The sequence below is a fragment of the Myotis daubentonii genome, chromosome 21 (assembly GCF_963259705.1).
Source record: "Myotis daubentonii chromosome 21, mMyoDau2.1, whole genome shotgun sequence".
Taxonomy (NCBI): Eukaryota; Metazoa; Chordata; class Mammalia; order Chiroptera; family Vespertilionidae; genus Myotis; species Myotis daubentonii.
Window position 1 is genome coordinate 2,701,221 of NC_081860.1, and position 67,831 is coordinate 2,769,051.

The 67,831-nt window shown below is 44.9% G+C and overlaps 1 protein-coding gene and 1 pseudogene across 2 annotated transcripts; both read left to right on the forward strand.

Moving 5' to 3' along the window:
• The first annotated feature begins 7,814 nt into the window (after positions 1-7,814).
• Positions 7,815-52,444, forward strand: LOC132222898 (zinc finger protein 501-like; annotated as a pseudogene).
• On the forward strand, positions 22,689-27,804 carry LOC132222882 (gastrula zinc finger protein XlCGF26.1-like). 2 transcript variants are annotated; one of them, XM_059678227.1, is made up of 3 exons: positions 22,689-23,256; positions 24,047-24,170; positions 25,099-27,804. In XM_059678227.1, the coding sequence occupies exons 2-3, from the start codon at positions 24,050-24,052 to the stop codon at positions 26,898-26,900; spliced, it is 1,923 nt and encodes a 640-aa protein (XP_059534210.1). In that variant the 5' UTR covers positions 22,689-23,256; positions 24,047-24,049; the 3' UTR covers positions 26,901-27,804. The 2 variants fall into 2 exon arrangements, with proteins under 2 accessions (XP_059534210.1, XP_059534209.1); XM_059678226.1 differs by lacking the exon at positions 22,689-23,256 and adding an exon at positions 23,309-23,455.
• Positions 52,445-67,831: the final 15,387 nt, after the last annotated feature.

A 67,831-nucleotide genomic window follows, 5' to 3' on the forward strand; every position in this document is an offset into this window, starting at 1 on the left:
TGAGGCGATGGGTTTGAGGGTTATTCATGGAGTCCTTTGCTCAGGGATCTCCACACACCACAAGTCAGCACTGGAAGCCGCAGCACATTTACAGGACAGCTGGAGAAACTAGCCCATGGTTCGGCTATGGGAGCGGGAAAGCTACATTTGGAAAAGAAAGGAAGAGAGGACATCACCTCAGGACACTAGGAGAGATGTGAAGGTCTTACCTACAGCTGATACCAGTGCAAACACTTCCATCATCACATTGCAGTACAGAAGTCTCTGAGCCTCATCAAGGAGCCCCCACGCCTCCTGAGAGAAGACAATGGCCACATCTTCAAAGTTCATATCCTGTCGTAATAGATACAGTTCAGTCCATGATCCGCTTCTCTCCTAGGCTTTAATTTCATCATACTTCCCACTCTCCATATCCATCTGCTCCCTCAACTCCTGACATCAGAAAAGATACCAGGCATGGGTCCCATCAAAGTCACTCTTTCCTTATATTCCTACTGACACTGTGTTTTCCCACAACAATAAGGGCAGATGTCCATATAGATGAAGTCTGTGCTCTGAGACGCACATGGAGGCCACACTGTCCCTTGTCAACACAGTGGGTGTCATGAACATAGGGTGGGGAGAGATGTTGTCCATAAGGAGACTGTGAGTGATTTGACACTGCTTCTGTTAGGCAATAGCCTTGTCGTCACCCTCCCCATTCTAATTTCAAACCCAGAAAATTATGGCATCAGACTTCAACCTTTTGAATCCAATCCCAGGGTGCTGAGGCCATCACTTTGCACTACCTGCTGCACTTAAGTCTTTGAACCACACCTCTCACACAGCTTCATTCCCAGAGACACAACAGGAAAAGTAACACAAATTGCCCATGAGGAGCACAGTTTATTTTCTATTTATCTTATTTTCCAAGTGTTGAATTCACCACCTCTCTAATGTATTTCTCTCTCACCCTTCTCCAAGCTAGTGGGTATTTGCAAGCACAGATGCCACTGATGTATGCTACTTCATTCCTATTGATCACTATAACAACCATCAACAACAAAAGGCAGGTGTGCACATAAATTTCTCCTAAAATCTGGACCAGGAATATACCACCAAAACACACCCTCTTTTCAGAAATTGATCCAAAATTCATCATATCATATTATCCAGACATCACCAGAAATGGTATCAAACTTCATGCCCTCTTATGTCAACGTTAGGTACCTGCGTGCATGAATGCACAGGCCCTCTCCAAGGGCACACTATTTCTCCACACCTCTCACACCTGCACTCCCACACCCACAGCCCCCACAGTTATATGCTTGACTTCCTACTCATTACTCGGCAGGTGTGGTGTAGTGACTGCTTGGCAAATCCCAACAGGATTAAGTTCTATAACAACTCTGAGAATCCACACTCATTGACACAGCCTTGAGTCCTGCTATGAAGGCCTCCTTCCCTGATTGTGTTTTCCTTCAACCCATCTATTGAGAACCACATCAGGTCTCATATATCCAGACTCCACCTCCACTGGTGCTGCACCTGATCTCCCTTCTCCAATCACAGCCTTCAGCACTCAAGTCCCATCACCTAAGGCCTTCTAGCCCATGCCCAGTGAGTCTCAGAGATGACCACTCATGCCCCTACGCAAATCAACCAGACTGCGGACAACAGCCCAGGCTAATGCTCAATCAAAGTCTTGGTGTGCCCTAGCCAGTTTGGCTCAGTGAATAGAGTGTTGGCCTGCAGACTAAAGGGTCCCAGGTTCGATTCTGGCCAAGGGCACATGCCTGGGTTGCAGGCTCGTTCCCCCCCCCACCCCCACCCAGTAGGGGATGTGGAGGAGGCAGTCAATCAATGATTCCCTCTCATCATTGATGTTTCTATCTTTCTAGCTTTCTCCCTTCCTCTCTGAAATCAATAAAAATATATTTTTAAAAATCCTGGTGTGTGTTTAACCAGTAAATATGCAACAGTGGAAGTCTCACCGTGTTTAAATTGCTCTTTCGTCTTCAATTTTAAAAAAAGATGACCTACAACTCCACCCTGGTACCTCCATTCCCCATACCATTTTTTAAAAATATATATTCTATTGACTTTTTACAGAGAGGAAGGGAGAGGGATAGAGAGTAGGGAACATTGATGAGAGAGAAACATCGATCAGCTGCCTCCTGCACACCCCCTATTGGGGATGTGACCACAACCAAGGTACATGCCCTTGACCAGAATCTAACCTGGGGCCCTTCAGTCTGCAGACTGGACTGAGGCTCTATCCACTGATTCAAACCGGTTAGGGCTCGATACCTTTTAAAGAAATTTTCATCCTGAACTGTTTCTCAGAGTTGCAGACACTCATGAACTGCTCTCTGAAATATCCTAAACCCTAAAAGGTAAAAAATAAAAGTTTTGGTATTAACAATGAACATCACACTTCCTACTATGAATACCTACCCACATCTCAGTTGATGCTTCCATTCCTCCAGTTGCCAAATGCAAATGTTCATTCCATCCCTGACTCTTACCTCTCTCTCATCCTCAAAATTAAAAAAGCCAGGTGGCCACACCCAAAACACTGATCCAGAAGCCAACTGCTTATTTCACCTCCACAGACACCACCAAGGGTCAGTTACCCTCACACTCACCCAGACTATCACAGCTGCTTCCTTCCTCGTCTTTCCACCACACCCCTCATACCCTATAGTTCATTATGCTTCAATCAAGGGGGTATAATGAGACCTGGGCCAGATCACCTGCCTCCACTGCTCCAAATCTGCCATTGTTCCCATCACCTGCAGAACAGACTCCCAAGTTGTCAGAAAGCTCCTCTAAACCTGACTCCTATCCATTTTACCACTTCCCTTTTTTTTTTTAAATAAAAAAGGATACTTTAAAGTCCCTCCACAAACCCAGTCTTTACTCCAAGCCTTTTCCATATTCTAGAACATGTGCCTGGGAGGACCTCTCATATCCCATTCCACCGGTTGCCAAAAACAGGAACTACTCATATAATCAAACACAGGACTTAGAATTCCGGGCTTGGTGTCTCTTCAAGGTCCCCACCTCCAATGGCTGGGAGAGTGGCTGGACAGTCCCAGAAGCCGTAGGAGTGGGAGGCCCTGAAGTAAGCTCCACAAACGAGTCCCCCTAAGTGGTTCTGCATCGGCGGGAATCTGTGGAAACTGAAGGTCTATGGGGAGCCTGGCACCCACCGCCAGGATCCATGAGTCGGGCTGCCCAGCCCCAGGGTCAGGTGACTTTGAGATGCCGGCATTACCTCAGGGCTCAGTCCTCAGTGCACACTCTTACTGGGTGGCTGTCTTTTACAGGACTTTTCCTTCCTGTCCCTCACTGCTGTCCTCTCTCCTCTAGTCGGTTCTTCCTCTGAGCAGTTTTCAGAAAAGGTTAGAACCCTCCCTCACACAATGGCCCTCATTTATTCACAGCCATCAATGGCAGCAGCTTCCTCTAAATGAAGGAAAACTCCTCACCCAAAACTCTGCTTCACCATCTTTGTTGCCTTTTGACATAAAATAGAACTGGGGTCTGGAATCCTCCCAGGTGAGTCACCCCACCACGTCCTTACTGGCTGGCATCTATCTGTCTTAGAGGCTGCACAGGCCTCCTTCAGTTAAAGTAATAAATTTATTTAAACAATTTGAAAAAGATCCTGAGCTGATATTTTAATAAAGCAGACAAAGATAGTGCAAATAAATGTATAAAAAAAATGCTAAACATAAAAAATTCTTGGGTAAATTAAATTAAAATGAAAGTGAGTTAACACAATATTCACTTCTGGAGTTACTATTTGAAAAAGTTAACCATTGTATGACCTTGCATGGTAGCAGAAAAACTGGAATTCTTATATACTGTGGTTTAATGGGAATACAAAGGGAATGACTATTTTGGATCACAGTTCCCCATATCTTTTTTAAATATATATATCTTATTGATTTTTTACAGAGGGGAAGGGAGAGGGACAGAGAGTCAGAAACATCGATGAGAGAGAAACACCGATTAGCTGCCTCCTGCAGACCGCCTACTGGGGATGTGCCCACAACCAAGGTACATGCCCTTGACCAGAATCTAACGCGGCCAATGCTCTATCCCAGGGGTGGGCAAACTTTTTGACTTGAGGGCCACAATGGGTTCTTAAACTGGACCGGAGGGCCGGAACAAAAGCATGGATGGAGTGTTTGTGTGAACTAATATAAATTCAAAGTAAACATCATTACATAAAAGGGTATGGTCTTTTTTTTTTTTTTTTTTTAGTTTTATTCATTTTGATCCGGCCCACGGGCCATAGTTTGCCCACGGCTGCTCTATCCACTCAGACAAACCAATCAGGGCCCCATATCTTAAATTTAAAACATTCATCTACACTACAGTTTGATAAGTAAAACCTATGTCTATATACACAACTGATTGCAAATATTCCCAGAAGATTTAATTATAATACCCCAAACCTGGAAATAACAAAAAACATAGAGATCAATAGATAATGTGGTTATTCACAGAACCCAGTACTATTCAGCAATAAAAAAATAATTCACTCTTCACATAAGCATGTGTGTTGAATCTGAAAATGACTGTGTAGCATGGAGAAAACCAGTATTTGTTAGAGTACACACCAAATAGTGCCTATAAAATTATGAGCAGTATGAACTATTCTATTGTAAAGAAAAGAAAATCCATGAGTGCATGGAGGGCCGAGAAAGGTAGAGAGAGAGAGAGCAATTGTAACAAGGCAGTAGGAAAATACAGGATGTGGCAAAAGAAGGTTTAAAGTTGCTAGTATGGAAAATGATATAATAATTATTAATAATAATAATACAGGAATAAACTCTGCCCCATCCAGTGTCCTCAGCTGGTTGGGTGTCATCCCATTCACTGAAAGGCCTCTGGTTTGATTCCAGGTCAGTGCACATCCCCAAATGGATCCCCAGTTGGAGGCCTACAGGAGGCAGCAGATCTATGTTTATCTCTCTTCCCCTGTCTACTTCTCCCCCCCCCCCCAAAAAAAGAATAAAAGTATTTTCTAAAATATTTTTTTAAAAGTATAATCTCTTGGAAGAAAACCTGATGACCCACACTCACTTTGCTTTTGTTGAGTCAACTCAATCTTAACACTATTCATTTTTTAAATGTCTTTATTGATTTTTTAGAGAGAAAGACAGAGGAAAAAACATCAATGATGAGAATCATTGAGCAGATGCCTCCAGCAGTCCCTCTACTGGGATGGAACCCCCAACCTGGGCATGTGTGTTGACCTGGAATCAAATCAGCGATATCTTGGTTCATGGGTCTACACCCAAACACTGAGCCACACCTACTGTGCACACTAATCTTTTTTATTGTTCACTCTATTACAGATGATCCCAATTTCTGCCATAGTCCTCCCCCTTTTTCTCCCTCTACCCTGCCCCCACTGTTTCTAGGCCCACACCACATTATTGTATATGTCCATGGGCTGTGCATATATGTATATACTTTTAAAATATTTTTTTATTGATTTTAGAGAGTGGAAGGGAAAGAGAGAGATGAAAACATCAATGATGAGAGAAAATCACTGATTAGTTGCCTCCTGCACGACTCTACCCCCACACTGGGAATTAATCCTGCAACACATGTATGTGCCCTGACCAGGAAAAAACCAGTATCACATGACCTCATCATTCGTGGAATATAATGAACAGCATAAATTGATGAACAAAAATAGATTCAGAGACATGGAAACCTCGAACAGACCAACAAACTTCAGAGGAAGGCAGGGATTTGGAGGGGTGGGTTAGCGATCAACTGAGAAACTTGTGTGCATGCATATAAGCAGCACCAATGTACACAGACTCTAGGGAGGTGAGGGCATGTGCTGGGGAGTGGGGGTGGCCAGGGAGAAGCCAATGGAGGACAAAGGAGATAAATGTAGTAACATATGTAATATTTTAAACAATAAAGAATTTTTTAAAAAATCTTATCTAATAAAAGAGAAACATAGAAATTGACCATTCCTCCACTACACTCAGGAAGTACACCAATCAGGAGCGAGTATGCAAATAAACCCAACCAAGATGGTGGTGTCCATAGAGCTGGAGCGAACAGGAGGCTTGGGTTGCCGCTGGCAATGGAGGAAGCCAACCTTCTCGCCTGCCCTGGATGGCTGTGGGCTCCCCTCAAGGCTACAAAGTTTCAATTATAGAAGATAAATAAATCCCAGATACCTGCTTCCAGCTGCTGTGGCCTCCACTCAAAGAAGGTCTGGGAGCCTGGGCTGTCTGGGGCCGTGGTCAGCCTGCAAACAGCCATCAGCCCCTCACTCAGGCTGTCCATGCATCCCAGTGGGGACCCCCACCCTGAAGGGGGTGTGGCCATCATGCAAACAGCCATCAGCCCCTCACCAATGCTGGCCAGGCACCCCAGTGGGACGCCCCCATCCTGAAGGGGGTGTGGCCAGTCTGAAAGGAGCCCTCATCCCCTCACCCAGGCTGGTTACACCCTCGTGGGGTAAGGGTCCCCACTGGGGTGCTTGGCCAGCCTGCAAACAGCCATCAACCCCTCACCCAGGCTAACTATCTCCCCCCCAGCAGGGACCCTCACCCTCTGGGGGCATGGCCGGCCTGCAAACCACCACAGGCACCTCGTCCAGGCAGCCCCACGCCCTAAGGGAAGCCCCACCCTGATCCAGGACACCCTTCAGGTCAAACCATTAGGACCCCACCCATGCACCAGGCCTCTATCTATACTAATAAAAGGGTAATATGCTAATTTGACTGGGAGACCTTCCAGGAGACCTTCCAGATGTTCTTCTGGACAAAGCCATGGTGGCAGGGCCCAGGTAGAGGCGGTTAGAGGCCAAAGGGGAGGGCACTTGTGGGTGACCAGGCTGGTGGGGGGGCTGGGCTGTTGGGGGTAAGCAGACCAGCAGGGGGGCCAGTTGGTGGCAAGCAGGCCATCAGTGAGGGTCAGTTGGAGATGATCAGGACAGCAGGGGGGGCAGTTTGGAGTAAGCAGGCCAGCAGGGGGGCAGCTGGGGGTGAGCAGGCCAGTGGGGAGAGGAGGTGGGGCAAGCAGGCCAGCAGGGGGTGCAGTTGGGGGTGATCAGGCTGGCGGGGGAACATTTGGAGGCAAGCAGTCTAGCAGCGGGGGCAGTTGAGAGTGAGCAGACCAGCAGGCAGAGTGGTTAGGGGCAATCAGGCAGGCAGGCAGGCAGGTGAGTGGTTAGGAGCCAACAGTCCCTCATTGCAAGAGGGACGTCCAACTGCCGGTTTAGGCCTGAGCCCTGTAAACTGGCAGTAGGACATCCTTTTAGGGGTTCCAGATTGAAGAGGCTGCAGGCTGGGCTGAGAAACACCATCTCCCCTGTGCACAAATTCTGTGCACCAGGCCACTAGTAATATATAAAACAAAACAAAACAAAAAGAACAATGGCCTCTTGATTCATAGCTTGAGCCTCAACCATTGAGGCACACCAGCTGGGATAAATTATTTCAATCTTTTTTTAAGTACAGGTATATTTTATTGTTTTTAGTATGACAGATGTCTCCCATCCCCCCCCCCCCCCCATATATTCTTTGGTGGATCCCTTGCATTGCTCCCCTCCCTCTTCACCTTGGAGATGCCTCAGTCTATTCCAGTTAGCCAAGCCTTTGGTCTCATCTTGTCCCTCCCCAGATGTCACTTGGTTTGCCACAACATCTTTATTCCCCAAATTATTGCCTGGGATGCTAGTAATCGCTGGGCGGAGGACAAAACTACATTACCCAGAACGCTGTGCGCCAATATAGGCGGAGCTAAAGGACATTTTGGTGTCTACGCATTCGGTTACGGCCGGACTTCCGCCTTCTTCCTCGCTGTGGCCATTTTAAACTTTTAGGTCTTTGTTCACAGACTCCCAGGCTTCAGGGCGCTGGTCGTCAGGAGGAGGAGGCCTGGGAGGCAGCGCGCCTGCCGTGCGGGGTGTGTCTGAGGCTCCTTGAGCCCAACAGCCCGAGATTGGGGTCCCCGTGCCTCCCGGACTCCTCCCTGCTCACAGCGTCCCCGCAGCCTGACCCCATTTCACCCTCCAGCCTGGGGGACCGGCCTCTCAGGTCCCGCCGCCCAGGTCCCAGCGCTCAGAATGGTGAGTCCCTCGGGGGTGACACGGGGCTGATGGGGGAAGAGGGTGAACGGCTGCAGGGCCGCCTTGTCAGGACGTGATGGGGCGACTGCGCAGGGAGGACTCGGGACCCGGGCTGTTGTGGGTGTAAAGGCAGCAGAGAGACGAGGTGAGGGTTTGCACGAGGAGTTTTACTTTCACTTTCAGAACGCTGGGGCCATAGATGGTTGTGAAAGAAAGAGGGACATTTTCTGAGGCCGGATTCTAACTTTTCCTAACATTGCTCAGAGGAAGAACAGACTGGAACACAGAGGGAGCAGCTGTGGACAGGAAGGATTTTTACCTTCATTCTCAGGACGCTGGGACCATAGATGTTAGGGTCGCGGAAGGAGGAATGTTATGGGTTGGCTCAACGAGATAGACCACAGACTCAGAATTAAAATTTAAGAGCCTTTTATTAAGCTGGCCAGCTGACCACAGCACCTATCTCCCCCTCTGGGAGATTCGGAGCATGTGGCCGAGATCAAGGGTGCAGTATGATCCTTTATAGCACAACAGTGTTACCTTAGAAGTTCATAGAAAGTTCATAAGCACAAAGGGGGGGTAGACAGAGTCACACCTGGCTGGAGCGTATCATAACACATTGTTTTTCTAAGACAATTTAGCAATTTTTCTTCTATGGTTCCTAACCCTGACACAATCCTCCATACGTCAGTCCCCCCTCCCAGCACATTCTATAACATTCTGTAACCCTTGCATGCCGCAGTCCCTCACCCTAGCACATTCCCTACTGGTCTTATGCCCGAATCAAAGCTTTGATTCAGTGCCCTCCTCTACGATATGAAATTCAGGAGGCATTTGGCAATGTAGGGGTCGAGCCACCGGGGAAGAGTTCGGCATTTGATGGTGAAGAATTGGCTCGGCCGCTGACATAGATTCTTAGTTCCCATGTCTTTCTCCTTCCCATTGGTCAGTTCACCAGGTGAGAGGCATGAGGAGGACGGGGTTACAATTTCCAGTGCCTCTTTCCTGCGACTTTGATGTCGGTTGGAGTGCTCAGCACCACCTGGTAGGGTCCATCCCATCTAGGTTCCAGGCTGCTAGGGTCGTGGCACTGCACCCAGACGAGATCACCCAGGGAGAAAGCAGGCTGTGTTGGATTGGATCTCAGCTCGTCCTCCTCCCCCCGTATGGCTTTCATCACCCGTTGTGCTGACATGGCGCTGCTCTGCAAAGCCTGTAAGGACTTAAGCAAATTTCGGGTAGACAGCCGGGCAATTTCTTCCTCCCTTAGGCAGGGAAGAAGAGGTGGCGGTCTGCCAAACATAATTTCAAAAGGGGTGAGTCCTTTTATATATGGAATACACCTAGCTCTGAGGAGGGCAAAAGGAAGGAGACTTACCCAGTTTTTGCCAGTCTCTAATTTTTTTTTTCTTTTTTTTTTTTTTTATATATATTTTTATTGATTTTTTACAGAGAGGAAGGGAGAGAGGTAGAGAGTCAGAAACATCGATGAGAGAGAAACATAGATCAGCTGCCTCCTGCACATCCCCCACAGGGGATGTGCCTACAACCCAGGTACATGCCCTTGACCGGAATCGAACCTGGGACCCTTCAGTCCGCAGGCCGACGCTCTATCCACTGAGCCAAACCAGTTTCGGCAGCCAGTCTCTAATTTTAACTTAGTTAATGTTTTCTTTAAGGTTTGATTTATCCTCTCTACCTGTCCAGAACTCTGTGGTCTATAAACATAATGCAATTTCCAAGTAACTCTCGGGGCCTTAACTATGGATTGTAACTTTGGCGATAAACACCGGGCCATCGTCGGACCCCATATATAGTGACAGGCTAAACTGGGGGACAGTTTCAGTGAGGAGTTTTCTAACTACTACCTGTGCTGTCTCTGCCTTGGTTGGGTATGCCTCAGGCCAGCCAGAGAAGGTATCAATGAAAACCAGCAAGTATTTATACCCTCCTCGTCCTCCTGGTATCTCGGTGAAGTCCACTTCCCAGTGTTCTCCAGGGTTCTGACCTCGGAATCGCTGTCCTGGCGTGGCCACAACAGGGGGCCCTTGATTCACCCGGGCACATACTTGGCACCTTCAAGCCAACTCTTGAGATATTTTCTGGAGCCCTGGGATGTAAAATTCTCTTCCCAGTAGTTCTGATAGCTTCATTCCCCCCGGGTGGGTGCTCTAGTGGGCCTGGGAAGCAATGGTCCACCCCAGGGCTTCTGGCACTATAGGCCTCCTGTCTGGCAGAATTAGCCATCCAGCCTCTCCTTCCCGGGCCCTAAGTTTCTCAGCTAGCCTCTGCTCCTCCGGCAGATGAGTAGGCTTCTCTGGGAGCCTTCGTGCTGGCAGGGCTACGAGAACTTCTAGGGGCCCTACTGGTCTTTTAGCCACTTCCTTGGCCTCCTGTAAGGGCAGTGTGAGGAGATATATCCTTGCAGTCCCTGTGTAGGTCTGGCAGGACGAGTGCCGGGGCGCTCACCAGGGCTTCTTAGATCTCCCCTGGCTCCTCCTCATGTCACTACTGCCGCCCCCGCAAACCAGGTACCTTCCTCTATGAAGCTGCTCCCGTCCGTGTAGAGGGTCTCATCCGGATTCTGCAGGGGCTGGTCCACAAGGTCCTCACGGAGGGAAGTGAGGGCAGTCAGTGTCTCCTCACAGTCATGCAAAGGGGCCTCTGCCTTCTCATCAGGGAGGAGTGTGGCCGGGTTCAAGGCAGCTGTTTTTAGGAACCTAAATTGTTTACCTTTTTTCCCTTTCCCCATCAGAGGGCCTGAGTGAGTGCTATGAGTTCCACAAGGAAGTCCACCTTTTGACCCCCCATTGTCAGGGTCATTCTGGGCTCCTGGGGGCCAGCTGAGCCCCGACAACTCCAATCCACCTCCTCCACCAGCATGGGAGGGAGTCGGTTCCCCTGCACGTTCAGGGCACTCCCTTTTTCAATGTCCTTCCTTTTCTGCAAAATGCACATTGATTTTTTCTTAAGCCTGGGTTGGACTCCTTTTCTTCCGCGAGGCTTTTTTTTGCCCTTGTTGTCTCTCCAGCCCCTTGGGCCTCCTTCCTCGCTCAGGGCCAGGAGGACCTTGGCCATCCGGGTGTTTAAATCTGCCATCGGGTCCTCCCGATTGTCAAAAACCTTCTGGGCCACCTCAGCCAACTTAGAGATTGATTTCCCCTCAAAGCCTTCTAACTTCTGTCATTTTTTTCCTAATATTTGGGGCCGACTGGGAAACAAATGCAACATTGACAGCCCTCCGACTTTCCGGGCCTCAGGGTTAGGCCCCTGGACTGTCTCTGTCACCTTAGAGAGGTTTGTGGGTCTCCAAGCAGCAGCTCGGATGCCCCCTAATAGAGTCTGGCGATACCAATCGAGAGCCTCCTTTCCCCTGTCACTATAGGGGTTCCAGTTGGGTTGCCTGGAGGGAAACACAGTCCTTAATCTGTACTAAAGGAGCTTTATTTCCTTACAGGGTCTTACATGTCACAGGACCTCACAGGGTCTGTAATTCCTGTAACAGAGGGCTAGTATTCACCACTTTATTAACCCCCTCTGTTCTAGACAGGCCTTCCCCAGTTTCCTACAGTTGAGGTTTTGTGCCACCCCTGACATGGGCATGGTCGCACAGGCCTGTAAGACAGTATACAGGTTGCTAACCATCAACTCTCTCTCAATAGAGACCAAAATTTAATGGGTATTTTTCTTTGCCCACCTGGGCAACTGCCCTCTCAGCAGCTAGACACCCTTTACTTTTTGGGTTCACCCCACATAGCCTTCTTCCAGGACAGTTTACACATAGGCCAGTTCTTCGTTCTAGCCACAAATACAGTTTGTCCAATTTTCTTAAAATGTATTCTGGCACAGGAGAAAGTTGTTTTGCTGTACACAGGTAGCTTAACCCCTATACAACTGGGCTCGGACCTCTGCCCAGCAAACTGCAGTCTATAAGTTCAATATGCAGCCTCCAGTCCTCCTAACCCAACGAGGTTTCAGCTAGTCCCTGAGTCAGACTTCTCCTCTCTTGGAGAATTTCAAAGTCCTGATGGCTCCCAGGTCCAGGGAGAGTGCTCTTTTCTTAACTCTGTTTATTAGTTACAGGGCCCTGCTTTCCTTGTCTTCCCACCAATCCCCTTTATGGCAGAGCAGCGACCAGGCCTCTTTGAAGGGAGTGTACTGGACTGGGATATCAGCCCCTCCTCTTCCAGCAGCAACAGGTACTAAACCCTTTCAGTACATTTGCAAACAGGGAGCTTTTACTAGCTCTATCTGCAGTTTTCATAGATCTCAGGCTTGCTACTCTATTTCTGGGGCTGTAGGAAGGCTAGTGCCAGTCACTGGCTTATGGTTTAACTGCTGTAGCCTGCAAGCCAAAGGCCCAAGTACTTTCTCGCTGTTGCTGCTGCTGCTTCTCTCTTTTTTTTTTTTTTTTTAGGGCCACTGCAGGCAGCTCAGGCATCCAGCCCCCCTTCTTTGATCATTCATTCCCCAATCTGGTCTGGAGCTGGGGAATAGCGCCTTTATCTGCCTTGAATCCCCAGAGGGCTGCTTGTCTGGCCCCAGATCTATAGAGGGCCGGCTTGCCGTAGTGGCAACATAGGAACTGCAGGACTGGCAGATGTCGCAAGGTCCTGCAGGTTCTCCCCTCTCTCTCTTTGTCAAGAGCTGGTGGCGTGGCCTGGGCCTGAGTCCAGGGCTCACCCAGATCTGGCGCCTAGGGACCATAGAGGGCGGCCGGCTAATGGGTTCTTCCTGCTCTCCCTGAAGGACTGGGGGAGCCTTTCCCTTCTGGGGCCCGGCCAAAAGAATTGTGTCTCTGTCCCAATTTTCTCCTCGGGAGGCATGCCCTCATCTACCGGGGTTTCTTGGACAATATGTCAACCCAAACCTGAATATAAGGAATTTGATTAGGGTGCCCTGGGCGGCCGTATATGACATAATGGACCCGGTAGGCAGTGGTCAGATCAAAAGACCCTGCATCCGGCCACCCCTCCTGGAAAGTGGGCCACTCCTGTTCACAGAATCGCTGTAAATCAAAAGCATTAACATTATAATTTTTAAATCTACCCCAAAACTTCAGTTTAATACAGTAAATTACAACCCAGGTAAGAGCAACTGATAGACAGAAATCTTTATTAACTAAGTAGGCTGATTCCCCCTTAACAGTGAGCAAAAGACTCTGAGAAAAAATAATTCTTGCAGCTGCAAGAGGCTTTGAAGACTATTAAAGGGGCCAGCCCAAACGTTCAGCCAAGCTTATCAACAGAAAGCAGAATAAATGAAAGTAGCTTTTACTTTACATAGACCAGTAATGATTTACACTTTCTTAATAGACTAGCCCAGGCTGGAGCTGTATCCAGTCCTCCTTCTCTGTAGTAATTTGGCTAGTCCCACACAAACAAACTTTTTCCCAACCCCATGATGATCGGTGGCGAGAGACAGACAAGGGAGGGGGTGACCTGTTTTCACAGATCCTCACACAGATGCCCGCCTGGCCGCGTCCCTTGGGAGCTTAGATTCGTCGTAGCTAAGGTGCACCCGTATAAACCCCGGGCCTGGTCACCTCCACATGGGGGTGAGTCACCGTTATGCCATATGACGAATCGCGGAACCGCAGGTTGGGGCCCACTCGGACTCCGTAACCGAAGTCGTGGAGCCACACAAAGGAGAGGAGAGGGCAGGCCCCCTCCCTCCACACTCACACACTTTCACCAGACATTCACTCAGAGTTTAAACAATCCACCCAATTCCTAACAATTTCCCAATTCCTGAGGGAGCTCTATAGCTTCCCGGGAGGTGATCAAGCTCCCCTTCCACTCACCCGGAGTGGGTCTGACTGATAGGGGGTCGACAAAGATGACTGACCCTATCCCATTTGACAAAGACAAAGACAACAAAGAGCAAAGACAAAATAAATCAGCCAAATGCAACCCAAGGTTGCCCGGAACCTGCAGCTCGCTCCTTGAAGTCCTGAAAATTTTCAAAAAACATTGCAGCAGGGTGTACACAGAAGCAGACAACTTTTTGACAATAAACACCAAGACAAACAAATACCAGACAGACAAACCCAGTGCAGCCTACAGCCGCATGAACCAGGGACCCCGGCCACTGTCGTGGCCGCGGGTCAGGACCAGGAGTACCGCTGCGTCCAGCCCTCCGTATAGGTCCTTCCGTGGGACGTCCCAATTCCTGTTTAACGACCGGTCCTTACCTCTCTCGAGAGTCCAGGTGGCTCGGTTTCCGAATTGAAAGTTTTTGGGTGGACTGGAGTCCTCCTTGGTAGTCGTTCTCCACAGGTGTGGGGTATCTCGCTGAGTGCCCGGCGACAAGTGGGGGAGAGCCTCCTGCCTCGAATAGGGGGTCCCTCTCCTCCCTGCCGGGGGAGAGCCTCCTGCCCTAAACAAGGGGTCCCTCTCACCCCTGCCGGGGGAGAGCCTCCTGCCTTAAATAGGGGGTCCCTCTCCTCCCCGTCAGGGGAGAGCCTCCAGCCCTAAACAAGGGGTCCCTCTCCTCCCTGCCGGGCATCTCGCTGGGGCCTCCAAATGTTATGGGTTGGCTCAACGAGATAGACCACAGACTCAGAATTAAAATTTAAGAGCCTTTTATTAAGCTGGCCAGCTGACCACAGCACCTATCTCCCCCTCTGGGAGATTCGGAGCATGTGGCCGAGATCAAGGGTGCAGTATGATCCTTTATAGCACAACAGTGTTACCTTAGAAGTTCATAGAAAGTTCATAAGCACAAAGGGGGGGGGTAAACAGAGTCACACCTGGCTGGAGCGTATCATAACACATTGTTTTTCTAAGACAATTTAGCAATTTTTCTTCTATGGTTCCTAACCCTGACACAATCCTCCATACGTCAGTCCCCCCTCCCAGCACATTCTATAACATTCTGTAACCCTTCCATGCCGCAGTCCCTCACCCTAGCACAGGAACACGCGGGCCAAAAGGGAGAAGAATCATGGATTTACTGGGTCGCCTGGGAGGCCCGGAAACGGTCCTGTTGGGGGACTGGGAGGCAGAAGCTGGTGCCGAGGCTGCCACAGCGTCACTTGTCTGCTTTTGCTGCTTTTCTGGGCCTGGAGCTGAAATACCTGAGGCCTGATGTGATTCTTAGGGAGGAAAAGGTCAGGGGTCTTAGTTGCCTGACGAGTTATTTGCTAGGGGAGGGGAGGGACCCTGGGGGCGAGGTTCTTGTTCCCCAGTTTTGCCCCTTGCTGGCATCTGGAGCTTTCTTGTAGGTCCTGAGACAGGATTTCCAAATGGGAAGAGCAGTGGTTAGGCCCCCGTGTCAGTTCCTACCTCTGCTGTGATGCCCAGGGTTATGAGGGGAGGGATTATCCGAACTGCCCTTTTGAGTCGGATATGGTGGGTTACGGGGACAGGTAAAGACTGATTATTGGGGGCTACATCTGCATTCGGTGAGCGATAGATGAGGGTAAGATGGGGTCTGGTGGGTCCAATCTGGTGGCTGTAATTGTTAGGGGACTGAGCTCACGTGATGGAAGTGTTCTGGGGATGGGTTTTCATCTGGAACGGAGGAACCACAGGGTTTGCTCTATAGTTTAGCTGCAGTGGGGTGGTTAGGAGTACCTGCTAAGGGTCTTGCTACTGGCGTGTAACTTATTAGATGGGTGGGTTTCCTTAAGGAGGACACAGTCCTCTGGCTGTAGAGGCTTAGCGGGATGTCTCCCATAGAATTTGGAGGGAGGGCTTGATTAGCATGTTCTCTCAGTAATTGTTGGAATAGATTTAACATGGGGACATAGACTCCGAGAGGGTTTCTGTGGAAGGCAAGTTTCCTAATAAGAAGAGTCTTCCATACATGAATTCAAAGGCACTAAGAAAGGAGGGTGCATGGTGGGGAGATTGCTCTGTTATGCATAAAGGCTAGCAGTAGGAGATCAGTTTAAGGTTGTTTAGTTTTGAGAGTTAATTTAGTTAGGTGGGACTTAACGAAAGAATTTCTCTTTTCTACTTTGCCTGAAGATTGGGGCTGGTGGGAGGTGTAAATTCCACAGATTATTCAGAGTGGAGGAGACCTGTTGAATTATTTGATATATGAAAGCAGATCCATTATCTGCTGGTAATGAGGTGGGGAGGCTGGATCTGGGAATGATGTGCTGAATGGGAGCTTGTGTGATCTCAAGGGACTTTTCAGACTCAATGGGGAATGCTTCTACCCAGCCTCAGAAGGTATCTACAAGTGTTTGTTCTTTCCTTTTTCAAAAATAGGAAGCATGTGAGTGAAGTCAGTTTGCCAGTCTTGTCCAGGCATTTGGCCCCTTGCCTGATGAGTGGGGAAAGAAAGGGGTCTGATCTAACCTGTCCTTGGGAAGATACTGAGTAACAAGTAGAACAGGTTTTGGTGACATCTTGCAGTAGGAAGGCTAGGCTAGGACATGTGATGAGGGGTTGTAGGAGTTGTAAATGTATCCTATAGGTAGGAAATTTTAAATAGCCTTTAAGATATCATGGGCCTATCCCTGGGGCAGGATATGTTTTCCCCGACAATTTTAACCGTGGATCTTCCTGCATAGCCCCAAGAGCTACTCGGGACTGAAGTTCCTCTGGGGTGTATTTGGGTGTTATATGGGGTGTAGCTAAGAGTTGGGGAGACAGAGGCTTCCTCTGAGTCACTGTCTTGGCCTCTTGTCTGCTCTGTTATTTCCCTGTATTATGGAATCTTTCCCTACTTTTCGTCCTTTGCAGTGTGTGTGTGTGTGTTTTTTTAATAGGAGGCATGTGAGTGAAGTCAATTTGCCAGTCTTGTCCAGGGATTTGACATTTTAGAAGGCTAGAAAAGGGGAGAGATGTTCCTAAATACCAAGCAGGAATACCTGTGAGGCTTTCAATGATAGTGTCAGGAGCTGTGAGTGAGCGCTGGAAATGAAGTGTAGGCTTCAACTTAAGGATGTAAGCAACAGGAGAGAATCTGGGTGTGGCTGCTTTAGCTTACTAGGAGAGAAGGGGTTCCTTTGGGACATCAGGGGTGATCAGGTCTTGACTCACTGGTCAACACAATCCTTCTGCCCCTTCACAAGTAACCAGCTTTAGCCAAAAAGTAAACAAACAGCATTTACATTTATGAACACACTTTAAACACACTCTGACTTTAATATGCCTTTCTCAAAGTACAAGAGACCATGGGTAATAAAAACGAAGATCAGGCAAATTAAAACATGTCTAGCAGTCAATGTTTCAGTATTTTATTCTGTTTTAAAGTATTTAGATGTTTATCTTTTAACCTAGGAATGCTCCAAAGCCTTTAAGTTACCAGAGACTCTGGAAAAGTATGTGTAGGCACATGAGGGGGGAGAAAAGGCAAGGGGAGGAGAGAGCAGGCCCTGCAGCCTGTCCCCTGGTATCCAGGCGGTTGGATTTAAAACTGCCACATTTTTCCTTAGGGATAACATGCTAAGGTTTGGGTGATAATGAGTTCAGCTTCTGATAGTAGCCAGACTTTAAAGTAAATATTTCTAGTTTTGCAGCCAGGAAAGTTGTTCTTTGGGAAGCAGCTGTGAGGGTAAGTGAGAAGGCGCGAGGTGAGAGCAGTTTTCAGAGCATTAAAGATCTAAAGGCTCCGTGAGGCAGGGGTCCTATCATAGAGTAGCTTTGTGAGAAGACTCAGAGGCAAGAGTACCCAGCGAGCCTGAGAAAGGTGAGTATTTCTTGTTCAGAAGAAAGGACAGTCATGGAGGAGATAACGCATTCACAGTCTAAGGAATGGCACAGATGTGTGGGGTGAGAGTGAAACTGAGGTAGGTGACTGTTGTTTTGGACAACCAGGTTTTATGAGGGGATGCGCTGTAGTCCTGGTTGGGCACTGAGGTAGAAAGAGGAAAGAGTTGATGGGGGTATTTAATACGATAGAGTGTAGAGGTGAGGTGGCTAATGACTGTGAAACTAATCCGTCAACCCCCATAATGGAGACTGAGGAGGGGACACGGGTCCCAGTGAATTCCGGGAGGGCAGAATAAGTGGCCCCAGTGCCAATTAAAAAGGAGATGGGCTCACCTGCCACCACATGGTTACCCGAGGCTCTGTCCTGCTGACGTAAGTCTGTGGAGCCCTCTCGGGGCCTGGGCAGCTTCAGTCTTCGGTGGCCATTTCCAGGAGGTCTGGGAGCTTCAGAGCAGATCCAGAGGGTGGTCTTGCTGGGCCGGCCGATGTCTGGAGCGGCCAGATTGCAGTCTGATTTCCATTGGCCTTCCCTTCTTCACTGTGGGTAGGGCACAGCCAGGGGTCTCGGGTTTGAGCAGGACTTAGTCCTTCCTTGTTGCATTGGAAGCATGGGCCCAGAAGAGCCTTAACCCCTGACTTACCCTTGTTTGGAGGACCAGCACTTCATTTGGGGTTCTTGAGAGCAGTGGCTAGGACAGCTGTGGGCAAACTACGACCCGTGGGCTGGATCCGGCCCGTTTGAAATGAATAAAACTAAAAAAAAAAAAAAAAAGACCGTACCCTTTTATGTAATGATGTTTACTTTGAATTTATATTAGTTCACACAAACACTCCATCCATGCTTTTGTTCCGGCCTCCGGTCCAGTTTAAGAACCCATTGTGGCCCTCGATCAAAAAGTTTGCCCACCCCTGGGCTAGGAGCTCATAGACTGGGCCTCAGCCTTGGCCTGATCTCACCTTTGTTTTTGAATTGGGGTCTCCTCCTCTCTATTATTAAAAACCTCAGCGATCAGGTTAAGTAGGTCTTTTGAGGCGTTTGTGGGCCTGTGTCTGCTTTTCACAGTTTATGGTGTGTGCCGGGGGCTGATCGGAATAGAATGGCTGTTCAGAGGGCTCCCTCTGGGGAGATGGGCTCTAAGGTGGTAAGTTTGTGTGAGGCTTCTGTGAGGCCAGAGGGGAGGAGAGCTTGGTTTTGGTCAGGGCCTTGAGTGATTTCATTAAGTTTGTCATAATTGACTTCCTTATGGGCAGCCTTTTGAGTTTGACAATGAGACAGGCTACAGAGCCAGTGCCCTGGAGAACTGACCTGATAGCGCCATCTGGGTTGGCCTCCAAGTCCTGTCTATGGAGGGCACAGCATGGTCCTGAGCTGCTAGTCAGATGTGCTCCTCCTCTGGGGTGAGAGAGGAGGACAGGATGACTCAGATGTCATGCCAGGTCAGGCCATAGGACTGGGCCAGGTACTTAACTTCCTTAGTAAAGGTGGTCGGGTTGGTGAAAAAATACCTGATATGCCTCTCAATCTGTGCGAGGTCAGACATGGAAAATGGGATGTATACACAGCCAATACCCTCAGTTCCTGCTCCCACCCTCAGGGGTAGAATGGGTGTAGGAATAGAAGCAGCTGTTGAGGAAGGCAGTCCTTCGGTGGCCCGAGAGCAAGTGTTAGGTGGCAAAAGTCTGTATTGGAGCTCAAGTTCTTGGGATTTCGACTTTCAGGGGCTGGGGAGAAGGTGGTTGCTGGTTAGGAGGGTCTGGATTTGGGAATCTACTGCAAGTGAGGGAAGGGCTGTGTAAGAAGATGGAGGTTCGTGATCTGCTGGGTCAAAAGTACATTCAGCATCAGAAATGTTAGGGGTATGATGTTTTGTGTGAAGGAGAAAGGTTTAATGCAGGGGTCCTCAAACTACGGCCCGCGGGCCACATGCAAATACAAATACTGTATTTGTTCCCGTTTTGTTTTTTTACTTTAAAATAAGATATGTGCAGTGTGCATAGGAATTTGTTCATAGTTTTTTTAAAAAACTATAATCCTGCCCTCCAACGGTCTGAGGCACAGTGAACTGGCCCCCGGTTTAAAAAGTTTGAGGACCCCTGGTCTAATGGATAGAGCAGAACTGAGAGAAAGGATTGAGACTGAAGAGTGAAAAAGGCCTGGACGTAGGGAATCTCTGACCATTTTCCATTGCCCTGACAGAAATTATCTAAATTTTGCAATGTGTTAAAATTAAAAGTGCCATATTTAGGCCATTGGGACTTACCATCGAATTCAGTGATGGCAAACCTTTTGAGCTCGGTGTGTCAGCATTTTGAAAAACCCTAACTGAACTCTGTTGCTGTGTCACATATAGAAATTTTTTGATATTTGCAACCATAGTAAAACAAAGACTTATATTTTTGATATTTATTTTATATATTTAAATGCCATTTAATAAAGAAAAATCAACCAAAAAAATGAGTTTGCGTGTCACCTCTGGCACGTGTGTCATAGGTTCACCATAACTGATCTAGTTTATATTGTGGCCAAACAGTGTTACAAAAAAAAAAAAAAAATGAGGTGGTTAGGCATGATCTCCCCCGTGAGTGTGCAGAAGGAGTGTGGCATGGCCCATGAGAGAGGACGGGTGAGTGACAGACCAGAAACCCAGAGGTGACCAGGGCAGGTATCCCCACAGCTTAACAAATCACCATGGGAAATGGGAGATGACCTTCTGAACTTGGCGCCCCCACTCCAGAAAGACCCAAAGCCAAATGGCTGCGGGGTCTTCCTTCTGGTCTAGCGCTAGGACTTTTATGATGAGAGACTTTCGAAAAGTCAGTTTGAGGGAGTGGGTAGAAGACTCGAGACTAGTGAATTTTAGTCACTCACCTAGAGAAGATGGGCCGGTGTGGGATGGAGGGTCAGCAATGGAGACGGAGAGATTCCTGATCTGGCATAGTCATCGGCTGGCTCAGGATGGTTGATAAGGAAGGGAGGTCTAATTGAGGCCTGTAATCGAGTCACCCCAATAGAATTTGGAGGTAAGCCCAGGTTGAGCTGCCACTGCCTACTGCTCTCCGAGTAGCAAACTTTGGGTGGCCAAAGCAGAGCGATGGTTCCCCATCCCCATAGAACCCTCCCATGTTTTGCTATCAAATGTTAGGGTCACCGAGGAGGATCGCACAAGGCCAGAAAGGGTAAAGAATTATGAATTTATTAGGTCATCAGGATATCAGATGGGCTGAGCCCCAAAATGGCACCAGGGCCCAAAGACGGGGAGTCAGATATTTTTTAAAAATATATTTTATTGATTTTTTACAGAGAGGAAGGGAGAGGGATAGAGAGTTAGAAACATCGATGAGAGAGAAACATCAATTCAGCTGCCTCCTGCACACCTCCTACTGGGGATGTGCCCACAACCAAGGTACATGCCCTTGACCTGAATCGAACCTGGGACCCTTGAGTCTGCAGGCCTACGCTGAGCCAAACCGGTCAGGGCAATGGAGTCAGATTTTTAAAGGACTCTAAGGTGGGCTATTTCTGGTCAGAGAATCCTCTGTTTAGGTCTGCATTCTGAGAAATGCTGGAGGGGAGAGATAACAGTGTTAGCAAGTGGAATGTGGTCCAACCAAGTAGAATGTCCACTGTGAAATGGCATAAAGGTAAGTTTCCAAGGGAGAGGGTATCTATTCAATTATTTGATCAGACTTAACAGTAGATGGTTGTGGAAAAAAAGGGGGGGGGCATTTTCTGAATTAGGGTTCTAACTTTAACTATCATTGCTCAGAGGAAGAACAGACTAGAAGACAGAGGACAGAAGTTGTGGAGAGGAAGGAGAAGTCCTATAAATGATAAGAGAACTGGCAAGAGTGAGCACTAAGGACTGAGCCCTGAGATAATACAGGCATCTGAAGGTCACCTGACCTATGGGCTGGGCAAGGGTACAGAGCAGCCTTAACCCCTAGATCCTGGTGGTGTTTGCCAGGCTCTCAACAGACCATTTCCTTTCCACAAATTACTGCAAATGCTGAATTGATTAGGTGTACAAGGTTTGTGGAGTTTATTTCAGGGCCTGACAAACTTGTGGCCTCTGAGATAGTTGTGTCCTGGGACTGTCAGCCACTCTTGTAGCCCTTGGACCTGGGGAGTTTGAACAGATACTAAGTCCAGAATCCTAAGGCCAGGACTAGGGCTTCATGATGTGGACCTTGTTTTTAGCAACCAGTGCAATGAGTGGGAGGACTGCCAGGGCATAGGTACCAGAATGTGAATAGGCTTGGAGTGAAGAGTGAGCTGATTTAGGAACGTGCAGGTATGTTTTTTAAATATATATATGTGTATACACACACACACACACACACACACACACACACAGGGGCCAGATTATTATGTGTTCAGAGATTATAATAATCTGGCCACTCAGTGTATATTATACACACACACACACACACATACTAAGTGGCCAGATTATTATTGTACGTTCAGAGATCATTTGAGAGGATCCCTCAGTAAGATCTGCATAAATTTAATGCATTGTTGCCCTTCTGTTGTGGTGTACCAGTCTTGGCCTCACATTGACTATTCGCTGACGGCCACAATTCGCACGTTCAGACCCAGATTTTCGGCTGACAGTCCAGTCTTTAAACACTTTATCAACAGCTGCTCTGGAACATTTAACGAATTCAGCTGTTTTGCTGATACTCACTCCATGGCTCCAAGTGCCAACAATCATCCCAAGTTCAAAGGCTATTAAATCGCATTGTTTACACATATCTTTAGAAAAAACTCACTTCTGTCATGGCAAACAAACTGCTTCCCTATTTATAATGGTCTGGCCCTCTAGCAATTTCAGCGTGAAATTATATCTAATTTGCCTACAAATGTCAGGTGAACATAATAATCTGGCCACCCAGTGTGTATATATATTGATTTTAGATATAGAAAGGAAGGGAGAGGGAGAGAGACAGAGAAACAGTGATGAGCAAGAAACAATGATCAGTTTCCACCTGCATAACCCCTATTATGGATCCAGCCCACAGCCCAGGCATGTGACCTCACCAGTGCTTGGTTCTATACTCAACCAATTGAGACACATCAGCCAGGACTGTAGATCACTTTCATACAGGGAATCATGGTCAGGTTGGTAATGGTAGTAATAGCTCAGAAGGGACAGTGTGAGCCCGAGGGCTGGCTTTCCTGCTGTGGCCAGTATTTGTGGGTCACAACACAGCATAGGGACAGAAGTTGTTCTGTCGAGTGTCAGGGAGAGATCATGGTTCAGTGAGAGATGTTAGCAAGCATTCTCTGGACAACACTTGATAAGTAATAAGACATTAAGGAGAGGACTATGGGGGCTGGGGCTAAGAGAGTGGAGGTGTGAGAGAGGTGTGGTAAAGAGTGATTTGCACTTGAAGAGTGAATGTGAATTGATGGCCACAGCACCCTGATATTGACATAAGAGTGAATGACCGGAAACCCCATTTCTGGTGGTGTCTGGATGATCCAGTAAGGTGAATTTTAGGGTAATTGCCTGTAAACAGGGTTGTTTTGGCGCTATATTCAAGGTATAGAGCTTAGGTGCCATTTACCTAACCACCTGCCTTTTGTTGTTGGGGATGACACCCTGGATAATAGGAGTGCCATAGCACACATCAGTGTTACCCAGGCTTCAAAATGTCCACTGGCATGGGCAGGGGAGAAGAGTAAGGGGTAAGAGATTATGGACATGGTGAAATGTAATTTTGGGGGAAAAAGGTGATTAGGAAACAATTTGTCCTCGCTGCAGCAAATTTGCATTACCTTTGAGATTGTGCTTCTGGGAATGAAGCTGTGTGAGAGAAGTGTTCTTCAAAGAACTCTGTGCAACAGGTAGTGCAAAGCGATGGCCGTGGCACCTTGCAGTTGGGGTCAAGAGGGTCCAGTGTGATGCCATCTATTTGGCGTCTTTGAGAAACAATCTGAGGGTATTGACTGACAAGACCAGTATCAAATCACACAATGTCTTTATGGCCAGCATCTCTCTTTCACCTATGGTTTTAAGAACCACTCTGTTGATAAAAGTCAGTGTGGCGTACATGGGACTTTCAGACCTCAGGTGTCTTATCTGCTCAAATGCCTTTATTAGAGTAGGAAGACAAAATGTCAGTATAAATATAAGAAAACAGTGGCTTTCATGGGATGAAGGCCTGGTATTTTCTCTGGAGTGGACAGAGCAGATGGGTGTGGAGGGTGGGGATTATGACAGACTTAGAATCTTAGGAGTGAAGCTGATCATGGGATGTACTGTCTCCATTATGACAGGTTATGAACTTTGAGGACGTGGCCATTGTATTCTCTCAGGAGGAGTGGGGGCTCCTTGATGAGGCTCAGAGACTTCTGTACTGCGATGTGATGCTGGAAATATTTTCACTTGTGTCATCTGTAGGTAAGGCCTGATGTTCTCCCAGTGTCCTGAGGTGATGACCTGTCTGCCTTTATTCCTCAGGGGTAGCTTTCTCTCTACCACAGCGAGAACATGGCCTCTGGTAATTTCCCCCACTGTCTTGTGAAATGAGCTGGATGGTGAGTCCTGAGCAGAGGACTCCATGAACATCCCTCTAACACCTGTTACCTCAAAATGTACAGGAAACAGAGAGTCAGGAGTCTTGCAGTGAGCTTCATGGGTCCCAGCTTGCACTCTCTCTTCATGGGAGGCTGACAGTTTCCATATGCATGGCTTCAACTTCTGCCATCTTTCTCTAGGTGAAGGTTCTTTGTGGCGACCTGTTCCATGTTATGGTCTTTACTTACATGAAACAGAGGCTGTTCTTGTGGGACCTTCAATCAATTGTTTGTTATATTCTCTTCCCTGAATACTATAGCAAGCTGTGTTGCTCTGGCCCAGTGCTGACTGCTCACCTCTTCATCACCTGTTCCTCTGCACTGGTGCCTCTGCAGTATTCTGCAACATTGACTTGCACATGTGTTATGAGGTGCAAATACGTGCTAATTAGACCTCGAAACCAGCTACTCCTTTATTGAATTTTACTTGGAGTAAGACCTAACCACTATTTTGCAAAGCTTGTGCATGTACCCAGCAGACAAGCCATGCTGAATTCTTTAAGTTGAAATATTAGCTGGAAATCCGTATTCAAATCCATGTGGTGCTTTCCATTTTTGTGTCATATTTCTGGTGAGGCCTCCCTGTTTTGTAATCTTTATTAGCCCAGAAAGTGACAAGAGCCTCTTATTAATCCTTCCTGCACATATATTATTTTCTGACAATTGCATGGAACCAACGTGTGATGTGTAACTGGGACTTCCCCCTTTCACCACATTCAGCATTCATTTCCTTACCCTTTCTCTCTTTTAAGGTTGTTGGCATAAAACCGATTGTGATGAGGCCTGTTCTGTATCTATACAAGGAAAGTCGCAGGTCAGGGCTTCTAAGACAGCTCCAAGCACCCAGAAGATCCCTCTGTGTAAGCTGTGTTTCTCTCTGTTAAAAGTTATTTTGCACCTGACTGGTTCACATGCAGCATACTTTGAGCAGAAAGCCTTCTGTAGTGATGCACGTGCTGGAGACTTCTGTTTCATTGCAAACTCTCACGAGCAACAGAGGAATGAATGTGGGGACGAGCCCTGGAAAGAAGCTATGGACAGGGCTTCCTTTGTGAGCAGGTCCAGCTTCTACTTATCTTCGGTGTCTTCCGCCAGCAGGGAGGTTGGGGAAGTCTTGCAGTACAACTCAGAGCTTCCCAAGCACCAGGCCACTCTCAACACTGAGGAGCTACCCTGTGGCAGTGAGATTTCACAGGAATTTCTTGATGGAAAAAGTCATCACCAGTGGGGTGAATGTGAAAACGCTGCCAGCCACAACCTGAAAGTTGTTCAATGTCACGGTGACTGTTCTGGAGAACTGATTTATGAATGTCACAAATGTAGGAAAGTTTTTAGACAAATCTTGAACCTAATTCGACACAAGAGAGTTCACACTGAAGAAAAGCTGTATGAGTGTAGAAAATGTGCGAAGTCCTTTTGTCAAAGGGCTCACCTTACTGACCACTTCAGAGTTCACACTGGAGAGAAGCCATATGATTGTAGAGAATGTGGGATGTCCTTTCACGATAGGTCTAAGCTCACTGTACACCTCCGAGTTCACACTGGAGAGACGCCATATGAGAGTACTGAATGTGGGAAGTCTTTTAGCCAAAAATCCAGCCTTACCAAGCACCTGACAGTTCACAGTGGCAGCAAGCGATATGACTGCTGTCATTGTGGAAAATCCAACTGTAATAAGTATAACCTCAGACAACACCAGAGAGTTCACACTGGAGAAAAGCCCTATAAGTGTAGAGAATGTGAGAAGGCTTTTAGCCTCAAATATCACCTTATTAGACACCTGAGAGTTCACAGTGGCAACAAGCCGTATGAGTGCTGTGATTGTGGGAAGTTCTTCAAATATAAGTCTACGCTCAAAAAACACCAGACAGTTCACACTGGAGAAAAGCCCTGTAAGTGTAAAGAATGTGGGAAGTCCTTTCGTCTAATATCTCACCTCACTGCACACCTCCAAGTTCACACTGGGGAAAAGCCATATGAGTGTAGAGAATGTGGGATGTCCTTTCGTCAAAGGTCTAAACTCACTATACACCTCCGAGTTCACTCTGGAGAGAAGCCATATGAGTGTACTGACTGTGGGAAGTCTTTTAGCCAAAAATCCAGCCTTGATAAGCACCTGAGAGTTCACAGTGGCGACAAGCAATATGAGTGCTGTGATTGCAGAAAATCCTTCAGTGATAAGTCTTACCTCAAACAACACCAGAGAGTTCATACTGAAGATAAGCCATATGAGTGTACTGAATGTGGGAAGTCTTTTAGGCAAAAATCCAGCCTTACTAAGCATCTGAGAGTTCACAGTGGTGACAAGCCATATGAGTGCTGTGATTGCGGAAAATCCTTCAGTGATAAGTCTTATCTCAGACTACACCAGAGAGTTCATACTGGAGAGAAGCCATATGAGTGTACTGAATGTGGGAAGTCTTTTGGCCAAAAATCCGGCCTTACTAAGCACCTGACAGTTCACAGTGGCGGCAAGCAATATGAGTGCTGTCATTGTGGAATATCCTGCAGTAATAAGTATAACCTCAAACGACACCAGAGAGTTCACACTTGAGAAAAGCCATATGAGTGTACTGAATGTGGAAAGGCTTTTAGCCTAAAATCTCCCCTTTTTAGATACCTGAGAGTTCACAGTGGCAACAAGCCGTATGAGTGCTGTGATTGTGGGAAGTCCTTCAATGATAAGTCTACTCAACACCAGAGAGTTCACACTGGAGAAAAGCCGTATAGAGAATGTGGGATGTCCTTTCGTCTAATATCTCACCTCACTGCACACCTCATGGTTCACACTGGAGAGAAGCCAAGAGAGTGTACTGAATGTGGGAAATCTTTTAATCACAAATCTAGCATTATTAGACACCTGAGAGAGCACACTGGAGAGAAGTGTTATATGTTCAGCAAATGTTTTACTTTTCTCAGTATAAGAACACTGAAGGCGACTCTTTGGGACCTGTTTTTCTGAATATAAACCCCTTTTAATGGAACATGTACTCTGATATATTCCTTATAAGTTTCAGTACAAGTGAGGATTGAAGGATCTGCATTTGTACTTGCTAACATGCCCAGACCTACTACCCAATTGATGTCACAGTGAGCATTTGTGGCCGAAGAGATTTCATCTCTGCCACCTGGTTCACCTGAAGAGCGTGCATCAGTCACAAACCCTATGTGCTCAGGGGAAATGTATTCTGTGTTCTTGCTTGTGCTTGAGAAAATTGTGATTACTTCAAGTTCTTGACAGGATCTTCATTCCTTTCTCTCTGACTAGGGAATGGTTCTGACCTAGGGTTTCCACAGAGCACCCATCCTAAGCTAAGGAGTGTTACCACTTTCAGGGACATTGTGGGTCTCACTTTTTGTTTTTATGAATTGTTTTACTTTCTAATTCACCAGCCTGCAGATTGCTTACTGTCCTCTGTTCTGGTTTATGATCTTTACTAAAGATGTTTTTTCTTTCATTGCTTTCTTTCTTTCTTTTCTTTTTTTTTAATTTCACTCTCTGGATGATTTGATACAAAAGTTGTGATCTATCATCATGGCGAGATGAACAGATTTGGTGGGGTCCCCCACATTTTCTGTGCTTTGGAAAGCATATACTATAATAATGTCACGAAAATCACTCTCTGTATTTATAGACATTAAACATGGGTTTCACTGGGGAAAGCAAAGTTTCTAGTTAACCATGGGCCCTACTCACTCCAGTGTCTAGGTTATGATGGAATCCCTCAGAAACAGCTTCTCCTGTGGGAAAGTTAATTTTTATCACCCAAAGATTAACCTAAGTTAAAAGCAAAAAGAGATGGCTTTATTCAGAAATCATGACTATGACACTAATAGTGTGACATTTTTCTGATATGTGTTATTCTTTTCATGAAAGGAGACCAACTTCTATTGTGTTCAGATGATTCTCTAACTGTTCTAGAGAGATAGCTTTAGATTTAACCATATGTACTTGAAACATCAACACCTTCATTTTTAAAATTCTTTCCATAGGAATTGTTTATTAATTTTAGGGGGGGTGGGGAAGAGAGATATAGAGGGGGGAAGAAGATGAAACCAATAAAACAGAAAACATGGATCAATTGCCTCCTCTTTTCTTTCTGAACAAGGATCAAATTTGCAACCTAGTTAAGTGCCCTTACCATGAATCAAACAGGCCATCAATGTGTGGGGGTGTGCTTTATGGGAGGATGTTCCAACCCACTGAGCCTCCTGAGAAGGCAGCACCTGAATTCTTTTTTAAAAAATATATTTCATGAATTTTTTCAGAGAGGAAGGGAGAGAGACTGAGAGCCAGAAACATCGATGAGAGAAACATCGATTCAGCTGCCTCCTGCACACTCCCCACTGGGGATGTGCCCGCAACCCAGGCACATGCCCCCGACTGTAATCGAACCTGGGACCCTTCAGTCCGCAGACCGACGCTCTATCCACTGAGCCAAACCAGTTTCAGCAGCACCTTAATTCTTAATGTTTCCTTTAAGAGAGTAAATTAGTATGACTCAGCATTTGTCGAGTCCCAAACTTTCTGTGCTTTGGAAGGGACATGATAATGGCAGAAAATCAGTTTTTGTCCAATATTGGATTATTTTGCATTGTTGACCAGTTCCTTGAAACAAAGTCTGCATCACTTTGTGGTTCAAATTTGCAGCCTGATGCCTCGGTGATTGGTGAGTTCAATGGGGATAAAGAATAGGAGTCGTTTGTTGTGCTTGTGGGAACAAAATGAATTATACTAGATGCCCAGTGCATGAATTTGTGCACGTGTGGGGTCTCCATTGGGGCAAATCAGGGCCATCTTGCCCAGTCCAGATCGGCCAGACCCCAGCAGCAAGCTAACCTACTGGTCTGAGCGTCTTCCCCCTGGTGGTCAGTGTGCATCATAACAACCAGTCTTTCCCAGTCGTTCTACAGTTAGGGTCAATTTGCATATTACCCTTTTATTATATAAGGTAGATTCTCTGTTCATAGTATTACATAATTTTCAGCAATGTGTAAGGGAACTCCTCCCCACAGACTGCAAAATAGCCATGTGCCATGAAGTATGAAATTTCATACACTGGTGTCATTTGTTGTAAGACTCTGAGGTTTAAATGGAACAACCATTAGGACAGACACACTATATTTACAGTGAGTGGAGAAGACTGTAGAAAATTGGAGGAAAAGTGTCCTTCTGAACATTTTGCAAAAATGATCAAAGGTCTGTGGCTTGTGTGATGTTTTATTACATACATTCTCCATGCCCCCAAAACTGTTTTCTGTTGCTGAAGTCATTGGCAGAAAAAATCAAGAGTTTGTTGGAGCCCCTGGCCTCACTTCAAGGTTTCCTCAACTAGCAAGACCTCGGAGCTGAGGAAGGATAATCCTATCATCAGTCCCAAGATTTATTTTTCGTAACCAGTCAGAATTGCCGTGGATTCCGATGGCAAAAGTCTTAACTGCTTGCTGATATTGGCTGCTCCTGTGCCAAGGCTGCTCCTCCCAGGAAATTAGGAGAGAGATGGCAGAGCCCATATATGGTTGCGATTTTAATTTCCTAACAAGACAGGGATGTCCAGGTATTTATTTGGAAGTACTTTTTAAAAGACTTTATTAAGTATATTTAAAACTGACATACAGCAAAATGCACTGTTCTAATATGTACTCTTTGGTGAGCTTGAACATATGAATAAAGTTGTAAAAATGTCACATATGAAATAAACATATATCTCACTCGTGCAGGTTCGAGCAAAAGTAGGCTTACAGATGTGAGTATGCAAATCACAGAGTTTATTCTCTTATTTTATATGTCTTTTCATTTTAAAAATAATTTTATTGACCTGTTGGAAAGCGAGAGAGAAGGAAATGGAGATATGTGAAACATTGAACTGCTGCTTCCTGTCCACCACCTACAGGGCATCCAGGTAGCCATGTGCCCTGACTTGGGCTGGAACCAGTGACCTCTCAGGGCAAGGGATGGTGTCCAACCAACTGAAGTACAATGGCCAGGGAAGAGATTGTACTTGTATTATTATTTACTAACTATTGTATTAATTTCCATACCAACAACTCTAAACCTACTTTACCACACCCTGTATTTACCTCCTGCCCTTTTATAATCTCTCTTTCTGCCTTCCCCTGCTCTAAATGCAGTCATTCATTTTCCTTTCTTTAAAAGATTAGTTCATATTTTTCATAATGTTATAAACACTATAATTTGTGTATACTTTAACAAATATTGGACTCTTTCATGCTACAAAGTTGTTTTGAGATTCAACACTAATGCTTATGTGAAAAACTTATTATTTTTTATTGCTGAGTAATATTGTGTTCGGTGAATAACCACTTTATTGATCTTTGCTTTATGTTATTTCTAGGTTTGGGGCATTATAAATAAATTTTGGGGGAATTTGGGTTCAGTTATTCATACATATATGTTCTACTTATCTAACTGTTGTAGTGTAGGTGAGAGTTTTACTTTTAAGACATGCAGAACTGTGATCTAAAATGGACATTCTCTTTGGCTTTCCAGACACCCACAATAATGAAAATTCTAGTTTTTCTTTATCCAGGTGAGCTCATGCAATATATATTTTTAAATTGCAGGCATGAAAATCATTATAGTGTTAACTTGTTTTGTTTTAAATCCATCCCCCTAAAAAATTTTATGGTGAGCATTTCTTTATGCATTTATTTGCGTTGTCTTTATCTTTTTTGTTGAAAAGTCTGGTCAGAAACTTTTGCCAATTTTTAAAATGAATTTATGATTTAAAAAATTGGCAGAAAGTTCAACATCTAAGACATCTACATTTATCCGCACCATGGAAAATTTGCATTACGTATGAAGTTGTGCCTCTGGGAATGATGCTGTGTGATAGAGGTGCTGTTCAAAGAACTATGTGCAGCAGATTGAGAAAAGTGATGGCCCCTGCACCTTGGGAATGGGATCAAGCTGATGAAGCGTGATGCCATGTTTTTGGTGTCATAGAGGAACAATTGAAGGGACTACAAAGCAATTTCCTGAGAAGACCAGTATCAAATCACTCACACTCTCTTTATGGCCAACGTCCCCCTCTAACCTATGTTTTTGACATCCAATCTATTGATAAGAGGCAGTGTGGCATCCATGAGGGGTCCAGAGCTCAGGTATCTTCTATCTTCTCAACTTAATTTTGTAACAACAGAGGGATACCTAAGTTTTTATTTGGATCCACTTTATTAAAAAATATATTTTATTGATTTTTTACAAAGAGGAAGGGAGAGGGATAGAGAGTTAAAACATCGATGAGAGAGAAACATTGATTAACAGCCTGCTGCACGCCCCCCCACCCCACTCCCTCCCCCCCGGGATGTGCCCACAACCAAGGTACATGCCCTTGACAGGAATTGAACCTGGGACCTTTCAGTCCGCAGGCTGACGCTCTATCCACTGAGCCAAACCTATTAGGGTGATATGCAAATCAACCGAATGGCTGAATGACCGATTGCTATTACACGCACTGACCACCAGGGGGAAGATGTACAATGCAGGAGCTGCCCCCTGCTGGTCAGTGCACTCCCACAGTGGGAACGCCCCTTAGCCAGAAGCCGGCTGACGGGGAGCAGGAATAAGCAGTCAGTCTGACATCCCTGAGGGATCCCAGACTGCAAAAGAGCGCAGGCTGAGCTGAGGGACCCTTCGCACCCCCCCCCCCGTCCCACCCCAGTGCACGAATGTCGTGCACCCGGCCTCTAGTTTTAATATATATATTTTTTATTGATTTCAGATAGGAAGGGAGATGGAGAGAGAGAGAACCATCAATGATGAGAGAGAATCATTGATTGGCTGCCTCCTGCATGCCCCCATTGGGGATCGAGCCTGCAACCCCGGCATGTGCCCTTGACTGGAATAGAACCTGGGACCTTTCGTCTGCAGGCTGACGATCTATCCACTGAGCCAAACAAGGTAGGTCCTCCTACCCTTTTATGCTCTTTCGGCTTCCCAAGCCCTCCATGCTGGCATTGATATAACTTCTTTTGAAATAGATTAGTTCATATTTTTCAGTATTTGTAGGCATTATAAGGTGTATAATCTTTAAGAAATACTGGCATCCTTCATGCTACACAGTTATTTTGAGATTCAACAATGATATTTATGTAAATAGTTAATTATTTGTTGCTAAGAAATATTGTATTATTTGGATTATCCACTTACCCTTTGATGTGTCTATGGTTTTGTTTATGTTCACGTTCGGGGTTTTATAAATAAAACTGCTGGAATTATTGTGCTGTTTTTTCTTATAGATACGTGTTTTACAAATTGACTCTATTGGCTTCTTAGGTAATAGAAGACAGTCATCAACTGAGTTCAAATGATTAGGATAACTGTTTTAGAGGATGGCTCTATATTTAATGTTATGTTTTTCAAAATTCAATGCCTTAATTGTTTCTTTTCTTTTTTAATCTTCAGCCAAGGTTATATTTATTGATTTTTAGAGAGAGGAAGAGAGAGAGAGAGAGAGAGAGAGAGAGAGAGAGAGAGAGAGGAAACAACGATGTGAGGGGAACATGGATCACTTGCTTCCTGTATATGCTCTGACTAGGGATCAAATCCACAATCTTCTTTGGGGGTAGGGTGTTATGAGATGATGCTCCAACCAACTGAGCCACCTGGCCAGGAAACACTTTAATTCTTAATGTTTCCTTCAAACAGTGTATTAGTAGGACTCAGCATTTGAGAGAGTGTTTCTGTTGCATGTGTTGGTATTGGTTGTATGTGTGAATTTGCTGCTACTTTCTGTGTGCGTGATTGTATGTGTATGTGTTTTTATTCTCTTTGTGTCACTCTTCTGTTGCCATGTATGTCTCTTCTTGTGTGTGCCTGTGTGTGTCCACTGTGTGTGTTGGTGTGCCTTGTGACATTGTCTTGGTGGCCCCGTGTATTTTTATCTGTGTTTGTGTGTGTTCCTCTCAAAGTGATGTCCAAGTCTGTAGTCTGGGTCTGTGTGAGCCTGGCCACAAGCCCTGCACCTGAGAGCCCATCTTTGCCTGGGAGTGTTCTGTACCTGTGCGTTTCCATGCTTATGGTGTCTATATGTTCCCTGTGAGATTGTGTATGTGTACACCCCAACAACAGGCAAATGCATAGGCAATCTCCAAAGGGGTGATTTAGAGGATAATGTGTTCATCTTCCTTGCTTCCCAGGCTGAGCCCCTTTTTCACCTGCTCTTCCAAGCCTCTGTTTTACCCCTTTGGGTCCCATGTCAGGCTTGTGGATGGATGAAGTGAGGGGTCATAGAACCCCAGGCTGAGCAAAGGTGGGGCATTGAGGAAGACTCTGGTGGCACAAAGGAGGTATAGAATGTGGAGGTGCTGTTTTGGAAGTACTCTAAGCCTTCGGGGAGGATCTGGGAGATCTTGGATCCTTGGAAAGGAATCAGTGGATGGGTTTATATGGGGTAAAACTGTGGGGGAAGAATTCTAGGTCCTTGATTCCCCCCCTGACCCCCCCAGCAATGAGTAACTGGATACCCCTGGAGAGGGCTGGGAGAGTTTGGTGGTCCTCCTGGTCCCTGATGAGCAGGTCAATCCCTTGCCCATGTGTAAGCTAGGCTGACGCTTAATAGGGAATGTGCCTGGGGCTGCTCAGAGCATAATTTTCTGACATCTAGACTCTCACCATTTACAGGGTGAGTTTGGGCACCCAAGAACATTGGTTTGAGGAGGGAGAATCCAAGATGGCGGCATAGGTAAACACCAGAGATGGCTGCCTCACACAACCACTTCAAAAATACAACTAAAAGATGGAACGGTCATCATCCAGAACCACAGGAAGGCTGGCTGAGTGGAAATTCTACAACTAGAAGGAAAGAGAAAAGCATACCGTGACTCAGAGGAGGTGCGGTGCAGAAGTAAATTACTAAGGTATAGAGGCGCACGCGGAGCTGGCTGGTGGCTAAGGGCGCGGTTGTCGTTTTCAATCGGGAGGGAGTCTCAGGCTCTGAGCTCCAGTTCCGGGCGAGTCTCTGGGGACCCAGACTTATACGGGAGAAATTGGACTGTCGGGCATCAGTCGGACCTCGAGGGCAGCTTTCTCTCGGGAGTGCTTGCAGCGATTGCCAGGACACTGAGAAGCAGGGACTCTGAGGGCAGGACAGAGAGCAGCCATAATTGCTTGCTCCGCCCTGTTGATCCCCTGGGACCCCGCCCTGCCCATGCCTTGCATGGAGGATTTTGCATATGAAAGACCTGGCCCTTTGCAATCTGATAATTACCTAACAAACTGCAGCTGGCCCAGGGCCCCAGGGCAGCTTGCATTGCGTCACAGCTGGCTCCTGCCTGGTAGCCTCAGGCAGAGGCTAGATTAGCACCTCCCTGGAGATCCAGGAGCCAGTGGGCCCGGTGATCAGAGTGGGACCATCCAGATTGCATCTCCTCGGATTCATAAAGTACACACTCAGTGGGCAGACTCAGTGAGCACCAAAGCCCCATTAAAGCAAGTCTTGCACAAAGCCTACAAGGGGGTGCACCAAGAGTGTCCACCTCAGGTAATTGGGGAGGCTGAGCCACTGGGCCCTATAGGACACCTATCACAGAAAGCCTCTATTGACACAGCGAAGCATAAAAAAATGCAGAGACAAAGAAACAGGACACAAATGACAGAAATGGAGGAAAGCAAACTCCTGGATATAGAGTTCAAAACCACACTTTTAAGGTTTTTCAAGAATTTTCTAGAAACCGCCGATAAACTTAATGAGACCCTCAAGAAATCTAATGCGACCCAGAAGATCCCTTTGTGTAAGCAGTGTTTCTCTGTGTTAAAAGTTATTTTGCACCTGACTGGTTCACATGCAGAATACTTTGAGCAGAAAGCCTTCTATAGTGATGCACGCGTTGGAGACTTCTGTTTCAGTGCAAACTCTCAAGAGCAACAGAGGAATGAATGTGGAGACGAGCTCTGGAAAGAAGCTATGGACAGGGCTTCCTTTGTGAGCAGGTCCAGCTTCTACTTATCTTCGGTGGCTTCAGCCAGCAGGGAGGTTGGGGATGTCTTGCAATACAACTCAGAGCTTCTCCTGCACCAGGCCACTCTCAACACTGAGGAGCTACCCTGTGGCAGTGAGATTTCACAGGAATTTCTTGATGGAAAAAGTCATCACCATTGGGTTGAATGTAAAGATGCTGCCAGCCACAACCTGAAAGTTGTTCAGTGTCACAGTGTCTGTTCTGGAGACCTGATTTATGAGTGTAACAAATGTATGAAAGTTTTTAGACAAATCTTTAACCTCATTCGACATAAGAGAATTCGCACTGGAGAAAAGCTGTATGAGTGTAGAGAATGTGGGAAGTCCTTTAGTCGAAAGGCTCAACTCACTGAACACCTCACAGTTCACACTGGAGAGAAGCTATATGAGTGTACTGAATGTGGGAAGTCTTTTAGCCTGAAATCTAACCTTAATAGACACCTGAGAGCTCACAGTGGCAACAAGCCATATGAGTGCTGTGATTGTGGAAAATCCTACAGTAATAAGTATAACCTCAAAAAACACCAGAGAGTTCACACTGGAGAAAAGCCCTATATGTGTAGAGAATGTGGGATGTCCTTTTGTGTATGGTCTCAGCTCACTGTACACCTCAGAGTTCACACTGGAGAGAAGCCATATTGAGTGTACTGAATTTGGAAAGTCTTTTAGTTACAAATCTAGCATTATTAGACACCTGAGAGATCACACTGGAGAGAGGTGTTAAATGTGCAGGAATGTTTTCTTTTTCTCAGTATAAGAACACTGAAGGCAGCTCTTTGGGACCTGTTTTTCTGAATTTAAACCCCTTTTAATGGAACATGTACCTTGATATATTCCTCATAAGTTTCAGGTACAAGTGAGGCTTAAAGGAGCTGCATTTGTACTTGCTAACATGCCCATACCTACTACCCGATTGATGTCACAGCGAGCATTTGTGGCTGAAGAGATTTCACCTCTACCACCTGGCTCACCTGAAGAGCGTGCATCAGTCACAAACCCTGTGTGCTCTGGGAAAATGTATTCTGTGTTCTCACTTGTGCTTGAGAAAATTGTGATTACTTCAAGCTCTTGACAGGATCTTCATTCCTTTCTCTCTGACTAGGGAATGCTTCTGACCCAGGATTTGTCCAGAGCACCCATCCTCAGATAAGGAATGCTACCACTTTCAGGGTCATTATGGGTCTCACATTATGTTTTTATGAATTGTTTTACTTTCTAATTCACCAGCCTGCAAATTGTTTACTGTCTTCTGTTCTGGTTTATGATCTTTAGTAAAGATGTTTTTCTTTCATAGCTTTCTTTATTTTATTTTTTTTATTTTCACTCTCTGGATGATTTGATACAAAAGTTGTGATCTGTCATCATGGCGAGATGAACAGATATGGTGGGGTCCCCCACATTTTCTGTGCTTTGGAAAGCATATACTGTAATAATGTCAGAAAAATCACTCTTTGTCCAATAATGGCTTATTTTATACCACTGAGTAAGGCAATGAAAGAAAGTGCATAACTTTGTGGTTCCAATTTGCAGCCTGGTGTCTCTAATATTGGTGAGGTCAGTGTTCCCTTAGAAGAGGAGTCATTTTTTGTGCTTCTATCATTGTTCTTACATTATCTTCTGAGGAGTTGTTTTAGGTTCTAATTCACCAACCTGCAAACTGCTTTTTGTCCTCTGTTCTGTTTTATGATCTGTTAGTAAAAGTGTTTTTTGCTTTTGTACCTTTAATTGTGTGGGTTATATTCACTGTCTGGAATGATTTGAAAGCATAGTTGTGATCTGTCACACTCAGAGGTGAACAGATATGGTGAACAGTTGGGTTTCTAAACTTTCTGTGCTTTGGAAGGCACATAATAATAACGAAAAATTAGTCTTTGGCCATTATTGGTTTATTTTGTATTGCTGACCAAGCCCTTTAACAAAAATCTGCATGACTTTTTGGTTCTAATTTTTTAGCCTGCTGCCTGTATTATTGATGAGGTCAATGATCATCCAGAAGAAGAGTCCTTTGTTATGCTTCTGTGAACAATATGAATTATATTCTCTGTTCGTAGTATGTCTTACATACTGCAAAGGAGCCCTGATCCATGATGTGTGAAATTTCATAGGCTGGTTTCATTTGTTGTAACACTGTGAAGTGCAACTAATATTAGATCAAAGACTGTTTTCATATAGTGAGTGGAAGCGATGGCAGTATATTGGATGGAAATTGCCTCTTCTGAACATTATCCACAAATAACCCAGTCCTGAGGCTTGTTTGTTCTTTGTGTAGCTGAAGTGATTGGTTGTGAAAAGAATCCAATGGTTTTCGGGATTCTCTGGGCCCCTCTATGGTGTTCACTTCAAGGTTATCACAACAGGCAAGAACTCAAAGCTAGAGGAAGGATCATCGTGTAATTAGTCCCAGGTTGTGTGTTTTTTGACATTATGATGGCAGTAGTCTTCACTTCTTGACAATATTTGCTGCCACTGGAGCAAGAATGATTCAAAAAATGAGATGGTCATGTCTATATAGAGTTGCCATCTTAATTTTCTAACAACAGAGGGATAGCTATGTTTTTATTTGGAACCACATTTTAAGGCTTTACTTAGTGTTCAAGCCCCTGGATGGTTGGGGGTTGAGGATCTGTTCCCCACCTTTGTTGACCCCTAAGTTCTCCCCCGAGGCCCCCTGTGACTGTTCCTGTCTTAGGTCTTTCCTCCCTGAGGAATCTTACCCGTCATTGACTAACCAGCCATCCTCCCGGGCCAAGCAGGGTGATGTGAGGTTTAGTTCTTTCTCTTTGGTAGCGTATGCCCCTGTGGCCACCATGCCCAGTAACTGCCTTTGGATCCCATCGCCTGCTGGCGGGGCCCCGGCATCGATCATATATTTTGGGGAACCCAGGTTTCTTCTCCAGAGAGGGCCCAGCTTACACCATTGGGCAAGAGACAGATCTATGGTACCAGCAACCATGAGGCTTCAACCTCACTCAGTATGAATAGAGAGCTTAGGTAACAGCTATGGGCAATTGGAAGAGGGACCCTCTTGGCAAAAAGGTCAAGAGAGGTCAATACAGAATGCTTAAGTGCTTTCCCAGGGGGTCCCCTACACAGTGGAAGGGATTAAATCCATTTATGTTCTTAAATTATATTGCTGTGAAATATTTAAAGAATTAGTTTGTAAGTTTGGGATAAATGTACAATATGCTGTTGTAAAATATTAAAAATTATTAATGAGCTTTTGAAGAATAATATCATGTAAGGATATTCTTTGCTCTAGGCTATGGCAATTCAATTTTAAACTGGCTGTTAATTTCCTTTTGTATAGACAAGCTCTTAGTTATATTTTTTGTACCTCTTCCAGGAGCAAGTAGTTAGTCCCCTACTTCCTTGCCCCACCTATGTTCCTACTGGATACTATATTAGGCATGGTATCAGCCCACGTAAGGGTTCTTACCTATGAAGGGTCAGGAGCATAAGTCTGAAATACTTCTATATTGGCCCTAGGTAATATTACCGTATAGATGATTACTGCTACCATGGCAAGAAAGACAATCTCAGGCGTCAGGCGTCTTCCTTACTATGCCTTAGGTTGTCTTCTGGCTGTTTGTTGTCTGGCTTGTCCTCCTCCTGCTGGGTTCTACTTGGAGAACTTTAATTTAAAAAAAAAATGTTTTTCTTTTATATTAAGTAATCTACAGGTTACTTCTTGGATGTGGATTGATAGTGCCGTAAGGCTATGTATATCAAGTTAAAGTTATTAAATATTTATGGTGATTGTACTTATTTTTAGATTTGGTATTTAACAGCAAATCATTAGATTATCTTATAAATATTAGTGGAAGATACTTCAAAATTTTAAAATTTCTTTTTATTAAATTTAAGATAATATTTTTAAACAATATTCCCCTTTGGTTTATTTGTATATACAGAGGGGTTATGGGAAGTCTTCAGTAACTTTTTTAGAAGAATTTACTAGGATTTAATTGCTTATAAATATATTGGCTTCTTATGGTAGGTACTGTTATTAATAAAGTTAGTAAATTTCGTAAAGTTTTATGTCTGATTTACGAGGTGTAAATGCTGCCTATCTTTAGCCTAATTTAAAATGTAGTAGTGAGGAGCTTTTGTTATTTTAAATTATATCTTAAAATTCTACTGCTGTGTTTGAAGAAATGTTAAATAAAATAACTTGTTTTGCCCTTTCTTAGAGGCAAAAAATTAAAATATATATTTATTAATTTTTATTTGATAAAGCTTTCTATGTCATTTTAAGTATATTAAATTGGCTTTATTAAAAAAATCCTTTAAGAAGAAAGAATAAACTTTTGAAAACCTTTTAGGGCCCATGAAATGTCTCAAAGTTATCCCTTGGTTATAGTTATAAAATCTAACTTGAAAGACTATTAAATATATATGTGTATATATGATTTGAAGATTATATTCATTTTATAATTATTAAGAGATATCAATTAAATTAAAACTGACCGTTGTACTTAAAAAAATTTTGGTTGGGATTATAGAATTTATCCTCCTTTTTTAATTAGATAAATGTTGAAATTTTACTATATTATTTCTCCTAATTTATTTAACTAGAACTTAAAACTCTTAGCTGGTGAGATGGCGGCGATATAGGCAGACGCGTCCCAGGTCGTGTCCCGGAGCAAATGGAGTGAGCAGCTGAAACTAGTAACACCCACCCCGAATTGGCGAAATTGCTCAGCTGGTGAGATGGTTTGCAGCCAGGAAGGGCAGAACTCCCCTGGAAAGGTAAAAAAAACCAGGGATTTGGGCAGGAAAGTTTGCCAGACCTCTGAGCCCAGAGGGTCGGAGGGAGACCGCATGGCAGACAGCCGCGTCCCCTGGGACAGGCACAGCCCCTGACGGGGGAAAGGAGATCTGCGGGATTCCTGGCGCTGCCAGGGGATTTGAGAACTGGGTTCTGTGACCACGGAGGACTGAGCCTAAAGAGGGCAGCCTGAAGAGCTGACTTGACCATACAGTGCCAGTAAGAGAGGAACTTACAGAACCTAAGCCTTCCCCGTTTCCGCGGCCGGCGTTTGTTTGTTTGTTCTCACCGAATCCTGTTCATGGGACATTTCGGATACAGACACTCACCTGTGCTGAAGAGAGGGAGAGGGTGCGGAGGAGTGGAATCTGGGGAGAGACTGAGGAGAGAAGGGGGGCCAGGAGAGGTGGCAGCGAATTGAGCGCTGAGACACCCCTTAGCCTAGGACTGGGGCAGCCATTCTCTCCGGAGAGTGAGACTCCTCCCCCCAGCCCCCAGGCAAGGAGCACAGCCACACCCAGATTCCACCCTGAACAAGATCAAGGATTAAAATAATCTGATCAGTCCCTGGGAGTTAACAGGGTCTGGCCTATAGAAGGATTTTCAATGCCGTATAGCCTCAGAGGCCAACCCCAGAACACTGCCACCCAGAGGCTGAGCCACAAACCAACTCTTTGCTAAACACAAAATAAGGCAGTCTGAGAAACAAATAAGGCCTGCTTTGAAATAAGGACTGTGGTTTACAACACAGAGGAACAGTGTATCACAGGGAAACTCAACACTCTCCTGAATACCTGGCAGGACTAAAAGCGAGCCAGACTGAAGAATAGAAGAACCGAAGGACCTTCACTACTGCAATTTTTTTTTTCTATTTTCACCTTTTAACTAAGAAACCAATTTTTATTCTCTTTTTTTCTTTCTATTTTTTTTCTTTCTTTTCTCCTTTTTTTTCTTCTTCTTTTTTTTTTCTTCTTTTTCCTGATTTTACCCTTTTAATTACTACCTTCTTATTTTTAACCAGCAATATTACTGTTACCATTTTACCATCTTTTAAAGTGCCATTTTATTTTCTCTTTATTCTATTTTGGGATTAGTGTTCTCCATTCTATTTTCATCATTATATTATTGGTTGTTTCTAGTTTGCATCCATCTACAGGGAGCTGTTGCTGGAATTTGCTGGGATTCGTGACGGTTCTATAGGAGTATTCTCCTCATATAAAAAGTCTCTTCCCCTCTTCCACTTCATTCTTTTTTCGCTCTTTTTTTTTCTTTTCTTTTCTCACTTTTATTTTTCCCCTTCTTTTTCCCAATTTCATTTTTGCACTCCCTTTTTTGATCCCTACTTTTCTTTTTTCTCTTTTATCTTTATCTCTTCCTTCTTCCTTATCCCCTAATTCTCTTTATTCGGGTGGTCACCTTTATTTGGGGTTATTAATATTGTGAATATATTTGTGTTTAGTGCCTGCTACGTGGGGCCTTGTTGTGTTGTATTTTGTGCCCTTATATCAATGCAGCAGATCAGAGCAATAGCAGCCTACTGAGCACCACACCCTCGGCTAAGGAACAGCAGCTGTACATGAAACCGGCCCCCACCTGCCAGAAGAGCCACCACAGCTGTGAACAGCACCCACCAGAGGAGCTGCTGCCAACTGAAGAGCAGCTGCTACCGCAACCGCCCGAAGAGCAACCACAGACCAAGGAGTCACTGCCACCGAGGGAGCAGCCACTGAACGATTCAACGTCTAGATATGTCAGTGAGATCAAACATGGGTAGACAAAGAAACCCCCAAAGGAAAGAGAAGGAGGACTCTCCAGAAAAGCAGCTAAGTAATACGGAGGCATGCAACATGACAGAAAAAGAATTCAGAATAAGGGACCTAGAGTGCATAAACCGGATGGAGGGAAAAATCGACAACCTCTGCAAGAAGCAAGAAGAAACAGATGAAAATATCAACAACTTAAGTAAGACCCAGAAAGAAATGAAGAGTGATATAGCTGCAATAAAAAACACCATTGAAAGTATCAACAGTAGGGTAGGAGAAGCGGAGGACTGAATTAGTGAATTAGAAGACAAGGAAGCAAAACACACCCAAAATGTACTGCAATTGGAGAAAAAAATTAAAAGACAGGAGGAGAGCCTAAGGGAGCTTTGGGACAACATGAAACAAAACAACATACGAATAATAGGGGTACCAGAACAACAGAAAGATGAACAAGGATTAGAAAACCTATTTAAAGAAATAATATCAGAAAACTTCCCTGAGGTGGGGAAGAAAAAAGTCACACAAGCCCAGAGAGTCCCATACAAGGTGAACCCAAAAAGATCCACACCAAGGCACATCATAATTACCATGGCAAATGTTCAGGACAAAGAGAAAATCTTACAGGCCGCAAGAGAGAGACGGAAAGTCACATACAAGGGATCTCCCATTAGATTATCAAATGATTTCTCAACAGAAACACATCAGGCCAGAAAAGAATGGACAGAAATTTACAAAGTGATGCAAAGCAAAGGACTGAATCCAAGAATACTCTATCCAGCAAGGCTATCATTCAAACTTGAAGGGGAAATAAGCTTCACAGACAAAAAAAGGCTAAGGGAGTTTATCACCACCAAGCCAGCAATGCAAGGAATGCTAAAGGGACTGGTATAAAAAGAAGAAATAAAAAGCTCAGAAAGAAAACAGCCACACACACTCAAAAAAGAAATGGCTACAAACAAGTACCTTTCAATAATAACTTTAAACGTAAATGGACTAAATGCTCCAACCAAAAGACATCGAGTGGCTGAATGGATAAAAAAACATGACCCATACATCTGCTGTCTACAAAAAACCCACCTCATTAGAAGGGACTCACACAGACTGAAAGTGAAAGGATGGAAAAATATCTTTCAGGCAAATGGAAAGGAAAAGAAAGCTGGGGTAGCAATACTTATACTGGACAAAATAGACCTCAAAGTGAAGGCCTTAACAAGAGATAAGGAAGGCCACTTCATAATACTAAAGGGATCAATACAACAAGAAGATATAACCCTGGTAAACATATATGCACCCAATGCAGGAGCACCCAAATTCATAAAAAAACTCCTGGAAGACATCAAAGGAGAGATCGACAACAATACAATCATAGTAGGGGACTTTAATACACCATTGACAGCACTGGATAAGTCCTATAGACAAACAATCAGCAAAGATACAGCAATCCTAAATGACTCACTAGATCAGATGGACTTAATAGACATCTTCAGAACACTTCACCCCAAAGCCAGGGAATATACGTTCTTCTCAGGTCCTCATGGGACATCTTCAAAAATTGACCACATATTGGGTCACAAGCAAAGTATCCCCAAATTCAAGAAGATTGAAATCATAAAAAGCATTTTCGCAGACCACGATGGCATAATACTTGAAATAAACTACAATAAAAACAACCCCAAATACTCAAACACTTGGAAGCTGAATAGCATGCTATTAAATATTGACTGGGTTACCAATGAGATCAAAGAAGAAATTAAAAACATCCTGGAAACTAATGACAATGAAAACACAACAATCCAAAACCTATGGGACACAATGAAAGCAGTCCTGAGAGGGAAGTTTATAGCGCTACAGGCCTATCTCAAAAAAACAAGAAAAAATGGTAGTAAGTCATCTAACTCAACATCTCAAAGATTTAGAAAGAGAGCAACAAGAAAACCCCAGAGTGAGCAGAAGGAAGGAGATAATAAAGATTAGAGCAGAAATAAATGGCATAGAGACCAAAAAAACAATACAGAAAATCAATGAAACCAAGAGCTGGTTCTTTGAAAGGATAAACAAGATTGACAAACCTCTAGCCAGACTCACCAAGAAGCAGAGAGAGAGGACCCAAATAAACAAAATCAGAAACGATAGAGGCGAAATAACAACAGACCCCACAGAAATACAAATGATTTAAAAAAAAATACTATGGACAGCTCTACTCCAACAAACAAGACAACCTGGAGGAAATGGACAAATTCCTAGAAAAATACAACATTCCAAAACTCAATCAGGAAGAATCTAAAAATCTCAATAGGCCAATAACTATGGAAGAAATTGAAGCAGTCATCAAAAAGCTTCCATCAAACAAAAGCCCCGGACCAGACGGCTTCACAGGGGAGTTTTACCAAACATTCAAGGAAGAACTAAAACCTATCCTCCTCAGACTACTACAAAAAATTCAAGAGGAAGTGAAGCAGGGGATCCCTCGGGGGTGAGGACGACGGGGCCCCAACGCGCTAGGGCGTCTTCATGCACGACCCCAGGGACCAGGTTAATTGATGCAGATCCATTTAATTGAGGAACTACAGGGGTATATATAGCATGAGGGGACCAATCAGAGGGAGACACGTTGCTATAGGCGACCAATCAGAGGGAGACACATTGCTATAGGCGACCAATGGCTGAAAGGCTGGGGTACTATGCATGTGGCTCTAGGAATTAATTCAGGCGGGCATTGCTACTTCCTGGTGTGCTGAGGAAGCATGTCATGGTGGAGTATGCTCACACCATTGCAACAGCCACAGTGCTGAGACATACTTCCTGAGCTCTACTACATCTCCCCCTTCCTTTCTAATTAGCGCCAAAGCCAAGGAGTTGTCACTACTCAGAAGGAGATAGACGGGTGGCCTTATAGACGGGTAAAAGGAGTAGCAGAGACACGTGCCACTGGAAACTGGGAAACACTAACTGGCATGAGAAGGCCATGGTGAGGTATCACAGTCCACAGTCCTTATCTGTGTGCACCTGTGCTATTAGCGGTGATGATAGCACACATTAATAAGAATAATGTTCCTGCCGATGGGTTCCCCTCTGGCGCCATGCGCGCGGCTTGGTCTTGTAAAGCCTTGATGTCACCCCAGGTGATGGGGTGAGCTCGTCGGTGTCTAGGTTGTCTCCGCCGTCGGGGCTGGTTCTCTTCTATGGTCAGGTCCTCCATTTCCTCCACGGGGGGCGATGGTGGTGATCTACGGCTCATCGTTGATGGTGTAGGGTTTGACGTCACGAGCAGGGATCCACGCGGGACTTTTGTCGCCTTCTGGAAAAATACAAGCAAACCCTCTCCCCTGGGTTAAGAGCGGGTCGGGGCCTTTCCAGGCTCCAGTGAGTGGGTCTCTCCACCGGACCAAAGGAAGAGGTGATGGTATGTCCCGGAGTCCTCCCCAATGTTTATACATAGGGGTTAATCCATGCTCATTAACATGAAAATAATTGAGGGTAGTTAAGGCTTGGGTTAGCAGTGCATGAGGATTTCTCCCTATCACTCCCCCTTTTTCTTTAATCAGTTGGGCCTTGAGTTCCCTGTGTAGTCTTTCAATAATTGCCTGTCCCTGGGGGTTATAGGGGATGCCCATGGTATGCTTGATGTCATGTGATTTTAAGAAGACTTGAAATAGAGTGCTGGTGTAGCATGGTCCATTGTCAGTTTTTACCTCCCACGGGAATCCAAGGATGGGAAAGGCAGCCTTGAAGGTGGCAATGCTATGTTTGGCTTTTTCCCCCATTTGGGCCTGGGCAAACGTAGCTCCTGAGCAAGTATCTATGACTGTGTGGACATATTTCGATTTGCCAAATGCTGGGACATGTGTGACATCTGCTTGCCATATGGCATTGGGCTGTAGTCCTCGGGGATTGGCCCCTCTGGGTTGTAAATGCCCTAGGGGTAGTTCAGGGCCACAGGATCGGCAAGCACGTATGAGGTGCTTGCACTGAGCTAGAGGCAGATGGGGGAAGAGCTTATGGAGAGAGGAGGCTGACATATGAAATTTGGTGTGTAGGAGTCTGGCCTCTTCTATGGGTTGTAGGGTAAGAACTAGCTTGTCCGCTTCTACGTTGCTAGGGAAAGTTGGCCTGATAGGCCAGTATGAGACCGTAAGTGTTGGATATACCAGGGCTGTTTGCGGTTCTCTAGGATGTCCTTTAAGAGTTGGAGGCTCTGATCTAGCGGGGTATCTATAGCTCTTAAGGTGGAATACCCTATATTTTTTGCCGTATGCACTGCGTAAGCACTATCTGAGAATAAATTGACTGGACTATTTTGACAGTAGAGAAGGGCGTATATTATAGCTCTGAGTTCTCCTACTTGTGCTGAGCCTTGATAAGTATATCTAAGATAAGTGGGGTTGGTGGACGTTTTAGGGGACTTTATTATTGCTGCACAGTAATGCTTCCCCGCGTCAGTGAAGGCACTGGGTGCCCTTTGAGGGAGCCGTTGACAGTTCGAGGTGGAATGCGGGAGTTGGCGCCCTTTGTAGCAGCCGTTGACAGTTGACGGTGGAATGGAGGGGTTGGTGGTGCCTTTTGCAAATCCCCCCAACAGTAACAAAACCATGACGGTTTGGGAGCTGAGCCCAGGGTGGAGGGAGGAATGGAGACACGGCTTCCAGGCGACGAGGCCGGAATGTCAGAGAAGGGGGTAACGGTTTTTCCTCGTGGACCTCAGCGGGTCGAATCCTTGTCAAGACCTTCTCCCAAGTGGAGGGGTCCCAAATGGGGGCCTCGATTAACCACAGATTGGACTGTAATAGATACTCCCAATGAGTTTGGAGTTCCTTTTCAGAGACCTTAACTTGCCTGCTCTGCAGTAAGGCGTGGAGCGCGCGCGCTTGTGGCGCTCTCGCCGAAGGGGGAAAGTTTCCCATTTTACTGTAGAGGGTCGCTAACCCATCCAGCCATTCCGGGGGCCCCACGTTCGGGCGCCAGATGAAGCAGGGGATTCCTCGGGGGTGAGGACGACGGGGCCCCAACGCGCTAGAGCATCTGCATGCACGACCCCAGGGCCCAGGTTCATTAACGCAGATCCGTTTAATTGAGGAACTACAGGGGTATATATAGCATGAGGGGACTAATCAGAGGGAGACACGTTGCTAGAGACACGTTGCTATAGGCGACCAATCAGAGGGAGACACATTGCTATAGGCAACCAATGGCTGAAAGGCTGGGGTACTATGCATGTGGCTCTAGGAGTTAGTTCAGGCGGGCATTGCTACTTCCTGGTGTGCCGAGGAAGCATGTCATGGTGGAGTGTCCTCACACCATTGCAACAGCCACAGCGCTGAGACATACTTCCTGAGCTCTACTACAAGGAAGGAACACTTCCAAGCTCATTCTATGAAGCCAGCATCACCCTAATACCAAAACCAGGTAAAGACAACACAATGAAAGAGAATTACAGGCCAATATCCCTCATGAACATAGATGCCAAAATCCTCAACAAAATCTTAGCAAATCGGATCCAGCAGTACATCAGAAAGATCATACACCATGACCAAGTTGGATTTATCCCAGGGATGCAAGGTTGGTACAATATCCGCAAATCAATAAACGTGATACATCACATAAACAAATTGAAAGAAAAAAACCACATGGTCATATCAATTGATGCAGAGAAAGCATTTGACAAAATTCAACACCCATTTTTGATAAAAACTCTCAGTAAGGTGGGAGTAGAAGGATCATACCTCAACATAATAAAAGCCATATATGACAGGCCCACAGCCAGCATCATACTCAACGGAAAAAACTAACACCATTTCCCCTAAGAACAGGAACAAGACAGGGATGCCCCCTCTCACCACTCCTGTTCAACATAGTACTGGAAGTGTTAGCCATTGCAATTAGGCAAGAAGAAGAAATAAAAGGCATCCAAATTGGAAAAGAGGAAGTAAAACTGTCCTTATTTGCAGACGACATGATATTATACATACAAAACCCTAGAGACTCCATCAAACAGCTACTAGACTTAATACATGAATTTGGCAATGTAGCAGGATAGAAAATTAACCCCAAGAAATCGGAGGCATTTCTATACACCAATAGTGAACTTTCAGAAAGAGAGATTATAAAAACAATCCCGTTTACCATCGCACCAAAAAAATTAAGCTACCTAGGAATAAACTTAAGAGGTAAAAGACCTCTACTCACAAAACTACAGGACGTTGAAAAAAGATATAGAGGAAGACATAAACAGATGGAAGAACATACCGTGTTCATGGATTGGTAGAATCAACATCATTAAAATGTCCATACTACCCAAAGCAATCTATAAATTCAACACACTTCCCATTAAAATACCAACAGCACACTTCAGAGATCTAGAACGAACTCTCCAAAAATTCATCTGGAATAAAAAAAGACCCCGAATAGCTGCAGCAATCCTGAAAAAGAACAAAGTAGGTGGGATCTCAATACCAGATATCAAGATGTATTACAAAGCCACTGTTCTCAAAACTGCCTGGTACTGGCACAAGAATAGGCACACAGATCAATGGAATAGATTAGAGAGCCCAGAAATTGGCCCGAACCAATATGCTCAATTAATATTTGACAAAGGAGGCAAGAACATACAATGGAGCCAAGATAGTCTCTTCAATAAATGGTGCTGGGAAAATTGGACAGATACATGCAAGAAAATGAAACTACATCACCAACTTACACCATCATGCCTGGTATCCAAACAATCCCGTATTAAACTCCATAAGGAAACTGCATCAACCGGGGTCTTACTTGGCTCAAGGGCTTTATAATGATTGCGCATTTGTTCTCCAACTTTCTGCCACGTTTCTAAGTTAACAGTTCCTTCCTCAGGAAACCAAGGGCAGACCTCCTGAATGAATTTTAAAAATTTTTCTACTTGCTTGTCATTAACCTTAGTTCCTTTACTATTGAGCATAGACTTTAACATTTGCCCATAAAGGGCATTTTCTTTAGATTCTAATTGCCCCATGCTTTACTCCCAATGATCAACAAATTGCCCCTCTGTTACCTTAATGAGTGCACTCTTTACGGAGGAGTTCCTCACCGTCGTCTCTCCAAGCCCGACGGAACTCCCCACTTCCCAAATCCTCAGTCTCTGTTCGGGTGCCAGTTTTGTCAGGGCCAGCCTGACAGGTTGAGCCGGGCTGAGGTAGGGAGGTGGGAAATGAGAAAAGAAAGAAAGGAAAGCGGGATCGGGAGGACTCCAGTTCTTGAGGAACTGAAGCGAAGTTTATTAGTCAGACAATCTTATTTATACACAACACAATCTCTAAGAGGGACAGAACAGAAGGACAAGTTCTCAATATAGCATATCTCAGTAAATAGTTACAGACTTCTTGGTAAGCCATGAAAGGCTGTTCTCATTCCACTAAGGTTTCTCTTATTCTGCTGATAATCGCCATCCAAACAAGCCTGGGAAAACTGTGTGGGTAAGGGTCCCAGCCTTGCTAGCCCCTTCAGGTGCAAGGACCTTGCCAGCTTACATCTGGCCCCCAACAGATCCCCCTTCTTTGTTTTTTAGGCGAAGTTCATGTTTCAGTGTCTGACAGTTTTTTCTGTGTACATGTCAGCAGTAATATTTCAGTTCTGGATGGTGGACAAATGGTGGCAATGCAGGTCCGACCCTCTCTGGTTTGGTCCTGGGCAACCTGCAGCACAGCTGCTGACTGCTGGCATGATAAAACATCATTACCATCTTTATTTCTGGACTGCTTCTCTTCTTGTTGTCTCACAGGGCCACTGCTATTCTGTGGCTGGAGCAGTCCCGTCAGTTCCTCTCTGGAATCCGTTGTTGTAGGAATTCACATGGTCTTGGAGTTGTTTTCTGAAAATATATAAACGTATTCTCGACCAAAGGTTAATAATTATCAGTGCTGAGCTGTGTGGAGAGCCCTGAGGAACAGACTCCACAACCTTCTTTAACACTATTTTCCTCAGAAAGTGCAGGATGTGCCTGGGCATCAGGAGTCTTACAGACCGCTTAATGGGTCCCACTTGCTGTTTCTCTCCCTGGGAGGCCAACTATATCTAGGTCTATGGCTTCCACCTCTGCAACCTTCCTCTAGATAAAGGTCCTGGGTGATTGCATGTGCCAGGTGATGGTCTTTCCTCACATTTACCATCAGCTGTTTCTTGTAAGACCCTCCTTCAATTGTTTGTACTAGTACCTTCCCTGAATACTATTGCAAGTGGAATTGCTCTGGACCAGGGATGGCAAGTCACCTTTGTCATCTTTCATTAACACTTGGGATATTTAGGTTTTATGTATTTGTGGAGAAGGTGGTGAGGGAGAACACTAGCTTTTTTTTCCACAGGGTGAACATGCAGGATGGTCTCAGAAGAGGCCTGGCCCTAATGACTGGCAACTAGCGGAATACATGACACAAGGGCTGTGCTCAAATTATACCAGGAACTAGAATGATTTCATCAGTGTGTAGATGCAGGTGCCACTACCTACACCTCATTTTTACCTTTCCTTTCACATAATTTACACTTTCTGACTTGTCCTTTCACCTGTGTCTTCCTGGCTTGGGTCTGTGTTCACCTTTGTGGCCTTTTTACAGCACCTATTCCTGTGCACTGCTGCCTCTGCAGTATTCTTCAACATTGACCTTCACATGTGTTATGAGGTGAACATACATGCTTAAGTATGTTTCAAACACCAGATACTCATTTATTGAATTTTTCTTGGAATAAGACATAAGCAAAAATCTGCAGAGCTTGCCTACGTCACCTGCAGACAAGCCCTATGAACAGTTTATGATCTTCAGAGTGCCAGAACTTCAAGATGCCTCTTATGAATGCTTCCTGCACATCACTTCGTTTAGAAAATTGCATGGAGCCAAGGTGTCTTGGGCAACACACCTTTGTAAAGGCAATTCCCCTTGTGACCACAGTCATCATTCGTTTCCTCATCATTTTTCTGTTTTCAGGTTGTTGGCATCAAAAGGACGATGATGAGGCCTGTTCTGAGCAGAGTATATCTGTAGGAGGAGAGTCACAGGTCAGGTTCTCCAGAAGAGCTCCAGCAACCCAGAAGACCCATATGTGTAAGCGGTGTTTCTCAGTGTTAGAAGATATTTTGCACCTGACTGAGTTACAAGCAGCACACTTTGAACACAAAGGCTTCTTCATTGAGGCACGTGTGACAGACTTCTGTTTTGGTGCAAACCCTCACCAGCAACAGAGGGATGCCAGTGGAGAGACGTCCTGCAAAGAAACTATGGACAGGCCCTCATTTGCGACCAGGTGTAGTTTCTATATATCAGAGGTTTCTTCAAATTGCAGGGAATTTGTGGAAGACATCCAAGCGCCCTCAGAGCTTCTCCAGCACCAGGCCACTCTCAACACTAAGGAGCCACACTGTGGCAGTGAGGTTTCACAAGAATTCCTCAGAGGAAAAAGTCAACACCAGGGGCATGAATGTGAAAAAGCTGCCAGCCGCAACCAGAAAGTTGTTGAATCACCGGGTGTATTTTCTGGAGAATGGATTTATGAGTGTAACAAATGTAGGAAAATTTTTAGACAAAACTATAATCTCATTCGACATATGAGAGTTCACACTGGAGAAAAGCGGTTTGAGTGTACAGAACGTGGGAAAACTTTCAGTCAGAAGTCTGATGTCAATACACACCAGCAAGTTCACACAGGAGAAAAGCCATATGAGTGTACAGTTTGTGGGAAGTCCTTCAGTAAGAGCTGTAACCTCATTCAACATCAGAGAATTCACACTGGAGAAAAGCCATATGAGTGTACAGAATGTGGGAAAACTTTCAGCCAGAAGTCTTATGTCAATAAACACCAGCGAGTTCACACAGGAGAAAAGCCATATGAGTGTACAGATTGTGGGAAGTACTTCAGTATGAGCTCTAACCTCATTCAACATCAGAGAATTCACACTGGAGAAAAGCCATATGAGTGTACAGATTGTGGGAAGTCCTTCAATCAGAGCTCTCACCTCATTAAACATCAGAGAATTCACACTGGAGAAAAGCCATATATGTGTACAGGTTGTGGGAAGTCCTTTAGGCATAATTCCACCCTCAATAAACATCAGAGAATTCACACTGGAGAAAAGCCCTATCAGTAGTGATTGTGGGAAGTCCTTCAGATATAAGTCTGATGTCAAAACACACCAGCGAGTTCACATGAGAGAAAAGCCTTATGAATGTAAAGATTGTGGCAAGTGTTTCAGGTATAGCTCTACCCTTATTCGCCATCATAGAGTTCACATTGGAGAAAAGCCATATAAGTGTAGTGAATGTGGGATGTCTTTTAGGCAAAATAGTCACTTCCTTTTCCACAAGCGAGTTCACACTGAGGAAAAGCCTTATGAGTGTACAGGTTGTGAGAAATCTTTTAGTCAAAAATGTACCCTCAAAAGACACCTGGGACTTCACACTGGGGAAAAGCCTGAAATGTGTAGCGAATATTTCATTTTTCTTCTTTTTTTTTTTTAAATATATTTTATTGATTTTTTACAGAGAGGAAGGGAGAGAGATAGAGAGTTAGAAACATCGATGAGAGAGAAACATCGATCGGCCGCCTCCTGCACATCTCCCACTGGGGATGTGCCCGCAGCCCAGGCACATGCCCTTGACCGGAATTGAACCTAGGACCCCCTCAGTCCTCAGGCCGACGCTCTATCCACTGAGCCAAACCGGTTTCGGCAATATTTCATTTTTCTTACTCAGAATAACAACACTGAAGGAGATTCTATCTTACAGAAACCTTAATATAATCCCTTTTTATCAGGATATACACTTTGCTAGATTCCTCATGAGTTTCAGGTACAAGTGAGGCTTGAAGGAGCTGCTATCCTGCCCAGGTCTACTATTTGATTGATGCCACTGTGAGTGATTGTGGCTGAAGTGATTTCCCCTCTACCACCTGACTCACCTGAATATTGTGAACCAGTCACAAGCCCTGCGTGCTCTCTTGTGCTTAAATAAATTCTGAATATTCTGAACTCTTGGCAGGATCTTCAATCCTTTGTCTCTGATTATGGAATGGGCCTGTCCCAGGGTTTTTTCAGAACACCCATCCTCAGCAAAGAAATGGTACCTATTTGAGAGAGTTTGTGGTTTTTCACATTATGCTGTGATGATTGACTTAGGTTCTGTTTCACCAATCAGAACACCGCTGGCTCTGGTTTATGATATTTTGGTAAAAATGGTATTTTTTCTGTTGTACCATTAATTGTGTTGGTTCTATTCACTGCCTGCCAGTATTAGAAAGCACTGTTGTGATCTGTCACCATGTAGGTGTGAACAGATATTATGGGGACATCAAAACTTCATTGCTTCAGAAGGCAGAGCATGATGTCAAAAAATCACTGTCCAAAACCAGCTTATTTTCCATTGTTATCACAGGCCTTGAAAGAAAGATGGCATTACTTTGTGGTTGTAATTTGCATCCCACTACCTTGGTTATTGGTGAGGTCAAAGGTCACCCAGAACAGGAGACCTTTGCTGTCCTTCTGTAAACAATATAAACTCTGTTCTCTGTTCACAGTATGTGTTATATAAGTCTCAGCAATGTTTAGGGGAGCTTCTACCCATGTACTGCAAAGGAGCTGTGTGCCATGAAGTACAAAATTTCATAGTCTTCTGACATTTGTTGTAAGGCTCTGAGGTTAAACTATTGAGACAGAAACACAGTATTCATAGAGATGGGAGAGACTGCAGTAAATTAGATGGAAAGTGTCTCTTTAGACATAAATGCAGTGATGTTCCTGAGCCTGTGACTTGTGTGAACTTTGTGTACAGACATTCTGAGCACCTCCAGAAGTTTTTCCTGTAGCTGAAGTCATTGGCAGAGAAAATACGTTATGGTTTTATGGATTCCCCTGGTCTCTATATGGTGTTCACCTCAAAGTCATTTCTCAATTTGTAAGAACTCAAGGCTGGAGGAAGGACAATCCTGTACTCAGTCCCAGGATGTGACTTTTGTAGCCAGTCAGCATTTCTGCTGATTCTGGTGGCAATCGCTTTCACTGCTTGTCAATATTTGCTGTCACTGAGACAAAGCTGTTCCTCCCAGGAAATGAGAACAGACATCCAAGGAAGTGCACTTTCCTAATGTGTACTATTGTTGAGCCTTAACATAGAAATAAAGCTGTGAAACCATCACATATGAAATAATCTTATCTGTCACTCATAAACAAGGTATGACAAAGTAGACTAACACTTGTGAGTACACAAACCACAGAGTTTGCTCTTTTAAAATATATTTTAAATACTTGTAATTATATATTAGGAAGAGTGAAAGGCAGAGAAAGAAAGAAATGTCCATCAGCTCCCTCCTGCACACCCTCTACTGGAGACCCTGGTGGGACTGTGAAGTGACCTGGAATTGAACCAGGGCATTTCAGTGCACTGGATGACACCCACCCAACTGAGGCACATTTGTGGGAGCAGATTTTATTCCTGTGTTATTATTTATTAGTTATTATTTTACATACCAACAACTCTAAACCTACATTTTCCACACACTACATTTTCCTCCTGCCCTTTTATAATCTCTGTTTATGAATTTCCTAGCTTTTCATGCAGTCATTGATTTTTCTTTATAGTAAAATAGTTCATATTTTTTATACTTTTATCGGCACTATGAGGTGTGTACTCTTTTCCACAGACCGGTTTCTTCATGCTACACAGATATTTTGAGATTCAACACATGCTTATGTGAATATTGAATTTGTTTTGTTCCTGAGTAGTATTGTTTTCTATGGATAACAACTTTATCTATTGATCTGTCTATAAAATTGGTTATTTCTAGGTGTGGAATATTATAAATAAATCTGTTTGAAATATATGTTTTCAGTTCTCTTTATTGATATATTTTTACTAATAAAACTGTTGCAGTGTAGGTGAATGGTTCACGTTTTAACTGTGAACTATAGTGGTCATTCACTTTGTCTTCCCACCCACACACAGTATATAAAAATTCCAGTTTTTCTTCAACCCTGCCAGCATATAGAATGGTTAATCTTTTAAAATAGTAGGCCAGGAATTGCATATAGTTTTAACTGGCTTTCATTTTAATCCCATTCCCCTGAGAATTTTTGATGTTGAACAATTTTTCATACATTTACGGTATTTAAATTGTCTTTATCTCCTTTGCTAAAATGTTAGGTCAATTTTTTTTTGCTTATTTTTAAACAAATTTATTATTTTAACCAACATAAGGATAGGCCACAATCTAAGATATAATTTTGAATTTCACTCATTCCTCAATAACTCAAGTGACTTCTTTGTATATGGATGTGTAAGTTTTGAATACTGGAATGTAAATTGTTTTTCTCAGTTTTTATTCTACGTACTACTTAAATCCATGTGTATCATATGCCTACAGATTCCACCTGCATTGTTAACATTCTCCACCACTCTTTTATAAATCTCAGCACTCAATAATGCAGTAGTGAAGTCTGTGTCTATAACCTTTGTTAATTTCCCTGGTAGAAATACTCATCATGGTGAGTTTCAAACTGCCAAAATGATGATACTGAACATGGATATGGTGATATTTTCAACAGCAAATCATTATATTTAATTTTCAACATACTGATGCAGTAGCAACGAAGACCTTCAATAGCTTTCATAATAAAATAGTAAAATAATTGGGAAATGGCAAGTTTTAAACATTTCTTTAAACTTTGATTTACACGTAATTGATTCTAAAAATAGGTTGAAACATATTTTTTCTTTGTTTCTGAGAGGTGAGGGAGAGGGAGAGGAAGATACATCACTGATGAGAGATAATCATTGGTAGGCTGCCTGCTGTATGGCCCCTGCTGCCATGGAGCCTATAATCCAGTCAAGTTCATTGACCAGGAAACTGAAGATAGTCACTGTAACTGGTTAGGGCAACCAGCATCCCAAAGTGTGGCCATGGCTATGCCATAGGCCTGTGGATGGACTTGACCTTTTCATCCGGAGGCCTCACAGTTTGTCTTCATCCCAGGCTCCCTTCTGAAGGGTAGATGTGCCGCCCTTTCAGAGGGAAATTTACAGAACTGAAGGTAGATAAAAAGTCCAGTGGCTTACACATTTGCTTGAAAGTGTATCTGTAATGTACTTTAGTACATTGACCACAGGATAGTTCTCCAGAGGAAAATAACAAATACAGAAGTTTACAGGGAGTCGGTATCAATGGTGAGCTTCCACAGTATTTCACAATATCTTGCCAAAGTCCACAATAATGGGGCAAGATATGGAAAAGAAGAAATAATATTTGAGATAATGAGCCTTAGACATAATACATCTGTCTGAAGAAATGAACTTTAGAAACCCAACATCAGCTCCAAGAGGTCTCCAGGGGATTCCCCTTTTTAAGAAAGACTGCAAGACCTGGACAGCTCTTTCAGTGGTTAGGGCTGTGGATCAAGGAGCGAATGGTCTGTTTCCATTCCTGGTCCAGGGCCCAGACCTCTGTTGGGGGTTTATCTTTAAGCCCAGTGCAGAGCAAGTGAGGTAGACAATGATCGATGTCTCTCTCTCTCTCTCTCTCTCTCTCTCTCTCTCTCTCTCTCTCTCTCTCTCTCTCCTCCCTCCCTCCCCCCGACCCCCCCTCACTTTCTCCCACTGTTCCACTGTCTCTAGAAGTCAATGGGGAAAAATACATCCTAGAGTGAGGGGAAAAATGATAGACTGCAAGTTGGCTACTCATGCTTTCTGCTTAGTGTTTTTAGACATTAGAAATGGGGGTTTCTCTAGGAAAAGCAATTTCTCGTGCAACATGGGATCTACACTCCTCAGTATTCAAAGCTATGTTGGGATCCCTCGGAATCACCTCACATCGGTGAGTTAAATTTTTCACTCAAATGCTAATCTAAGTTAAAAAATAAACATTAAATTATTCAGAAACCATTGGGTATTTTTGTGCTTACATAAAAGCAATGAGGGGATCATGACTGACACAAATTGTGTAGGATTATTTTGAAATTTGTGGTCTTGATTCTATTAGCCTCTTATGTGAAAGAAGACAGGCTTCCACTAGATCAGATGATTCTGATAAATATTCTTTCTATAGATATGTTTTATTTATCAAGCTTTTGTGGGATAGGTGAATGTTTTACTCTTTAATACAACTGGGCTGAGGAAACATGCCCCCATATGCACCGGGCCTGGATCTTGCCACCCTTCCCAGACTTTCTCAGGGAGGCCCCAGTGACCACCCTGGTTTCGCTTTCTGGCTGAGCTCTTACCACCTGTCATAGCAATCCTGCCCCATTGTTTTTGGGATGTCCTCCTCTAGAATGTCAGCTCCCAATGGCAGGGGATTTGATTCTTCCCTCATCTAGAACAGTCAACAGTGTCCACCCCCTTCATCCTTACTGATCATAGCTGTGCTTGCCCTTGACTGCTGCTTTCCATCCAGGCTGATTCATGTTTTCAGGTGCTTATGGGTGATACAGGAGAACACTGAGGGGTCAACTCCTAGGTCGAAGACTCCCCTATAGGAATCAGCACCTGGACATCCCTGGAGAGGCTGGGAGAGTCCTGTGAGACTCCTGTCCCTGAAGAACAGATCACTCCCTTGCCCATGTGAGAGCAAGGCTTATGCTTAATAGAGGAAGGTGCCTGGGGCTGCTGAGAGCATCACTCCCTAGCTTCAGTATCCTGGTAATCTACTGGGTGTGCATGGCCATCTGGGAGCACTGTGAGCAGGAGGAAGAAGCAACCCCATGCTCTCTCCATTGGGGGTGGAGAAAACTGTGGTGGGCCCGCATTTAGCACAGGTTCATGCACAGAATGAATAGAAACCATAGGATCGCCATTGACTTAAAGGTCAGCATTTTGCACCATGAGCCCCAATGGGTGTGCTCACCAGGGCAATGCAAATGACAAAGAGACTTGGAGGCAGGGTAGTGACTGATGTTAATGTAAAAGGATGTGGATGTGCCCTAGCCAGTTTGGCTCAATGGATAGAGCGTTGGCCTGTGGACTGAAGCGTCCCAGGTTCAGTTCTGGCCAAGGGTACATGCCTGGGTTGTGGGTTCAACCCTCAGTAGCGGGGCATGCAGGAGGCAACCAGTCAATGATCCTCTCTCATCATTGATGTTTCTAGCTCCCTCTCCCTCTTCCTTCCTCTCTGAAATCAATAAAAATATATATTTAAAAGAAAAAAAGAACATGGAATGCTTGTAGTCCTGTACCCTTCCCAATCAACTCCCTTAATATGTGTGTCTTCACCCTCACCCACAGTGTGGGAACTGAGGCAGCCAGGGATTTAAACAAGGTCACACTCAGAAGTGGTTCCTTTTTTCAAAGTTCACTCTTTTGAATCTTGCTCATGATGGCTTAGGGCAGCTCAAGGACAAATTGCACCTGGATGAAGAGAAAGTGAACCATTCTGACTGAGTCATGCGGTTAATTCCTACTAATCCCCACTCTTTTCCTTCACCCCTGCAGAGTTCCTCAGATTGATTGGCACCATGTGGTTGCCTTCATGGGGCCCATCAAGTTTGTCAGGTTCCCGCCCTGACTCCCTGAATTTGACTGCAGCCCCATGATATGCTTTGACCAATGAAAGATGCTGGGAGTGAAGCCTGTCTTCTAACACAAGAGTCTGGAACCATAGACTGACCACTCTCTCTGTTCATCTCTACTAACACCTAGCAGGTACCTACATGGTGGCTGCTCCTTTATCCTGGTCACTTGAGAACCAGGGTGGATATATGGCACGAAGAAAAAGATTCTTTAGTATAAGCCACTAAAGCTTCGGGGCTGTTTGTTACTCACTATAGCATATAGCCTCTCCTAATGGGTATCCGTGAACAATTCTACTCTCAAGGAGGCAGCAGACCCTAACATTTGAAGTCAGCACTCTGTTATTAGAAACGCATGGATTGTTTTCCAGGCCTGCCTTTACTTAACTCTATAATCAGGCATTTTACTTGAATTACTCTTCATAAAATAGATGGTTAAAACACCTCAGGTTGCAAAGAGGATTAAAGGGGAAATTGCTTGTAAGTCATAGAATCCAGCGCCTGGCACCTGTAGTAAGTTTTCAGTCAGTGTTCGCTCCATAGCTCCACAACGTGTGCTGACTACAGACATCCTAACAGTGTATGGAATGTAAACTTTTGTCCTTTGTATCCTTTCATATTATGTTTTTAAACAAACAGGATAGGATTATGTATATTCTCTCATAGCCTGCTTTTTCTCTTAATCATGTGATATTTTTATATTCAAATGAGATATCAGCCTCCTGGGGTGGTTCAGTTGGTTGAGCATGGTCCCATTCTCAGAAAGGTTTCCACTTTGATTCCCACTGAGGGCACAGGAAGGGGGGCATGTGAGCTCAGTCCTCAATGTGGGGGTGGGCAGAATCCAGCTCATCAGTGAATATCTCTCACTCTTTCCCTTCCTCTCTCTTTAAAAATCAATTAAAATATTATGTATATAAAGCCATTGATATGTGTGTTCCTCAGGAATAATTGAAATAATACTTTTCACCTCAAAGAGCATTCTGAGCTTTCCAGAATCTGCAATAATATCTCCAAACAAAGAGTCAGTTGTAGACAACCCTCCCCAGACATCAGCCACCAGCCACTGAAGCCTAATGTTGTCATGTGCCAGCATCACTAAGGTTCCCAAACACCAATATTCCCAATGGTCAGTGAGTGGCTGTAAGAAAAGTTAACTTCACACACAGGCAGACAGGGAAGGTCCAGTGCAAAACAAAGGCAGGTGGACTTAGGGCCAGACATGGCAGTTTGAGCAATCCTAAATCACAGGCACCAACCATGCAGAAATAATGAAATGTTTCTGGACTCACAGTGGTAGACAAGTGCCAGGAGCCGGTCCATCCTTGCTGTTTCAAGGGACCTGGCATATATAGCATATGGTTCTTAATATGTTTGCTCACCTTCTTGGCGCTGTGTTTTAACCAAGGTCACCTCTCCGAGAAAGGTTGAATCCCCAGGTAGGGATTTTCCCCTGAAGTTAGGGAGGGGATGAAACTCCTTAACTAAGTGCCAGGTGGGTAGTTAATCAATTTAACTACAAACAATCATGCTTAAGCTACATAATCTTTACTCCCTGGAATGGAGATAAGAAACGCCCTAACCTTTGGAATAGAGATTGATGGGATTGAATGAACTGGTATAAATACAGATGTAACAAGACAGAAAGAGACAGAGCTTAGAACAGAATTCAGAAGACAGAACCTACAGGGAACCAGGAGATGGAGGAGCTTCGCTGGAGGGAACATGGCAAGGGATCCTGGACTGACTGAACCTGACTGCAGAGATTGGCAGGAGAGCCTGACTAGAACCTGGTGACTGAACCTGACTGGAGAACCTGGACAGAACCTCTCTGGAGATCCTAAGCAGAACCTCTCTGGAGATCCAGACCAGAACCTGGCTGGAGATCCTGGCTAGGCTGCTGATCAACTGAACGCTATCTCCGTGTCATTCCTTCTTCGCCGACTCCGTCCACACCTTTGGGGACCCCTGGACCCGCTGGGGTTGGACCCCGGCAGACAAGGGAAACTAGGGAGAGTCTACAACAATAAGGTGAACTGAGGCATAGAAACAGTGAAAGCTCAGGTTCCTTGCTGAGAAATAAAAATTGAGGAAACCAATCAGGTGATGACAGGGATAGAGAAGAGGTTTGTAGCAAATAGATACCCCTAGACCACAAGTCTTCATGGGCTACCCATTACTGGGTCCCCCTCCTCACTTAGGGAGTCTGAATCTGCTTGCAATAAATTTGCCACATTTTTGCTGAAATCTTCTGATAAGTTATTTTTCATTCTTTGGCTTTACAAGACAAGACCATGGGAAAATCCTCAGCTCACCATTCCTGTTACAAACTGGGATCTGAATTCCACCTAGGAGGCTTCAAACAGTATATTACACAAAATGCAATGCCCCTAATGATGACTGAGTTTAACCCAGTGCTTCTCAACCTTGGCTGCACATTAGAATCACCTGGAAATCTTTTTAAAATCCTAACTTCTGGGCCTCATTCTCTGGAAATTCTGTTTTTTTGTTATGAGGTGGGGCCACAACATTAGTAACAAAGAAACAGGATATCCGGAGGATGAGGCCCAGAAGTCAGGATTTTAAAAAGATTCCCAAGTGATTCTAATGTGCAGCCAACGTTGAGAATCACTGTTCTAGACAAGAATGCTAGGTATATGTGCAAAGGCTTGGAGTGAAGAACCAGCAGGTGTCCATTTTTTAAAAATTAGGAACTGGTAACAATGGGACAGGAGTCAGGTCTAGAAGAGCTTTGTGACAACTTGAGAGTCTGTTCTGCAGGTGATGGGAGCAATGGGAGATGTGGAGCAGTAGGTGCAGGTTATTTGACCCAGATCCCCCTGTGGCTGAAACATAAAGAACAATATGGGTCTGAGGGATGTGGTAGAAAGACAAGGATGGAGGTTGATGTGGTAGTTTTGGTGAGTGTGATAGTAAGTGTCCCATGATAGTGGCTGTGTAGGTGAAATAAGTCGTTGGATTCTGGACTGGACATTTAGGTATGGCCACCTGAATTTTCTAATTTTGAAGTGTAGAAAGAGGTATGAATCAGTGGTAATATGAAGGTTTACATTTGGCATCTGGAGGTATGGATTCACCATCAGCTGAGATGCAGATATTCATAGTGGTGAGTGTAATGTTCATTGGGGATACCATAATTTCAATATTTTACCTGTTAGGGTATGCAATATTTCAGAGAGCACTTCATGAGTATCGGGAACTCTGAAGATCAGTTCAGGGTGAAAACTTCTTTAAAAGGTAGTCAGGAGTTTAGAGACCAGGGTTGAATTATAGATCTTTTTTTGTTGTTGTTTTCTTTTTAATTCGAGACCAAAGAGCAATTCAAGTAAGATGAGACTGCAGCTGTTGCATATTTATTAGTTAAACACATACCAGGATTTTGGTGTGAGCCTTGGTGTGGTCTGGAATGCTGTAATAAGTCTGATTGATTTGCTTAGGTGTGTGAGTGGTCATCTGTCAGACTCCCTGGGCATGGGGTAGAGGGCCATAGGCCATGGGACTTAAGTGCTGAAGGCTGTGACTGGGGAACTGGCATCAAGTGTGGTACCTGTGGAGAGGGGCTCTGTATATCTGAGGTCTGAGGTGGTTCTCAATAGGTGAAGTTGAAGGGAAAAACAATCAGGGAAAGAAGCCTTTATAGTAGGATTCAAGGATGCCTCTCTGAGGGTGGACTGTCACAGTTGAAATAGTACTTTGTCCAGTTTGAATTTTCCAGGCATTCGTTTTCTGGGCCACACATACTGAGTAAGGAGGAGGAGGTCAAGTAGATGACTATGGGGACTGTGGCTGTGGAAGTGCAGGTGTAGTACAAAGAGTGTTGTGCATTTGTAGAGAATAAGTGAATTCATGGCCGCAGGGCCCTGATATTGACTTAAGAGTGAATGAAAGGTGAACCCATTTTTGGTGGTGATTGGATGTTAATATGTGGAATTTTAGTATAATGGTTTGTAAAGGGGGATGTTTTCATGCTACATGCAATGTCCAGAGCTTAGGTGTTATATATGTGCACACCTGTCAGTTGTTGTTGAGTGCTGATACAGTAATCATTAGGAATGTGATAACATACATCAGTGACACCTGGGCTTGAAAATCTCTTCTGGTATGGGGAAGGCAGAAGGTAGGAGAGAAATACATTACAGAGTGGTGAGATAGAATTTTGTGAAAGAGGGTGATTAGAAAACAAAAACAAATACCAGGCCTCCTCAGAGCATATTACTGCTATCTTTGAAGTTGTGACTCTGGGAAAGAGGCTGTCTGAGAGAAGTGTGGTTCAGAGAATTATGTGACAGGTAGTGCAAAGTGATGGCCTTGAGTTCCAAAGGGTGAAGTGTATGCCTCCTTTTTCTGGGCCTCAGATGGACAATCTGGGGCACAATAAGGGGAATGCCTGGTAAATCCAGTATCAAATCACTCACATTCACTTATGGCCAAAATCTCTCCCTACCCTACGTTGGGGACATCAACTTTATTGGCAAGAGGCAAGGGGACCTGCATGTGAGGCTCAGAGCTCATGTATCTTCTTTCTCCTCATCAGCTATTACTTTGATGGGACCAAGACCTGGTACCTCTTTAGATAAAGGTAGTAGAGGGAGAGGATGGTTGTGGAGGGTGGGGAGTGTGACAAACATAAAATCGTAGGAGAGGTGCTGATCATGGGCTGAACTGTACCCATTATGACAGGATATGAATTTTGAAAACATGGCCATTGCCTTCTCTTAGGAGGAGTGGGGGCTCCCTTTTTTTTTTTTTTTTTTTGCACGATTTTTGTCCAGTCTCTTCCCCCATCCGCCACACCCCTTTCCCCCTCAAGAATAGTCAGTCCATTCACTTTCTATGTCCCTGAATCTATTATACTCACCAGTTCATTCTGTTCATCAGATTATTTATTCACTTGATTTTTAGATTCACTTGTTGATAGATGCGTATTTGTTGTTCATAATTTGTATCTTTACCTTTTTCTTCTTCTTCCTCTTCTTAAAGGATACCTTTCAGCATTTCATATAATACTGGTTTGGTGGTGATGAACTCCTTTAGCTTTTCCTTATCTGTGAAGCTCTTTATCTGACCTTCAATTCTGAATGATAGCTTTGCTGGATAAAGTAATCTTGGTTGTAGGTTCTTGGCATTCATCACTTTGAATATTTCTTGCCACTCCCTTCTGGCCTGCAAAGTTTCTGTTGAGAAATCAGCTGGCAGTTGTATGGTACTCCCTTGTAGGTAATTGACTGTCTTTCTCTTGCTGCTTTTAAGATTCTCTCTTTGTCTTTTGCCCTTGGCTTTTTAATTATGATGTGTCTTGGTGTGGTCCTCTTTGGATTCCTTTTGATTGGGGTTCTCTGCGCTTCCTGGACTTGTAAGCCTATTTCTTTCACCAGGTAGGGGAAGTTTTCTGTCATTATTTCTTCAAATAGGTTTTCAATATCTTGCTCTCTCTCATCTTCTGGCACCCCTATAATTCAGATGTTGGTACGCTTGAAGCTGTCCCAGAGGCTCCTTACACTATCTTCGTATTTTTTTATTCTTTTTTCATTTTGCTTTTCCGGTTGGGTGTTTTTTGCTTCTTCGCATTTCAAATCTTTGCCTTGATTCTTGCGCTCCTCTGGTCTGCTGTTGGGAGTCTGTATAATATTCTTTGTTTCAGTCCGTGTATGCTTAATTTCTAGTTGGTTCTTTATCACAACATCGAGGGTCTCATTAGATTTCTTGAGGATCTCAGTATATTTATCGGCGGTCTCACCAGTCTTTTCGAGGGCCTTACTAAGTTTATCAGCGGCTTCTAGACAGTTCTTGAGAGACCTTAAAAGTGTGGTTTTGAACTCTATATCCTCCATTTCTGTCAGTTGTGTCCTGTTTCTTTGTCTCCGCATTTTTTATGCTTTCTTGTTGCACCCCCTTGTGGTCTTTGTGCGCAGTCTTATTGTAGTTAAGCCTTGATTGTTGTAGGTAATACTGGGGGGGATTTGACCTCCAGGCCAACTGGGGGCTCCTTGGTGAGGATCAGATACATCTGTACTGTGATGTGATGCTTGAAGTTTTTGCATTGTATCATCTGTAGGTAAGACTTTCCCATTCTCCTACTGTCCTGAGGTGATGGCCTATCATCCGTTTTTCTCCAGATGTAACTTTCTCTATCCCAGATACAAACCATGGGCTCTGCTAATTTTCTCACTTTTCTGTTCTCCCCAGGGAGAGCCCCTCTGGTTCCACAGGTGATCCCACCCTCTCTGCAGGCAGACCTCAGCCCTGAGATGTCACTTGGATATTTCCCACTCCACAGATCTCACAGCTCCCAAGCCAGGGTAGAGATGGGGCCCTGCAGCTCAGCAGGGTTTGGGATGTCCCCTCAACCACGGGGACCCATGGTACTGCCAGGGGGGTATGGTTTGGGATGCCCCCTCAACCACGGGACCCCATGGTACTGCCCAGGGGGCCCACCACCTGGGCTTGGTTAGGTATGTGAGCAAGACATCAGACTTGGAAGCAGCAGAGGGAGTGATGGACAGGACATGGGAAAGAGAGAGGGATGCCCAACACAGTCTGTGTAAAGTGGACAGAGGTGATGAGGGGAGGAGCACAGAGGCTTTGGTGGGGGAGGATGGTGAGCATTTTGTTTTGGAGGTGCCTTGGGACATCCAAGCTGGAAACAGATCTGGAGGTTCCCAGGAGAGGCTGGTGCTAGAGGTGTTGGAACCTTCTGGGAAGATTGCACTGAAAGCTGTGACTGTGCACAAGCTTGTCTGGGACTGAAAGTGGGGGTTGGGGGGTGATAGAGGATTGAAGTGACCCATAGAGAAACTAGTTCACAAAGAAATAGCGTAGCTAGTGTGGAGGCTGAGGGAGGGGAGGTTCAAAAAGGAAGGTCATGCCCTAACTGGTTTTGCTCAGTGGATAGAGTGTCGGCCTGGGGACTGATGAGTCCCAGGTTCGATTCCGGTCAAAGGCAGGTACCTTGGTTGTGGGCACATCCCCAGTAGGAGGTGTGGAGGAGGCAGCTGGATCTAAGTTGAGTGGCCTTGGAAAAACCCAATGGATCACTTTAAGTGGACCTCCTGTTATGTTATACATCCCACCTAAAAATGGGATTCAACTAATAGGAGCATAAAATAAACGCTGTTGCATGGTAAACAGGAAACCTTGCTTTTCCATGCTCTCACCTCCTTGCAAAGGGAGCTGGTGGATTCCAGGGGCCGGGAAGACTGGGGGGCTGAGCAGGGATCCCGGAGACCCAACGTCCCAACAGCGCTGCCAGTGACAAGTGGTGAGGAAAACTAGGACTCAATTTTACATCTCATTTTATTACAAACCCGTCCTTGTGTTGAGAATCAATGGCTCTTTAATACAGAACTCAAAGTGCTCCAAATATTGATTATGTTAACATTTCTTTCTCAGTACTTTAGCTCAAATGGAGAAAATCTTTATAGACCCCAAATCACCAGGTTTAGTACAGCACACAATGAGCACCTTTAGTAAGCAAGATGAAACAAAATGTGTCAGGATGCCGGCCAAATACACACAGCAGCAGGTGAGACTCCCGATGCAAACAAATGACTCCCTATAGAACATTCATAGAGTGTCCCCCAAGACAGGTACACAGAGGTCAGACTCCCAATAAACATGAATGACTCCTTTTGGAATATGAACATGGAGTGTCCCCAAGGAAGGCACACAGGGGTCAGACTCCTGATAAAAATGAATGACACCCTATGGAATGTAAACATAGTGTGGTCCAAAAAATGCACACACAGTGAAAAGAAATAATAAATCAACTCCCAAAGGAAAAGAATGACTGCCTTTTGAATGAAAATCTAGGGTGTGCACCCACCCCCAAATGGACACACAGGTGAGACTCCGGTGGAAGAGAATGACTCCGAATGGAACAGAAAGTAGAATTCCAAAAAAATGTGCACACACTTTAACAGCTGATAACTCACTGAATTTTCACCCCTTTTCAAGTTTAACTGATTCAGAAAAATGGGTGAAGCCAGACTAAGCTTTGAATGAAGAAAATTTCTCCACTAGGCTTTTTATGGGGCTACAGAAAAGATAAAGTTGAGGAATCCAGGGCAGCTATGGAAAGAGATATGTGCAAACACCAAACCGAAGGAACGATTCTTGTTGTTTGCGCCTCCGTCGCTTGCCTTAGTTCTGATCCAGGCGCTGCGGCTGCGGAAGCAACGGAATCGCAAACACCAAGAATCACTGCGTTCTGTCTGTTCACATCTTCTGTCAACAGCAACCCCGATGCCTGGACTGTGGCCCTTTCTGCGCCAGATGCCTCATCCTTTATGTGTCCCCAAAAGAAATTCCAGAGGGTACATCTTTGTTCAAAGTTTAGTCTGGCTTCACCCATTACGTCAAATCTGTTAACCCTGAAATGGACTGAAAATTGAGTTATCACCTGTGAAAGTGTGTTTACATTTGGGGGGACACCCTGTAGTATACATATTTGGGGGACACCTCAAAGCACATATATTTCACAAGTGTGATCACATGTATAGAATATATTAAATTTGGTTCCTACCCCTGGAAGTCACTCAGAAATAATAAATCAAAGTGTCATCCTCAATGGGGGACGCTGGGGCACTGCAGCCACTTTGCAAATCAGGCTGCACTGCCTCTTGCACATGTTCCCCTCTGCACACTGTGGACACTTGCTGGGAGGGAGCGGGCAGGGCTTTCACTGCCCCATCACCCAGGCCTCGCAGACTCAGTGTTTATAGAAAACGGGCCCCAGGAGCCAGCTGGAGAGAGGCAAAGCCTAAAGCCACCTCAGGAAGGCAGCCCTGGCCTGAAGGACGTGGGGCCCAGGCCTGGCTTGGCAAGGATCTGGGTTAACAGTGAGCCTGACTCCAGGGTCCACCCAGGGCCTCCAGGTCTTTGTGGTTTGGCGGATCTGGGCTTCTCCTGGGACCACCAGGCTTCCGGGAGAGGAAGTCACATTTCCGGACCATGAGGGTCCAGCCCTGAGCGAGTGCGTGCATGTGGGTATCTGCTCACCTGCATATGCACACGCACATGCATATGCACACACATGCTTTAATGGAGGTGAAGTAGCTGACCCGTGTCCTAAGGGGCATGCTCACACAGTGTCTGCCACTGGAAAGGCGGTTTGTCATTGCACTGTGAGCATCCCCAGGCCAAAGTGGATTTGTTCAAAAGATACCAGTGGCTAGAGGTTCAGACAGGGTTTCGCATATGGGGGTGTGACCCTTAGGGCGGGCGCAGTGTTGTCACTAACAGAACAAATGGAAGCAGCACGGGAACCCTTTCCTCCTTCTGCAGCCGCTCCGGGTACCACAGGCCGACAGGAGAGGAGGCTGTTGTCTTCAGAAGGCGTGTTGGTAGTTTGATGGCTCTGATTCTGCTTCGGGGTCAGGAGGAGGGGGTCACTGTGGGTGCTCTGGCCTTTCAGTACGGGTCATTGGTGGTCTTTAGGGTTTTTCT

Excerpts from the sequence above, each read along its gene's own strand:
- LOC132222882 (XM_059678227.1), top strand. The coding sequence starts at position 24,050 with ATGAACTTTGAGGACGTGGCCATTGTATTCTCTCAGGAGGAGTGGGGG. Across the intron at positions 24,171-25,098 it reads TTCACTTGTGTCATCTGTAG|GTTGTTGGCATAAAACCGAT; the intron begins GTAAGGCCTGAT and ends CTCTCTTTTAAG.